Source organism: Zingiber officinale, chromosome 1B, assembly GCF_018446385.1.
Source record: "Zingiber officinale cultivar Zhangliang chromosome 1B, Zo_v1.1, whole genome shotgun sequence".
NCBI classification, from domain to species: domain Eukaryota; kingdom Viridiplantae; phylum Streptophyta; class Magnoliopsida; order Zingiberales; family Zingiberaceae; genus Zingiber; species Zingiber officinale.
The window spans coordinates 122,651,845-122,723,145 of record NC_055986.1 but is presented as its reverse complement, the minus strand read 5'-3'; the positions used below and the strand labels follow the sequence as shown (position 1 = coordinate 122,723,145).

Sequence of the window (71,301 nt, the reverse complement as noted above, 5' to 3'; positions counted from 1 at the left end):
AGCCGTCGCGAAATTCTGAACCAGCATATGATGTGTTGTCATATAAATTTCTGAACCATCTGCTTAGTTATTCTGGCTAGTGGCTCGGTCTCGACCCATTTGGAGAAGTAATCTACTGCGACGAGCAGGAACTTTAGCTGGTCGGTTGCCATGGGGAAGCACCCCACTATATCCATGCCCCATTGATCGAGCAGACAGGATACTATGGACGTTGTCATTTCCTCTGTGGTTCGGTGCGAGAGGTTGCGGTACTTCTGGCAGGACAAGCAGGTAGATACTGTCTGCGCGACGTCTGTTTGGAGGGTTGGCCAAAAATATCCAGCCAGCATTATCTTTCTAGCCAATGACCAACCGCCTGGGTGTCCTCCGAAAGATCCTTGATGCACCTCCTGTAGGATGTAACCGGTGTCTTCTAGTCCGACGCATTTGAGTAGGGGTCGGGAGAAAGCTTTCTTGTACAGCTGATCCCCAATCATCGTGAATCTTCCCGCTCTCCTTCTCAACAGGGGGCTTCCTCCCGATCAGTCGGTGTAACTCCCAACCGTAGGAACTCTATCAACGCTGCTCTCCAATCATTCGGGAAAGTGAGCCCTTCCATCTGATCGACGTGTGCCACTGGAGATACTTGCTCGATCGACTACGATATATCAATCGGCGATATAGAGCTAGCTAGCTTAGCCAGCTCGTCTGCAACTTGGTTTTCTGCTCGGGGTATCTTTGAATAACTACCTCTTGGAAGTTGACATTCAACTTTTCAAAGGATTTGGCGTAGAGCTTGAGTCGAGTGTTGCTTATCTCAAATGCCCTAGTGAGTTGCTGGGCGGCTAGCTGAGAGTCCAAGTGAATCAAGACCCTGATCGCTTTGACATGCCGAGCGGCTTGCAGGCCAGCTATGAGCGCTTCGTATTCGGCCTCGTTATTAGTCGCCCGATATTCTAGCCGAACGAATAGATGCATCCGTTCTTCCTGAGGAGAGACCAGTAGTACACCGACTCCGCTTCCTTGCCAAGCAGACAACCCATCCACATATATCCTCCAAGTTTCCTCTGGCTCGTGATTCTGGACTTTGGTGACAAAGTCCGCCAAGGACTGCGTCTTCGGGGCTGAGAAGTCCAGAATCACGAGTCATAGGAAATTTGGAGGATATATGTGGACGGTGTTGGACCCCGTGGTAGTTTTGATGTGATCAACCAAGTTGGTTAGGTTCTGCTCTGTGTTTGACCCCTATGTCTGAGTGTGCAGGAGCTTAGGAGCGCAGGAAGTCGAGCGAAAGACGCAGCTAGCGAGACGGATGACACGGGAAGAGAGTCGACGGGCTCGGTGCATCCGAAGGACGAGAGAGCTGCGGAAGAGTACACCGGTGGGCGAGAAGAATATACGCGGAGTTCGAGGGACGTTAAGCCGGGGAGGAAGGCTGCTCGAGGAAGGCCGGAAATTGGGTTCGGGTGAGCCCTATTTCAGTTGGCCGCAATCACCCAAGTTATCGGAGCTTCGGAAGTCAAAGTGAAGGAAAAAAGATAAGCTGGAAGCTATTTAAACCATGCAGAAATTGGGCTTTTATACCATGCAGAATTGGGCCATCCAGGCTTGGAGGCGCCTCAAACAGTCCGAGGTGCCTCCAAAGTTGTTTAAGGCACCTCAGACCTGACCAACATAGCCGTTTGAGATCGGATAGATGTTTATCCGGTCAAACCCCTTTGAGGCGCCTTGAACCTTATCGGAGGCACCTTGGACCCTCGGGATAGACTTTCCAGGAGCTATATAAAGGCCCCTGGAGCTAGGAAACAGTAATCAATTGAGTATTAAACTCTATAACAACTTCCTAGCAATAGTTCTGAGTCGTTAGTGTGTAAAAGGCTTCTCCACCTTCAGCAAAGGAGATCTTCTACTGCGCTTTTCTTACTGCCCTGGATTAACAACCCTCTTGGTTGTAACCAGGTTAAATTCCTGTCTTCCTATTTCTTTATTGCTTGATTAATTTATTTACTATTGCACTATTTGAGTTGAAAGTACGAGGAGGGTATAGTCTTAATTTTTCAGAAGCAATTCATCCCCCCTCTTGTCGGCCTCCGCTACACCTACAATTGGTATCAGAACCAGACCGCCTCAGAAGGACTAACTGCCGACTGAAGCACAATGATTAAGACGATGGCCGAAGCGAACATTCATCCCCCGAAGTTCGACGGAGACTTCGCGACATGGAAACAACAAATGGAGGTATATCTTAACATAGATTTTAATATTTTATCAATAATGAAATTTAGATATGAAGCACCAAAGACAACGAATGGAGAAGAACTCAAGATACACCTCTGGAACAATAAGCAACGTGACGAGTCTATGGCAAACGCTCGAGTTGAATTTCACCTTCTAAGCGTACTACCAGATGAAGATCTCGACAGAATTGGCGACTACCAAAGTGCAAAAGAACTTTGGGAAAAGTTCTTAAAACTCCATGAAGAACCAATTGAAGTTGAATCCGACTCCTCGATGGACACTGTTCCAACGTCAGAAGAGTCCGAAAACGAGGTAAGTGCCGAGACAGAACAAGCAACCGAACTCGAACTTGAAGACCTAAAGTGCTCATCACAAATGAGCATCGATGAAGGTGGAGAATCTGCGGAAGAAAACAACTCAACAGGGGGAGAATCAACCGCAAACAAGGTAAGTCAGGTATGGTCTCCACCTCTTAGCAAATTAATTGATTCAATTGAAATATTGTCGAAAGATTCCTGTGAATTACTAATTATTTTGCCGAAAGAATATTTTGAATTAAAAACTGAAAAACTATTAAAGAATATTGAGTTAAATGACACAATTTGTCAATTAAGAGATTTCAACAAATTAACAATAGAAAATATACAATTTTTTGTATGCTTAATATTTTTTGCTACAATTATAAAAAACTGTGATTTAAGAAATTATGAGAAACTATAATGGAAATTTAAGAATCATAGAGAATTTTTAAATTGAAATGATTAGACTTAGCACCTTCAGAAAAGCAAATTAAACAAAAAATTTCCTTATGCGACTTTGACTAGAAAGTGGTTGTTGCTCCAATAACCAAGAAAGTCTAGTGCCTCGCCACTGCCTGGAAGCTAAATATAGAACTGAAATGTTTAATTAACTTTTTGATAAAAGCATTAAAAGTTAAATAATGCTTTGAAAGTCTTTTTTTTTCTTTTTTATGGAAAATTAAAAAAAAAAACTCAGCTTACTTAGAAATTTTTTTTTGGAAAATTTCAAAAAATTAAGTTTACTCAGAAATTTTTCTGGAAAATACTAAAAAGACATTTTCACAATATCATATTTATTATTACCCCAATTTTACTGTGATCAAAGGGGGAGAGAAAAAGGTACAAGTTTAGGGGGAGTTAGGAAAATTAAAATTTTTAAATATTTTTATAAACTGTGTTGCAATTTTATTTATTACAAATTTATGCTTAACATGTTAGTTTAGTAATTTTCTTTAAAATTACTTTTTATGTCTATTTTTACCCTAACTTAAACTTGGATTGATGCACATCAAAAAGGAGAAGATTGTTGGACCCCGTGGTAGTTTTGATGTGATCAACCAAGTTGGTTAGGTCCTGCTCTGTGTTTGATCCCTGTGTCTGAGTGTACAGGAGCTTAGGAGCGCAGGAAGTCAAGCGGAAGACGCAGCTAGCGAGAAGGACGGTACGGGAAGACAGCCAACGGGCTCGGTGCGTCTGAAGGACGAGAGAGCTGCGGAAGAGTACACCGGTGGGCGAGAAGAATGTACGCGACATTCGAGGGACGTTAAGTCGGGGAGGAAGGCTGCTCGAGGAAGGCCAAAAATTGGGTTCGGGTGAGCCCTATTTCGGTTGGCCGCAATCACCCAAGTTATCGGAGCTTCAGAAGTCAAAGCGAAGGAAAAAAGATAAGCTGGAAGTTATTTAAACCATGTAGAAATTGGGCTTTTATACCATGCATAAATTGAGCTTTTATACCATGCAGAAATTGGGCCATCCAGGAGGTGCCTCGGACTGTCTGAGGCACCTCAGACCCATTGGAGGTGCCTCAGACAGTCCGAGGCGCCTCAGACCCATTGGAGGCGCCTCAAACAGTTCGAGACACCTCCAAGGTTGTTTGAGGCGCCTCAGACCTGGCCAACATAGCCGTTTGTGATCGGATAGATGTTTATCCGGTCAAACCCCTTTGAGGCGCCTTGGACCCTCGGGATAGACTTTCCAGGAGCTATATAAAGGCCCCTGGAGCTAGGAAACAATAATCAATTGAGTATTCAACTCTGTAAAAACTTCCTAGCAATAGTTCTCAGCCGTTAGTGTGTAAAAGGCTTCTCCGCCTTCAGCAAAGGAGATCTTCTACTGTGCTTTTCTTACTGCCCTGGATTAACAACCCTCTTGGTTGTAACCAGGTTAAATTCCTGTCTTCCTGTTTCTTTATTGCTTCATTAATTTATTTACTATTGCACTATTTGAGTTGAAAGTACGAGGAGGGTATAGTCTTAATTTTTCAGAAGCAATTCACCCCCTCTTGTCGACCTCCGCTGCACCTACAGGCGGGTGCCTCTGGATTGAGAAAGACTCTGCCCAGAGGGTTGTTGGTCATTACTATAATCGTATGCGCGAGGAAGTATGGTCAAAGCCTCCGAGCGGCGAGCACCAAATCGAAGGCAAGCTTCTCGAGACCAGTGTAGCGAAATTCAGCATCTTTTAAGATATGACTCAAGAAATGCACTGGTTGCTTTTCGCCGATCGACCGTACCAGCGCCGAGCCGATAGCGTGCTCGGTCGAGGATAAATATGTTGGGGTTGCAAGGTTGCAAACATAGTCCCACATTGAAAACATATGGAAAAGATCATGGGTTTATAAGAGAAAAGATATCTCCATTGGCATGAGGCCTTTTGGGGAGAGCCCAAGAGCAAAACCATGAGGGCTTAGGCCCAAAGTGGACAATATCATACCATTGTGGAGATATCTAAATTCTTTCCGATCCTACAATTGGTATCAGAGCCTGGACTGCCAGAAGGTTTAACCGCTGACTGTGCACAAGAGCTATGATCTGATTGAGTCATGTGGGTACAATATTGACCTCGAACAAAGAAAGGGGGGCTCCTATGTTCGGATCAAGAGAACCAGACACCAGGCAGGAAGTCCTAGTTGCAGCTAAGCAAGGAAGTCCTAGTAGGTCGGGTGGACCGAGGGGCAGGAAGACCTGGTGGGTTGAGGATCGGACATGGGAAGCCTGTGGTCCTTTGTTTGAGGGGGGATTGTTGGGGTTGCAAGGTTGCAAACATAGTCCCACATTGAAAACACATGGAAAAGATCATCAGTTTATAAGAGAAAAGATATCTCCATTGGCATGAAGCCTTTTGGGGAGAGCCCAAGAGCAAAACCATGAGGGTTTAGACCCAAAGTGGACAACATCATACCATTGTGGAGATATCTAAATTATTTACGATCCTACAAAATACACGTGAAGCGGCTCGCTTGCAGCTGGCTTAGCCAATACAGGCAGAGAATTCAGATATGCTTTTAACTCTTCAAGCGCGTTGTCGCATTCTTCGTCTCATTGGAACTTGGTGGCTCGGCGCAATTAGGGATGACAATTTCACCAGAATTCGATGGGTAATCCGACATCCGACCCGAATGGAGGAGGATATGAAGGGAATTTTTATACCCGATTATAGTAAATGGGTATTCGGGTATGGGTATTTCGAGTATTGGTATGGAGGCGGATGTGGTAAAATCCTACCCATACCCTACCCGATACCCGATATATATATATATATATATATATATATATATATATATATATATATATATATATATATATATATATAGCCTCATTTTTTATTGAGAAAGAAAAAACTTTAGCTCACTTTCCATCTTATAAAAAAGGACTTAATTTGTCTCTTTTTCTGGTCATCAACACATATCTTATCTTCTTTTCTATAGGAAATGTTCACCCGATCGAAGAAGCGCGAGACGAGGAAGATCTGACAAGTACATTGAGATAATTTTTTTTAAACAAATGAGAATGGTAGGGAGTAATAGGATGATAGGTAGGATATGGATACCCGAAAATCCGACAAGTATGGGGATGAGTATGAAAGTTAAATACCCGATGGGTATGGGGATGGGTATGGGTATAGATATAATAAATGGGTATGGGTACGGAGGATATGAAATCCTACCCATTGTCATCCCTAGGCGCAATATCTTGAAGAAAGGGAGGCTCCAGTCGACAGATTTGGAGATGAACCGAGATAAGGCAGTTATCCGACCGGTGAGGCGCTGAACTTCCTTCAAATTCCTTGGTGGCGACATATCTTGCAGCACTTTCACCTTACTAGGGTTCGCCTTGATGCCCCACTCGGTGATGATATAGCCGAGGAATTTTTCACCCTTCACGCCGAACAAACATTTGCTCGAGTTCAGCTTAATTCCATATGCGCGGAGCGTCTGACAAGTTTCTTCTATGTCTGCACAAAGGTCGGCAGCTCGGAGGGATTTAATGAGTATATCATCGACATATACCTCCATGTTTCGTCCGATCTGCTGCCGGAACACCTTATTCATGAGTCTTTGGTAGGTAGTCCCAGCATTCTTTAGTCCGAACGACATCACGTTGTAGCAGTAGGTACCGTCTGCTGTGATGAAGCTTACTTTTTCTTGGTCCTCCCGGGCGAGCGACATTTGGTGATATCCCTGATACGCATCCAGCATGCATATCAATTCGCACCCAGCCGTGGAGTCCACTACGTGGTCGATCCTGGGCAGTGGGTAGAAGTCCTTTGGGCAGGCTTTGTTGAGGCCTCGAAAGTCGATGCAGACCCTCCAATTGTTGCGGGGCTTTGAGGCTAGCACCACATTCGCGAGCCAGCTCTGGAACTGGACCTCTCTGATATGGCTGGCCTCCAAAAGCTTCTCCACCTCAGCTCGGATGATCTGATTCTACTTGACGCTAAAATCTCTTTTCTTTTGCTTTATCGGCCTAGCATCCGATCAGACGTGGAGCTCATGCTGCGCCACGCTCGGGGAAACACTGGGTAGTTCATGCGTGGACCAGGCGAAGACATCATGATTTCGCTAAAGACATCCGATCAGCTTGGCCTTTTGCTCAGCTTGTAGGTCGGTTGCTATGAAAGTCGTTGCCTCTACCCGGCTAGGGTGTATCTGCACCTCTTCTTTCTCTTCATAAACTAGAGTAGGAGGTTTTTCGATTATGGCGTTTACCTCGTGTCGAGGAGCTTTCCGAGCGGACTTAGCCTCCGCCTTCACCATTTCGACGTAGCAGCGCCGAGCAACCAGTTGGTCTCCTTTGACTTCCCCGACCTGGTATTCTACGGGGAACTTGATCTTCTGGCAATAGGTCGAGACTACCGCCCGGAATTCGTTGAGGGTCGGCCTGCCCAGGATGACGTTATAGGCTGATGGGGCATCCATGACGATGAAGGTGGTGGTCCTGGTCCTTTGGAGCGGCTCCTCTCCGAGTGATATAGCCAACCTTGTCTGACCGATCGGTTGGACCTCGTTGCCAGTGAACCCATACAAAGGAGTTGTCATCGATAGCAACTCGGCCCGGTCGATCTGGAGCTGGTCGAAAGCCTTCTTGAAGATGAAGTTGACCGAGCCCCCTATGTCAATAAATATGCGATGAATAGTGTAGTTGGCTATTACCGCACGAATGATGAGGGCGTCGTCGTGCGACACTTCAATCCCATCGAGATCCTTAGGACCAAAGCTGATTTCGGGCCCGTTCGCCCTCTCTGAGCTGCATCCTACGGCATGGATCTCCAGTCATCTAGCATACGACTTCCGGGCTCGGTTGGAGTCTCCGTTGGTCGGTCCACCGGTGATGATGTTGATTTCACCCTGAGCGGCATTGCTCCGATTTTCTTCCTCCCGAGCGGAGTGCCCGACTTGCCCGCGTGAGGCTGGGATGTGGTCGTCACTCCTTGCTTGATGATGATGCCGCCGCTCAGGGGATCGCTTGATCTCCTCTCACCGTTCGGTACTCTTTCGCTGATATCGCAGTTCGGGGGAAGGTGATCAACGACGATAACTCCTGGGAGTCGGCTGGGCGACTGCGGGGACTCCACGACAGTCTCGAGTGTTGTAGGTGGTGGACTGATGGAAGGCACAGAACATAGGAGTCCATACCTTTCCCTTGGGCCTTGGTCATTCAGCCGCCACATGCTGGATGGCGTGTGGCCTTGCTTCCTGGTGTGGTCGTGTCATATTGGCTCGGGGCCCTCTTGGAGGCTGATGGCTGGTTAGCGACCTCCGTTCGACGTGCACAGGCGGTTCTGATGGCGCTTCTTTCCTTCAGTCCGCCTGAGCTTCCTCCACGTTGATATACTCGCTGGCCTTCTTTAGCATATGGTCGTAATCGTGGGGCGGCTTCCTGATAAGCGAGCGGAAGAAGTCCCCGTCGATGAGCCCTTGGGTGAAAGCGTGCATCATTGTTTCGGACGAGACCATGGGGATGTCCATGGCCGCCTGGTTAAAGCGTTGAATGTAGGTTCGAAGAGTCTCTCTCGGCCCTTGTTTCATAGAGAACAGACTGACACTGGTCTTCGGATAGCGCCTGCTGCTCGCGAAGTGGTGGAGGAAGGTCGTCCTGAAGTCCTTGAAGCTTTGAATCGACCCGTCCGGCAACCTTCGAAACCAACGTTGTGCTGAGCTGGGCAAAGTAGTAAGGAAGACTCGACACTTGACTCCATCCGTGTACTAATGAAAGGTTGTCGCGTTGTCGAACTTGTCGAGGTGGTCTCTGGGTCTGTCGATCTGTTGTACCCATCGATCGCCAAGGGTGCGTAGTGCCTTGGTAGAGAATCCTACAGAATTGCTTCGGAGAATTGGCGGTTGATCCGCTCAGGTGATGAGTCAGCTCGGGGCGCTTTGCCCTTTTTTGCATCCCGAGCGGGAGCTTCGTCTAAGGAAGACCGGTCTCGATTTGCTTGCGCGATCTCAGAGGGCGTCTGGAACAAGACCCGATAGAATGGGATCGGCGCAGGTGGTGCCTCTGCTTGCGTATCGGTCAGACCTTTATTTTGATCCCATATGGAGAGCTGTTCCGGCCGATCCTTGTGCGTCGCTCGGCCTCCAGATGCTGAAGTTGCTTGTTGCGCTAGCCGCTCGGCTAGCGTTTTTTGTTGTTGCTCTATCATCTTAGTTGCTCGCGCCTGCACGAGCGCGTCAAGTTCCTCTTGCAAGAGCGTCACAGTGTGTTGTTGTCCAGCTTCTTCCATCTCCTTGACTCGGATTCAAGTGCGTTCCCACAGACGACGCCAATTTGATCCTGTCCGAGTGCTGAGTTGATGGACACTGGGGATGTGGCACTCTTGTTGACTGATCGAAGACTCCAAAGACGTAGATCATTTGCCGCCGCAAACCTGCAAACACATTGCCGAGCCGAGGAGGGGTTCCCCGGCGATGGCCCTCCGACGCTCAAGTCAAATTTCCAGCAGAAAGAAGTAGAGTGAAGAAAGAATGAGAACTGTAGCTACAGTAAAGATGTAAGCATATCTCCATCGAAGTCTGGGGGTCCTTATATAAGCCTCCCCAGGGGCGCGTGCATGCTTCCTTAGGCGTGCACGCTCCTCAAAGCATACCTGCGATGGATGTGTCAAAAAAGCATGTCCGACACCTTACCCTAATAGCACGAGCATATCTCTGATGTGACAGTGGAAGTTTTTACCGTACGATTCTCTGTTTGATCAGGTTGTCGGTCATGCCTCTTGTCGACGATACTAGTTCCTAGGAAGATCTCACTACCTGCTCCCTCTGTCCCTTACCGGGCTGAGCGGAGGAACCGCTCAGCTGGCCCCTGTCCTAGGCCAAGCGGGGGCCACGTTGGCTGACGCCCTCCAGGTAGATGCCCCTCAGCTGGATACCGTGTCTACTGTTAGCCGAGCGAGATGGCCGCTCGACCCCCGTTTCTTCTCGCTTTGCCTTATGAGCGTCAGAAACTCGACGTCAGGCCGAGCTGTCGAGATGTCGGGTCGGCTAATCCTCCTACTGATCAGGAAGGTAACCCGCCCGGTCGAACGTCTGCCAGATGTTGACCACTTTAACCTTCCGTCGGACGGGTCCCCTCTTCTTACCATCTGATCAATTCTCATTCCTATTCCCCTAAATCAAACACCTTCTAATTCAGTGGCTGGCAACATAATCGACCTACTTTTCAGTTCTTGCTTTTTAACCTACAAAATCACACAACGACACTGAATGCTCTTCTACTCATATTACTCCACTTGTATTCTTATGGGTAAAAACTTCAGAGGGAAAGAAAGAAAGGAATTCCAGTAAGAATTAACATGCAAGTTTTTTCAATGATTCGACGTCTTCCATGCCGTTCTAACATTCTTCGTTTCCAGCAGTTTAATCAGCTGTATCTACATGAAAGCAGTCTCTTTTCTTCAAGCTTCCTCTGCCAATTAATCCTTGCAATGAAGTCCTCTGCTTTCTTGTCTATTTGGCACCATCCTTTCTCCTCCTCTTCCTCTTCCAAGCCTTCCTCTTCTCGCACAGAGTTCATGCCCACTGTGGTACTGCTTTTCGCACAGAGTTCACTGCTCGTCTTCGTATACTCATCATAAACATCAATCATCGGAGAAGAACACGAGAGCTTCCACTCGCCGGCGAGATAGAAGACGATGACGATGTTGAAGAGTAGGAAGAGGCACTTGGGGACTCGACAAGAACGCACATGAGGAATCCACAGGGGAGCCGACAGGAAGAGACCTACAAACAAGACTGTCGATAAGTGGGTGACGCTGGGAGGAAGTGCTGTGCTTCCCACCTCTTCATGGCCTGAAATTTCTGTATTCTGACGCGATCCATAAAATCAAAAGGAGACTTCGTGGCAGATGAATATATCACTCGTTGCTTTGATATGGTTTGTTTAATCAAGATTCAAGCTTGAGAAAAAACTTTACAAAAGGCTGTGGCGAGCTGATGCTCTCCATCTTCTCCTGCTTGGGAATTTTGATTTGGCAACTTCAGACACCACGAGTCTGTTCATGCATGGATTCTTTTGGTTAGTTAGGATTGGGAGATCTGCTTCGATGGGAGACTTGTTGATGTTTTTTTTTTCTATTTTCATGTGCAGAAACATCAGAAAGGGATGAGTAGAAAGAACTCTTGGACATTCTTTAATACACGAGAAAGAACTTTTGACGTTTTTGTCGAAGAGACAAGGATCGAGTGGAGCAAAGCATATGCTTCGATTGTTCTTGGAAAAATGGCAGGTTTTGAGCTATCAGTTGGCCTGCGATAGCTGATCTCGCTTGGCAGACATGCAGATTCCTTTTGAATACGCTGTGATCTATGCGGAAGTCGCACAAAAGTTTCAACTTTCAAAGCTAAAGGAGCAGTTCGAAAAAATGGCCGAACTAAGACGACCTGGCGCACGACTTTGGACACGATTCGCCTCGGGCTTATCTTATCGCCTCTCCGTCAAGGGAAACAGAAAACCTCCCATTCCTTGGAGCAACCAAGGAATCTTAAGACCAGAAAGTTACCGTCCGATGAATGAAATGAAATTATTCAATGAAATTATCTTAACGTCCGATAAATGAAATGAAAAATATATCATTTTTAGTTTGATTATGAGATTTAAAATAAAAAATACATCTTCCCGTTTATGGAATCTATATTCCACTAAATTTAAATTTATAATTTAAATTCGATATTTTACCGAAGATACTCCAATTGCTTACTTGATATTCATATTTACCCAAAGCGCATACATAATTCTTATTATAGTCCAATTTTACTCCTTGTGTGGACTACCATCATTAGTGATCCTAACTCATCAATTGCTATGTGATCCGGTGGTAATGTGGGGTCCACCTGACAGAAGGTCAAGGTGGTCAGTGTCCCGGGAGCCCGTCCGATAGGGCGACCCATCTGTCAGAATCGGCGCGGGGGATACCCGACCCGACACTACGATAGCTCGGCCAGACACCCCAATGCTCAAAAGGCTCAAGTATGGAGAAACGGAGGCCGAGCAGCCGTCCCGCTCGACCATTCAGCAGACACATCCCCGACCAAGTAGGCATGGCTCCCTGGCTCCACAGGACGGAGCCAAGATAGCAGACCATTGGTCGAGCGGACATCCCGCTCGGCCCTGTCGCGATATTAGTCGGACGATAGACTGGTTGAGCGGCTCCCCCGCTCGGCCCAGTAACGGACAAAAGGAGCAACTAGTGATATCCTTCTGGGAACTCACGCTACTGACAGACGACGTGATCGGCGACATGGTCAGACGGAGGATCGTACGGTAGAAGCTTTCACTGTTTTGTCAGAGATATACTCGGGTTGTTAAGGTATGGTGTCAGGGATGTTTTACTGACACATCCTTTCACGGTAAGCTTTGAGAAGCATGCATGCCTCGACAAGTGTGCAAGCGCGCTCCCGGGGGTCCTATATAAGGAGCCCCAGAGCTTCATCGGAGGTATGTTCACGACTACTGTAGCCACAGTTACGCTGCTGCTCTTTTCTCTTCTCTACCTCATTCGCTTGTCGCCGGTGACTGACTTGAGCGTCGAAGGGTCATCGCCAGGGAACCCCTCCCCGGCCCAACACTAACGACTTGTGGTTGCAGGCGTTGCTCGTCGGAGGCCCACGTCATCTTCAGTCTACATCCAGTCAATGTGAGCGTCATCTCCCCAGTGTCCGTCGACTTGACTCTCGGACAGGATCAAGTTTGACGCCGTTTGTAGGAACATACCTGCATCCAAGCCGAGAAGATGGAAGAAGTTGGACGACTTCACACCGTGACGCTCACACAGGAGGAGCTTGATACACTCATACAAGTACGAGCGGTGAAAATAGTTGAGCAGCAGCAGTAGAGAGCGTTGGTCGATTGGCTGGCGCAACAGGCGACATCAGCCTCGAGAGGTCGAGCGGCACAGGAAGACCGGTCGGAACAGCTGTCCATCTTGGGACAGAATAAAGGGTCAACCGGCACGCAAGGAGAGGCATCGCCCGCCCCAATATCATTCCACCGGGCTTTGTTCTAGACGCCCTCCGAGATTGCGCAAGCAAACCAAGAGCGAGGTTCTTCGTCAGATGAAGCGTATGTTCAGGACGTGAGGAAAGGCAAAGCGTCGAAAGCTGATTTGTCTCCCAACCGGATCAATCGACAATTCTCCGAGGCAATTCTGCAAGATCCACTGCCGATGCACTACGCTCCCTTGGCGATCGGAGAGTACAACAGATCAACCGACCCGGACGACCATCTTGGTAAGTTCGACAACGCCGCTACTCTTCATCAATACACGATGGAGTCAAATGCCAAGTCTTCCTCACTACATTCTCCGGCTCGGCACAACGCTGATTTCAGAGGTTGTCAGACGGTCGATCAGAAGTTTTAAGGACTTCCAAACGACTTTTCTTCACCACTTCGCGAGCAGCAGGTGCTATCAGAAGATAAGCGTCAGTCTATTCTCCATGAAGCAAGGGCCAAGAGAGACTCTCCGAGCCTACATCCAGCGCTTCAACCAGGTAGCGATGGATATTCCCTCAGTCTCGTCTAATGCCATGATGAACACGTTCACGCAAGGGCTCGTAGACGGGGACTTCTTTCGATTGCTCGTCAGGAAGCCGCCCCAAGACTACGACCATATGCTAAAGAAGGTCAATGAATACATAAACGTGGAGGAAGCTCAGGCGACCAGAAGGAAGGAAGCGCCGTCAGAACCATCGGCGCCGGCGAAGCGAAGGCCGTCGACCAGTCACTAACCACCAAGAGGGCCCCGAGCTGAAGGAGCACGACCACATCAGGAAGCAAGGTCACACGCCATCCAGCATGTGACCTCCGAGCGGCCAAAGCCAAAGGGAAAGGCATGGACTCCTATGTTCTGCTCTTTCCATCAATCAGCCACCCACAGCACCCGTGACTGTCGCGGGTTTGCCTCGGTCGCACAACCAACACCAAGGAGCTACCTACGTCGATCGCCTTCACCTGACCGACGACAAAGACATTAGAGAGTCGGACGACGTGAAGAGGCCCGGGAATCACCGTGGCAACATCGCAGGAGAAGCACTGATCTTGCACGAGCCTCGCATGAGCAGAGCCGACCGACCGCTCGGGAGGAAGCGAATAGAAGCAACGCCGCATGGGGCGAGATCAACATCATCGCCAGCGGACCTACCAGCGGAGACTCCAATCGAGCTCGGTGTTGGATGCTACTCGGAAAACCTAGAGGTTCCACTGTACAAAAATTTTGTACAAAGGTCTAAACCTTTTCCTAGCTACCATGTGTTCTTTTAAATTAAATTTTGGATCGCCTGCGGAACTTAACACGTTTGATCCAAAACTTAATCTATTCGTTCTTTTAGGTTTTGACTTGGATCTCCTGCGGAACTTAACACGTTCGACCCAAATCACCTTAAGTTATTAATTCCATTAAATATTAATTTCCATTAAATATTAATTTCCATAATTGGTTCCCAGTACTGACGTGGCGAGGCACACGGCCTTCTTGGATATGGGAACAACCACCACCGACTAGACAAAACCTTTTATGGAAAGCTAATATTTAATTTCCTAAAATAACTTTAGGTTAACCGAAAAGAACAATCAAATCACAAGGAAAAATAAAACAAAAGAACATACCATCGAAAAACATATTCGAAATACTAGAATCGTAAGCCTTTTATATTTGGTATTATTTCTATAAATAACTAGTATGATGCAGAAAGGAAAAATTACTAGTTATACCTTCTAGAAAGACCTCTTGATCTTCTACCGTATTCCTCTTCTAACCTCGGACGTTGTGTGGGCAACGATCTTCCGAGATGAGAAACCACCAACCACCTTCTTCTCCTCCTAGCTAGGTTCGGCCACAACAAGGAAGCTTTACCAAGGATGAAGAACAAATCACCAACCAAGCTCCAAGGGATGCAAGCTTTCTCTCCTTCTTCTTTTTCTTCTCCAAGTAGTATCCGGCCACCACAAGAGCTCCAAGGGAGATGAAGAATTCGGCCACCACAAAGAGAAAGAAAGAAAGAGAGGATGGCCGGCCACAACACCAAGAAAAAGAGGGAGAGAACAATAGAAGTTGTGTCCCATAAAGGCACCCCTACCCCTTCTTTTATATTCCTTGGCTTTGGCAAATAAGGAAATTTATTTATAATAAATTTTCCTTAACTTTCTTTGACAATAATTAATTAAGAAAAAATTAATAAAATTTCTTAATCAACTAATCATGGCCGGCCACCTCAAATAGAAAAATTAGGAGAGTTTCAATCAACAATTAAAATTTCCTTATTTGTCTTTGAAAATTTTTAAAAAATAAAATTTCCCTTTATAATCCCTTCATGGTTGATAAAAAGAAATTTCTATAATTTTAATTTTTCAACATGTGAATAATTTTTAAAGAGAAAAAATAAAATATCTTTCCAATCTACAAATAAGGAAAGAGATCTAATCTCTTTCTTTAATTTTTTGTAGATCCTTTTAAGAGAGATATTTTAATTTTAATTTTCTTTAATAAATTATATCTTCCACATAATAAAAATTAAAATTAAAATTCTTTTTAATTAAATTATGGCCGGCCCTCTCTAGCTTGGGTTCAAGCTAGGGTCGGCCACCCTAAACCATGCTTAGGCCGGCCCCCTTTAGGTGGGTATAGAAGGTGGGTATAGGTGGGTATAGTACTCTATAAATAAGAGGTTACGATAGGGACCGAGAGGAGGAATTGGTTTTGGTCTCCCGATAAAATTAAGCATTCCGTGTTCGCCCCGAACACACAACTTAATTTTATCAATAATAATTCATTCCACTAGAGAACTATTATTGAACTACCGCACCAATCCCAAATTACATTTTTGGGCTCCTTCTTATTATGAGTGTGTTAGTCTCCCTGTGTTTAAGATATCGGATGTCCACTAATTAAGTGAGTTACTGACAACTCATTTAATTAATATCTTAGTCCAAGAGTAGTACCACTCAACCTTATCGTCATGTCGGACTAAGTCCACCTGCAGGGTTTAACATGACAATCCTTATGAGCTCCTCTTGGGGACATTATCAACCTAATATCTCTAGGACACAGTTTCCTTCTATAATCAACAACACACACTATAAGTGATATCATTTCCCAACTTATCGGGTTTATTGATTCATCGAACTAAATCTCACCCATTGATAAATTAAAGAAATAAATATCAAATATATGTGCTTGTTATTATATTAGGATTAAGAGCACACACTTTCATAATAACTGAGGTATTTGTTCCTTTATAAAGTCAGTATAAAAGAAACAACCTCAAATGATCCTACTCAATACACTCTAAGTGTACTAGTGTAATTATATAGTCAAGATAAACTAATTCCTAATTACACTACGACCTTCCAATGGTTTGTTCCTTTCCATTTTGGTCGTGAGATACTGTTTATAATTTATAAGGTACTGATAACATCATCTTCTATATGTGACACCACATACTATGTTATCTGCAATATAAATTAATTGAACAACTACAAACAAATGTAGATAAATTGACCAAATGTGATTCTTTATTTAACATAAATGTTTATAAAAGCTTAGGCTTTCAGTATACACTCCAACACTCGGAAGTCATACGTCCGATGGCTAGAGATCCACGCCATAGGCTGCAGCAAGGAGAAGGTGAGTGGGTCCGATATCAGCTTCGGTCCCGGGATCTCGAAGGAGTCAAAATACCGCACGACGACACCCTCATTATTCGAGTGGTAATTACAAACTATACCATTCACCGTGTATTCGTTGAAACTGGTAGCTCGGTCAACATCATCTTCAAAGGGGCATTTGACCAACTCCAAATTGATTGAGGCGAGCTGCTGCCGATGACAACCCCACTGTACGGGTTTACCGGCAATGAAGTACAGTCGATCGGCCAAATCAAGTTGGTCATATCACTTGGGGAGGAACCCCTCAGAAGGACGAGGACCACGAACTTCATTGTGGTGAATGCCCCCTCTGCTTACAACGTCATTCTGGGCCGACCGACCCTCAATAAATTTCAAACGGTTGTCTCAACCTTCTGTCAGAAGATCAAGTTCCCCGTGGAAGATCGGGTAGGAGAGGCCAAGGGCGATCAGTTGGTCGCTCGGCGATGCTACGTCGAAATGGTCAAATCAGAAGTCAAGTCCACACGGGAGATGCCCCGACTAGAGGTTAGCGCTATAACTGAAAAACCTCCTAATCTAGTTTATGAGGAAAAGGAGGAAGTGCAGATACATCCGGGCCGAGCGGAGGCGACTACCTTTATAACGGCTGACCTGGAAGCCGAGCAGAAGGCCGAACTGATCAAATGCTTAGAGCAAAACCATGACGTATTTGCATGGTCCATGCATGAGTTGCTCGACATTTCCCTGAGCGTCACGCAGCATGAGCTCCATGTCCGACCAGACGCCAGACCAGTAAAGCAAAGGAAAAGGGATTTCAGGGCTGAACAGAATTTGATCATCAGGGCGGAAGTTGAGAAGCTTTTGGAGGCCGAGCATATACGGGAGGTTCAATTCCCGAGCTGGCTCGTAAATGTAGTACTGGTTTCCAAGCCAGACAACAAGTGGTGGGTTTGCATTGACTTTCGAGACCTCAACAAAGCCTGCCCAAAGGACTTCTACCCGCTACCCTGGATTGATCAAATGGTAGACTCCACGGTTGGGTGCTAGCTGATATGCATGCTGGACGCATATCAGGGGGTATCATCAAGTGTCGCTCGCCAAGGAGGACCAGGAGAAGGTCAGTTTTATTACCACCGATGGAACATACTGTCATAATGTGATGTCGTTCATCTTGAAGAACGCAGGAGCCACCTATCAGAGGCAGATGAACAAAGTGTTTTGGAGGCAGATCGGCCACAACATGGAGGTATATATTGACGATATACTGGTCAAATCCCTCCGAGCGGCTGATCTCCGTGCATATATCAAGGAGACCTGCCAAACCCTCTGGGCGTACGAAATCAAGTTAAATCCTCATAAGTGTTTGTCCGGCACGAAAAGTGGGTGTTTCCTGGGATATATCGTAACTAAGCGGGGCATTGAGGCAAATCCCAGCAAGGTAAAAGTGCTCTAAGATATGCCACCACCAAGAAACTTGAAGGAAGCTTAGCGCCTCACCCGTCGGATAACAGCATTATCTCGGTTCATCTCCAAGTCGTCCGACCGGAGTCTACCCTTCTTCAAGATATTGCGCCGAGCCACCAAGTTCCAATGGGATGAGGAGTGTGATCAGGCCTTCGAGGAACTCAAGGCGTATCTGAATTCGCTACCTGTACTAGCCAAGCCAACTGCCGGTGAGCCACTCTAAATTTATCTGTCCACGATCGAGCATGCTGTCGGCTCGGCGTTGCTTCAGTAGAATGGGGAAAAACAACTAGTGTATTTTCTAAGTCACATATTAAAGGACGCTGAATCTCGCTACACTGGTCTCGAGAAACTTGCTTTTGCTTTAGTACTTTCCGCTCGGAGGCTTCGCTCATACTTTCTCGTCCATACAATCATTGTCATGACTAATAGTCCTCTAGGGAGGGTTCTTCTCAATCCCGAGACATCCAGACGGCTGATCAAGTGGACAACAGAGCTCAGTGAGTTTGACATTCAGTATCAGCCTTGAACGACCATCAATGCACAGTCCTTGGCGGATTTAGTCACCGAGGTGCAGAATCCCAAACTCGAGGCTACTTGGATGATATATGCAGATGGTTCGTCCACTCGGCAAGGGAGTGGGATCGACATATGTTAGAGTGTATACTAAAAGTCTAGCTTTTGTATAAACATTTATTTAGAAATAAGAATCACATTGGTCATGTATCTACATTTATATATACTAAGTGTAGACGTTCAATTAATTTATATTGTAGATAACACGGTATGTGGTGTCACACACAGAAGATCATGTTATCAGTTTTTATAAATTATAAACAGTTGCTCACGACCAAGATGAAAAGGAACAAACCGTCGGTAAAGTCGTAGTGTGATTAGGGATTAGTTTATCTTGACTAATAAATTAACTAGTACACTCTAAGTGTATTGAGTAGGATCATTTTAGGTAAGTTCTTTTTATACTGACTTGATAAAAGAACTAGACCTTAGTTATTATAGAAGTATGTGCTCTTAATCCTAATATAATAACAAACACATATATTTAGTATTTATTTCTTTGACTTATCAATGGGTGAGATTTAGCTCGATAAATCAATAAGCCCGATAAGTTGGGAAATGATATTACTTATAGTGTGTGTTGTTGATTATAGAAAGAAAAACTGTGTCCTAGTAATCTAGGTTGATAATGTCTCCAAGAGGAGCTCATAAGGATTGTCATGTTAAACCCTGCAGGTGGACTTAGTCCGACATGACGAGAGGTTGAGTGGTACTACTCTTGGACTGAGATATTAATTAAAATGAGTTGTCAGTAACTCAATTAATTAGTGGACATCCGATATCTTAAACACAGGGAGACTAACACACTCATAATAAGAAGGAGCCCAAAATGTAATTTAGGATTGGTGCGGTAATTCAATAATAATTCTTTAGTGGTAAGAATTATTATTGATGAAGTTAAGTTATGTATTCGGGGCGAACACAGGAAGCTTAATTTCATCGGGAGACCAAAACCAATTCCTCCTCTCGGTCCCTATCATAGCCTCTTGTATATAGAGATTTATAGCAACCACATACCCACTTTTTACCCAACCCAAGGGGGTCGGCCAAGCTAGCTTGGAACCCAAGCTAGGGTCGGCCAAGACCAAGTGGTTGAGCCAAGTTAGTTGTCGGCCAATGCTTGGAATCCAAGCATGATGTGGCCGGCCACATCACATTAAAAGAAATTTTATTTATAAATTTTTCTTATGTGGATTCCATGATTTTAAAAGAGAGTTTAAAATTTAAATCTTTCCTTTTATAGCTTTCTACAAAAGATTAAGAAAAGATTTGAAATCTTTCCTTATTTGTAGATTGAAAGGTAGATTTTAATTTTGAGAAAACTTTCCTTTTTTAACCATGTTCATGATTTAAAAGAGAGTTTAAAAATTAAATATTTCTTTTATAAGTTTCTACAAAAGATTAAGAAAAGATTTGATATATTTCCTTATTTGTATATTGAAATGATATTTTAATTTTTAGAGATAACTTTCCTTTTTGGAAATCATCCACATGTTTAAAAGAAAGATTTTAATTTATAAAATTTCTTTTTTTTACAAATCACCATGAAGGGAAAAATTATTGGAGAATTTTTTTATAAATTTCCGGAAACAAATTAGGAAGTTTTAATTCTTGTGGTAATTAAAACTCTCCTTGTTTTGGAGATTAAAGTGGTCGACCATTATAATTAAGAAAATATTTTTAATTTTAATTAATTAAATTTTACTTTTTCATGGCAAAGGAATTAAGGGAGGTTTTATTTAAATTTCCTTATTTGCCAAGACCAAGAATTATAAAAGAGGGGTTAGAGGTGCCTTCAAGAGAACAACTCTATTCTTTTTCTTCCTCTCTTTTCCTCCTTGGTGTGGCCGGCCCTAGAGGTTCTCCCTCTCCTCTTCTCTTCTTCTTTAGTGACCGGTTTCATCTTTCTTTTGGAGTTGGTGATGGTGGCCGGTTCTAGCTAGGAGAAGAAGGAGAGAAAGGAGACTTTGTTTCTAGCATCTCTTGGAGCTTGGTGGTGGTGGACGGACATCTACTTCTCTTGGAGAATTGATGGTGGCCGAATCTAGCTTGGAGAAGAAGGAGCTTGGTGGTTCTCGTCTCGAAAGATCGTTGCCCACACAACGTCCGAGATTAAAAGAGGAATACGGTAGAAGATCAAGAGGTTATTTGCTTACAAAGAAATGTATAATTAGTAATTGTTTTCCGCATCATACTAGTTTTCTTTGTATAGTTATTTTTGAAAATACCAAACACAAGAGGCATATGATTATAGAGTTTTCGAATTTGTTTCGAATTTATGTTTCTTTTGTTTTATTTTTCGAATTTGTGATTCGATTGTTCTTTTTGATTAAACCTAGAGTTATATAAGGAAATTAAATATTAGCTTTCCTTAAAAAGCTTTGTCTATGCGATGGTGGATGCTCCCATACCCAAGAAGGCCATATGCCTCACCATGCAGTTCTAGAAGCCAATTTTAGAAATTAATATTTAATTAATAGTGTTAAGATACGCTTGTGATCCAAGTCTAAACCATTAAGAACAGATAAGTTAAATTTGGAATCAATAATGTTAAGTTCCGTTTGCAATTCCTAATTTAACTTCTAAAGAACACAATAGGTTGTTTAGGAAAGGTTCGACACTTGTACAAAAATTTTGTACAGTGGAACTGGTACGATCTTCCTAGGACCAACCAACAGCATACTGCTTATCTCCTCGCAAGAAGAGCGAATGCAGTTGTCCATTCGACTAGAATACCGGGCCACTAATAACGAAGCCAAGTACGAAGCGCTTATAGCAGGCCTACAAGCCGCTCGACATGTCGGCGCCAGCAAGGTTCTGATCCACTATGATTCTCAATTAGCCGCTCAACAGTTGACTAGAGCATTCGAGATCAGCAACGCGTGACTCAAGCTGTACGCCTAAGCCTTCGAAAAGCTAAAGACCAACTTTCAAGAGATAATCATCCAGAAGATCCCCCGAACGGAGAACCAAGTGGTGGATGAGCTAGCCGAACTGGCAAGCTCACTCTCTCCAACCGTCATTGTACGACCGATCGAGCAAGTATCTTTGGTGGCGCACATCGATCGGATGGAGGGACTCACCTTCCCTAGTGATTGGAGGACAACGATAACAGAGTTTTTACGATCAGGAAACACGTCATCCGATCGGGAAGAAGTCCGCTTATTGAGAAGAAGAGCTGGTCGTTTCACCTTGATCGGGGATCATCTCTACAAGAAGGCTTTCTCTCGGCCTCTGCTTAAGTGCATTAGCTCGGAGGACATCGACTACATTTTGCAAGAGGTACATCAAAGCTCCTGTGGAGGACATCCGGGCGGCTGGTCGCTAGCAAGGAAGATTCTGTTTGCTGGATATTTTTGGCCTACCTTACAGGAAGACGCCGCTCGGACGGTGACCACTTGCCTGTCCTGCCAGAGGTACCATAACGTTTCACACCGACCCACTGAAGAAATGAAGGCTTCCACAGTATCATGCCCGTTTGATCAATGGGGTAAGGACATCGTGGGACCCTTCCCCATGGCGACAGGTCAGCGGAAGTTCTTGCTTGTCGTAGTGAATTATTTCTCCAAGTGGGTCGAAGCCGAGCCGCTGGCGAGAATAATCGAGCAGATGGTCCAAAAATTTATATGGCAGCACATCATTTGTCGGTTCGGGATTCCGCGTCGACTCGTCTCAGACAATGGTAGATAGTTCGCTGGGCAGAAACTCAAAGAATGGTGCGAGGGGTATGACATTCAGTAGGCCTTCACCTCCGTAGCATACCCACAGAGCAACGGACATGCTAAAGTCGCCAATCGGGAGATCTTGCGGATCTTGCGGGTTCGGCTTGACCACGTCGGAGGAAGTTGGATGGACGAGCTCCCCGGCTTGCTATGGGTAATCCGCACGACCCCTAAGGAAGGTACAAGAGTAACCCTATTCCACTTGGTGTATGGAGGCGAAGCGGTCGTCCCTATCGAGATCGGAGTCGAGTCCGACCGGATACAAAACTATGACAAAGACAACGTCAAGCGGAGGCTATTGGAGCTAGACCTGGTGGATGAGGCACGCGCTAAACCAGCCGTTCGATTGATGGCTTATAGGTAAAGAATGAGGTAGAACTACAATCGGAGGGTGATCCTGAGGTCGTTCCAGGTTGGCGACCTCGTATGGAAGAAGGTGAAGCCGGTCGGCGATGTCACCAAGTTGGAAGCCCCGTGGGTCGAGCCCTTCAAGGTCGTGGGGAAGCTCTGCTCGAGCGCATATTACCTGGAGGATGAGGATAAAAGGCAACTCGAACGTCCATGGAGCGCGAACCATCTCTAGTCGTACCGAGCCGAATGAGAGGTGCGCTAATGTAATTAATGTATTTTCCATATCCCTGCACTTGGGCGGCCACACTAGCGGCCCAACCTTTGTCCCTTGGGCGGCCACAATGGCGGCCCAATTGGCGACCCCTTATGTCGTCAACCGACGACCCTCGGCCGTGTGCCGTTACTCACAAGGACTTCCCACCCCTGGCCAGTGGATTTTTGCCTTCCCCAGAATTCGAACTCTAAACCTCCAGGATAAGTACTAGAGTTTATGAATCCTGGTAGCCAAGGCAAAAATCCACTGGCCAGGGGTGAGAAGTCCTTGTGAGTAACGACACACGGCCGAGGGTCGTCGATTGACGACATAAGGGGTCGCCAGTTGGGCCGCCATTGTGGTCGCCCAAGGGACCAAGGTTGGGCCGCCAGTTGGGCCGCTAGTGTGGCCGCCCAAGGGGCCGAGGGGTCGTGTCGTTACAATAAAAAGGCACCTTTTATTGTAAATGTAGGGTTGAAATCAAAAGTAAATGCTTGGCAAAATCTTTGCCGAACGACAACACCACCCGTTGAGTGGCGACGTTAAACCCAAGTCTCCACCGACGGTCGAGCGACGATCTTAAACTCCTGCCTTGAAGACCGTCGAGCGGCGACGTTAAACCCAGGTCTCCACCGACGGTCGAGCGGCGACCTTAAACTCATGCCTTGAAGACCGTCGAACGACGACGTTAAACCCATGTCTCCCTCGACGGTCAAACGGCGACCTTAAACTCCTGCCTTAGAAGACCGTCAAGCGGCGACGTTAAACTGAGGTTTCCACCGACGGTCGAGCGGTGACCTTAAACTCCTACCTTAGAAAACCGTCGAGCGGCGACGTTAAACCCAGGTCTCCACCAACGGTCGAGCAGCGATCTTAAACCCCAAAGGTAAGAACCTAATAGGTTCTCGTGGGTGAACGGAGGCTCAAACCAATCGAAGGATCATCCGTTCGGGATTACATACCTAATGACTACCCTCGAGCGGGGAGACGACGCAAACATGAAAAAAGGAAGTACTACAACAAACATGCATTGCATTAACAAAAAGGGCACCGCCGAGCGGCAGGGATGCATTCAAGACTTGCAAAATTTCTCTCTACAAACTCCTCGCTCACTCAATGTAGTCAAAAGGTTCGTCAAGTATAGAGTCGAGGAGCTGGATGCGGTCGACAACATTAGTAGGCAAGGCTTTAGGAAGATGGTCGTTCGCCTTCAGATGGGTGATCGTCGTGTCGATGGCCAATTCAAACGACTGGATGATCCGTGTGGTCACCTTCACAAGGAATTGGTCCGAGCGGAGGTATCCCTACTTCATGGCCGCGAAGCGGCTCGGCTCGGCGTCCTGGTAAGTCTTCAGGGCCGCGCAGGAGGCCTCCAGAGCCTCTTCAAGGCGCTTCACCTGACCTTGAAGTTCAGCCTCCCTAGCTGAACGACTGTCCCGCTCGGTGGCCAGAAAATCCTCCGCCTTCTTGAGCTTCTTGGCCACATTCCGAGCCTCCTGGTTCTTCAGCTCTAGGTCAGTTATGGCTCGGTAGCTCGATCTTGTGGTCGTAGGTTTTCACCTGAGTCTCAAGCCGACCCAACATGATGGCCTGATCGGCCGATTTCTTCCGCTCAGCCTCCAAGAGCTTAGTGGTCTTCTCCAGATCGGTCTACAACTGGGCGAGGGATGACCCTTGGGAGGAAGAGGCTCCCCCGGAGATCTTGAGCTTCTTCGGCTCCTCCTCCACCAAGGCCAGGCGGTTACACACCGCCACACTCTCCACCCAATACTGCATTCGAACGGAAGAATGTAAGTGTCGAACGAAGGTAAATCATGAATAGATAAAAAACTTACGTCGGTGACCATTTGTATGTGGCTATTGGCGAGCTGCCCAGAAAGCATTGTCGCAGCACACCCTCTGGCCTCCTCCCAAACCTTGGCGAGTCGCCTGTGAAAGTAGACCTGATGCTCGGGGGTATTAGGCTATTCGCTCGGCGCGAGCAAGTCATCGGTGGGCAAGTGTAGAATGACGGTGATGGACCGCCGCCCACTCGGCGCCGATTGAGAAGAAGTCGCAGGACCGGAGGTTTGTGCAGGCGGGACAGGGAGAACCGCGGATCACATGATGCACCGCCTAGTTGAAGGTAAAGTCGTGAGCGACTGGGCGACAATGGGATCCAGCGGGAGATCGTCCAAGGAAGGAGTACGACCGGAGGAAATGACTTCAACTGTTTCGGGAGCGGCTGGAGATGGAGTGCCTCCCCGCTCGGAAGCTTGCACGACCGAAGTGGCGGAGCGGGAGGGCATGCCCGTTCGACGTCTCTTCCAAAGATTAAGCGTCACCTCATCACCCGGAGACCCCGAGCCCTTAGTATGGACGGTAGGTGGCACTTCTGAGACTGGGCGCGGGTCAGCCACCCCTTCTACACTGGGCATCCATTCGGTGGTCCCCTCGCCCACAGTTGGGGTCTCCCCTAGTGTACCTTCCTGTGAGCCGACCGGGGTCAAGTCGAGCCTTTCCATCTCCTTTGCTGCAGCTGCTTCAATCTCAGCTTACTTGACCTTCATGATATCGGCTGCTCGGGAGCGCATCATGGTGTCGGTTGCAAAAGAAGGAAAGAATCAGTTAAACTCAAGAGGAAAAGGTCGAGAAATCTCCTACCTAAGCTGCTCGGGAGTTCGTTCGGGTTGGACTCAGCCCGAACATGTACATAACGTCCTCCAGCAGCAGCTTGTGGATGTTGAACTTCAGGCCCGCCAGCATGTTAGCTGCATGGAGGTATTCCGGTCGAGCCTTGTACTTCTTCAGATCTGGTTGAGGTGGGAGCTCGACCTGCCATTTGGTCCGGAAGCTCGGTCGTTCGAGGAATCGCAAGTAGAAAAAATAATCTTTCTAGTGTTTGTTTGAAGTGGTCATTTTGTCAAAAAAGACCAGACCGATCTAAGACTGGAAGAGGTAGGTCCCCAGTTCGGGCTGCTTAAGATAATAGATGAAGTGGAAGGCCTGAGGAGTTAAAAGAGATACTGTGCACCTTAAACAAGACCACTATGCCGCGCAAGAGGCGAAAGGAATTGGGGACTGTTGGTTGCTACTCGGAAAACCTAATGGTTCCACCGTACAAAAATTTTGTACAAAGGTCTGAACCTTTTCCTAGCTACCATGTGTTCTTTTAAATTAAACTTGGATCGCCTGCGGAACTTAACACGTTTGATCCAAAGTTTAATCTATTTGTTCTTTTAGGTTTAGACTTGGATCTCCTGCGGAACTTAACACGTTCGATCCAAATCACCTAGGTTATTAATTCCATTAAATATTAATTTCCTAAATTGGCTTCCAGGACTGCATGGCGAGGCACATGGCCTTCTTGGATATGGGAACAACCACCACCGCCTAGACAAAGCCTTTTAAGGAAAGCTAATATTTAATTTCCTTAAATAACTTTAGGTCAACCGAAAAGAACAATCAAATCACAAGGAAAAGAAAAACAAAGAACACAACATCGAAAATAAATTCGAAATACTAGAATCGCATGCCTCTTGTATTTGGTATTTTTTACATGAAGATAAAATTAGTATGATGCGGAAATAAAATACTAGTATACCTTTTCTTTTGCAAGCAAAAACCTCTAGGTCTTCTACCATATTCCTCTTCTGACCTCAGACGTTGTGTGAGCAACGATCTTCCGAGATGAGAAACCACCAAAGCACCTTCTTCTCCTCCTTGCAAGGTTCGGCCACAAACAAGAGCTCCTCCAAGGATGAAGAGAAAACACCACCAATGCTCCAAGGGATGCAAGCTTTCTCTCCTTCTTCTCCAAGCTAGAATCCGGCCACCACTTGATCTCCAAGAAGATGAGAGGTTCGGCCACAAGGATGGAGAGAAGAGAAAGGATGAGGCCGGCCACACCAAAGAAGAAAAGAGGGAGAAGAATAATAAAAGTTGTGTGTCATGAGGGCACCCCAACCCCCTCTTTTATAATTCTTAGCTTTGGTAAATAAGGAAATTTAATTACAATAAAATTTCCTTAATTTTCCTTGACATGAATAAATTAAGAAAAATTAAACAAAATTTCCTAAACATTCACGTCTTGGCCGGCCACATCAACAAGAGCAAACAAGACCATTTCAATCAACAATTAAAATTCCTTATTTGTCTTTGAAAATTTTAAAAAATAAAATTTTCCTTTAAAATCCCTTCATGGTTGATAAAAAGAAAATTTTTATAATTTTAATTTTTCTACATGCGAATAATTTATGAAGAAGAAAAATAAAATATCTTTCCAATTTACAAATAAGGAAAGAGATCTAATCTCTTTCTTTAATCTTTTATAGATTCTTTTTAAAGAGATATTTTAATTTTTAATCTCTGTAATAAATTATATCTTTCACATAAGAAAATTTTAAAATTAAAATTCTTTTTAATTTAATGGGGGTCGGCCACCTAAGCTTGGGTTCAAGCTAGGGTCGGCCACCCATGAACCAAGGCTTGGACGACCCTAGCTTGATCCACAAGCTAGCTTGGACAGCCCCTATATCATGGGTATGAAGGTGGGTATAGGTGGGTATAGTACTCTATAAATAAGAGGCTACGATAGGGACCGAGAGGAGGAATTGGTTTTGGTCTCCCGATAAAATTAAGCATCCCGTGTTCGCCCCGAACACACAACTTAATTTTATCAATAATAATTCATTCCACTAGAGAACTATTATTGAACTACCACACCAATCCCAAATTACATTTTTTGGGCTCCTTCTTATTATGAGTGTGTTAGTCTCCCTGTGTTTAAGATGTCAAATGTCCACTAATTAAGTGAGTTACTGACAACTCATTTAATTAGTATCTTAGTCCAAGAATAGTACCACTCAACCTTATCGTCATGTCGGACTAAGTCCACCTGCAGGGTTTAACATGACAATCCTTATGAGCTCATCTTGGGGACATTATCAACCTAGATCACTAGGACACAGTTTCCTTTTATAATCAACAACACACACTATAAGTGATATCATTTCCCAACTTATCGGGCTTATTGATTTATCGAACTAAATCTCACCCATTGATAAATTAAAGAAATAAATATCAAATATATGTGCTTGTTATTATATTAGGATTAAGAGCACACACTTCCATAATAACTAAGGTCTTTGTTCCTTTATAAAGTCAGTATAAAAGAAACGACCTCTAATGGTTCTACTCAATACACTCTAAGTGTACTAGTGTAATTATATAGTTAAGATAAACAAATTTCTAATTACACTACGACCTTTCAATGGTTTGTTCCTTTCCATTTTGGTCGTGAGCTACTGTTTATAATTTATCAGGTACTGATAACATCATCTTCTGTATGTGACACTACATACTATGTTATCTACAATATAAATTAATTGAACAACTACAAACAAATATAGATAATTTGAGCAAATGTGATTCTTTATTCAAAATAAATGTTTACAAAAGCTTAGGCTTTCAGTATACACTCTAACAATTTCCCACTTATACTAATGACTAAGCTGCCATATCTTCTGCCATACATCTGATTCTCATTCCCTCCACATGCCGATCGAAAGCTTTTACCGGAAGGGCCTTAGTGAAAGGATCTGCCAGGTTATCTGCTGATGCAATCTTAGTGATGGCAACTTCTCCTCGCTTCACGATATCTCGTATCAGGTGGTACTTGCGCTCTATATGTTTACTTGCCTTATGGGCTCGTGGTTCCTTCGAGTTTGCAACTGCACCGCTATTATCACAATAAATTATGATGATTTTGGGCAAACCAGGAATCACATCTAAGTCCATTAGAAAGTTCCTGAGCCATACTGTTTCTTTAGCTGCCTCAGAGGCTACTACATACTCAGCTTCCATGGTTGAGTCCGAAATGCATTTCTGCTTAACACTCCTCCATGCAATGGCTCCACCTCCTAAAGTAAACACATAGCAAGATGTAGACTTACTGTTGTCCCTATCTGATTGGAAATCTGAATCTGTGTAACCCACAGGGAGCAAATCGTCTGCTTGGTAAACTAGCATATAATCTTTAGTCCTTCTCAGGTACTTTAATATATGCTTTACCGTAGTCCAATGTCCTTGTCCAGGGTTACTCTGATATCTGCTAACCATGCCCACGGCAAAACAGATATCAGGTCTCGTACATAGCATTGCATACATTAGGCTTCCTACAGCCGAAGCATAATGAACTGCTTTCATGTCCTCTATCTCCTTTGATGTCTTCGGAGACATCTCTTTAGATAGAACTATTCCATGCCTAAAAGGTAAGAAACCTTTCTTGGAATCCTGCATGCTAAAACGAGCAAGGATTGTATCTATATATGAAGCTTGGGACAGACACAACATTCTTTTCTTACGATCCCTTATAACTTTGATCCCAAGAATGTGTGCACATTCTCCTAAATCTTTCATATCAAATTGTTTGGACAACCATACCCTTACGTCCGATAATATCTTGACATTGTTGCCAATTAACAAAATATCATCTACGTATAGTACAAGAAATACCACCACGTTTCCGTTACACTTCTTGTATACACAAGACTCATCCGGACACTGAATAAATCCATATGACTGGATCACTTCATTAAACCGGATGTTCCAAGACCTTGAAGCTTACTTCAGTCCATAAATGGACCGATTGAGCTTGCACACTAGATGCTCTTTGCCTTTTTCAATGAACCCTTCTGGTTACTTCATATGGATGTTCTCTTCAAGAATTCCATTAAGGAAAGTTGTCTTGACATCCATTGTCAAATCTCATAATCCATATGAGCAGCAATGGATAAGAGTATCCGGATAGACTTAAGCATGGCTACCGGTGAAAAGGTCTCCTCATAATCGATTCCCTCTTTCTGAGTGTACCCTTTCGCAACAAGCCTAACTTTGAAGGTTTCTACCTTCCCGTCTGTCCCTCTTTTCCTTTTGTAAATCCACTCAGAATTCATTACTTTTGCCAAGATACTGCATCTATATCTTGGAGTGCTTCGTAATATGTTCGGGGATCAGGTTCATGTTTACCCGGGATTAAATTCGAAGACTCTCCCAAAAACATGAATCTATCAGGTTGCCTTACAACCCTCCCACTACGACGAGACACTGTCTATGGTTATGTATCATGTGTGACACATGTTGCAGTCTCTTGTGGTACTTCATCTTGTACTGTTGGTACTAAGGTAGACGTGTCCTCTATAAGTTCTTCTAAAACAACTTTGCTACTGGGCTTGTGATCCATTATATAGTCTTATTCTAAAAATTGGGCATTGGTGCTAACAATGACCTTCTGATCTTTAGGACTATAAAATAAATCACCTTTCGTTCCTCTGGGATACCCCACAAACATGCGAACTTCTGTACGATATTCTAACTTATCAGCATCTGGTTTCAGCACATGTGCTGGACTACCCCAAATCCGAATATGTCTTAGACTGGGCTTTCGCCCATTCCACAAATCTGTGGGAGTAGAAGAAACTGATTTAGAAGGTACTAAGTTCAGAATGTATACTGTCGTTTCCAGAGCGTATCCCCAAAATGAATTTGGTAATTCTGAATAACTCATCATCGATCTAACCATCTCCATAAGAGTCATATTCCTTCGTTCTGCCACACCATTCTGTTGAGGTGTACCAGGTGCGGACAGTTGGGATTGAATCCCGGCCTCTGATAAGTAATTCCTAAACTCTCCTAAGAGGTATTCGCCACCACGATCAGACCGTAGTGACTTGATACTTTTACCTAGTCGTTTCTCTACATCAGCCTTGTATTCTTTAAACTTATCAAAGCACTCGGACTTGCGGCGCATTAGGTAAATGTATCCGTATCTTGAATAATCATCTATAAAAGAGACAAAATATTCAAAACCACCTCTTGCCTGGACAGACATAGGACCACACAAATCAGAATGAACCAATTCTAACACTTCTTTGGCTCTATACCCCTTGGCCTTGAAAGGCCTCTTGGTCATTTTACCTTCCAAGCAAGATTCACAAGTTGGAAAATTTTACAACTCTAATGAACCCAAGAGTCCATCGGCTATAAGCCTCTGGATCCTACTTAAGTTAATATAACCAAGCCTTAGATGCCAAAGATATGCTTGGTTCATTTCCGAAGGTTCTTTTCTCTTATTTGAGTTAGAAGATGTGTTATTAATTTCCATATTATGCTTTATGGGAGAAATTGGATTTAAAGTATACAAATTACCAACTAATGCACCAGAACAGATAATCACTTTATTTCTCTTAACAACTACATCGTTACTAAAGGAAACTGAATATCCATCTAAAAACAGTTTAGAAACTGAAATTAAATTCTTTCTAAAACTGGGTACATAAAGACAATTTCTTAAAACTAAATTTTTATTTCTATTAAAAGATAAGTAGACGTCTCCCACTGCAACAGCCGCCACCTTAGTAGCATTGCCCATGTAGACGGTAATCTCTCCTTCAGTTAGTCGTCGGGTTTCCTGGAACCCCTGCAAGGAATTGCAGACATGATCAGTGGCTCTCGTATCTACACACCAGGTGCTGATAGATAACACCGCTAAACATGTTTCAACAACTAGAGCATGAGATATACCTTTGTTGTTTTGATTCCTACGAGGACATTCCGCCTTCCAATGTCCTGACTGCTTGCAGATGAAGCACTTGCCCTTTGATTTTTTCATTCCAGTTTTAGGTCCTGTACTCTGAGATTTATTCACTTTCTTTGCTGGACCAACTTGTTTCTTCTTCTTCTTTCCTTTCGGTTTAGAAGTAGAACCATTTTCAGCATAGTGAATATGAGAATTGTGACGAAACAAACCTTCTGCTGCCTGAAGTTCTGTCAGTAGTTCCGCCAATGAATATACCCTTTTGTTCATATTGTAATTTAGGCGGAATTGCTCAAAACTTCTAGGTAGTGTTTGGAGGATCATATCGATCTGAGTTTCCCCATCAATTTCTCCTCCAAGGATCTGTATTTCGTTCAGATAAGTCATCATCTTTAGGATATGATCCCTCACAGGAGTACCCTCTTGCATGGTAGCTGTCATTATCTTTCTCATGGCTTCTTGTCTAGAAGCCCGATCTTGATGACCAAAGAGTTCCTTGAGATTGTTCATAATATCATAAGTTGTTGGTAAATCTTGATGCTGATGTTGCAATACATTTGACATTGAAGCCAAAATGTAACACCGCGCCATCTCATCTGCTTTTACCCATTTCCTATGATATTCAATCTCCTCTTGGGTAGATTCACCAGTGGGTGCATCAGGGCAAGGCTTAGTCAGTACAAACTTATAGCTTTCAGCAGTAAGGATAATGTCCAGGTTCCTTTTCCAATCTATGTAGTTAGGACCAGTAAGTCTATTCTCTTTTAGTATGATGGCCAGTGGGTTGAAAGTCATCCTAAGAATCACAAATAACTTTTGGTCAGAACTCTAAATTTAGAATAATATTGATTCCTCAAACAATACTATTTTAAATTAACCAACACCTCAAAACACCGAGAATTTTGATAGAAATACTACGATAGTGTGGACGTATACAAATTCAACATTTGTAAAAGGTGTTAGAGTGTATACTAAAAGCATAGCTTTTGTAAACATTTATTTGTTAAAGTAAAAGAATCACATTGGTCAATATCTGCATTTATTAAATATAATTGTTTAATTAATTTATATAGTAGATAACATGGAGTGTGGTGTCACACTCAGAAGATCATGTTGTCGGTTCTGTATAAATTATAAACAGTTGCTCGCGACTAAAATAGAAAGGAACAAACTATCAGTATAGTCGTAGTGTAATTAAGTATTAGTTTATCTTGACTAATAAATTACACTAATACACTTTAAGTGTATTGAGTAGGATCATTTAGGTATGTTCTTTTTGTACTGACTTAGTAAAAGAACTAAACCTTAGTTATTATGAAAGTGTGTGCTCTTAATCCTAATATAATAACAAGCATATATATTTAATATTTATTTCTTTGATTTATCAAAGGGTGAGGTTTAGCTCGATAAATCAATATGTCCGATAAGTTGGGAAATGATATTACTTATAGTGTGTGTTGTTGATTATAGAAGGAATCTGTGTCCTAGTTATCTAGGTTGAGAATGTCCCCAAGAGGAGCTCATAAGGATTGCCATGTTAAACCCTGCAGGTGGACCTAGTCCAACATGACAATAAAGTTGAGTGGTACTACTCTTGGAGCTAGATATTAATTAAGTGAGTTGTCAGTAACTTACTTAATTAGTGGACATTCATAATCTTAAACACAGGGAGACTAACACACTCATGATAAGAAGGAGCCCATAATGTAATTTGGGATTGGTGCGGTATAACTCTCTAGTGGAATGAGTTATTATCGATGAACTTGAGTTGTGTGTTCGGGGCGAACACGGGATACTCAAGCTCATCGGAAGGCCAAAACTAATTTCTCCTCTAGGTCCCTGTCGTAGCCTCATTATACCCTCAAGTCCATCCAAATGTAAGACTCTTCTTGGTGTCCAAGAAGGGGGTCGGACCATTGCTTGGTGACCAAGCAATGGCTGGCCACATCCTCTTGTTGGGGCCGGCCCTATTGCTTGGTGACCAAGCTTGTAGGGGCCGGCCATAATAATTCAAAAAGGGAGGGTTGTTTTGAATTTTTAAAATCTTCTCTTTGTAGAAAACTATAAGTTTTAAAAGAGAGATTTTAATTTTTAAAACTTTCCTTATTTGAATTAGGCCACATGTTTAAATAGAGAGTTTAAAAGATTTTAAAACTTTCCTTTTTTAACCATCCTTATGGTTTAAGAAAAAAGGGAAAAGAAGTTTTAAAATTTAAATTTTCTATTACCATGTTAAAAAAGGAAATTTTATAAGAGAGTTTTTAAATTTAAAACATGGTTTTAATTTTTAGAAACTTTCCTTTTTTAACTCCTACTTTAGAAAAGAGAGCTTGTAAATTTTATAAGAGGATTTCTTCTTGTAAAATTTTAAAAAAAAATATTTTTCCTTTCCTTTTAATTGTGGACAGCCACCTTGCTTGGTGCCCAAGCAAGGGCCGGCCAATAGGATTAAATCAAATTCAATCCTAAACCAAATAGGATCGATCTCAACCATTGATTGATGATTGATTCAATCAAGAGGAAAGAAAAGGAAAAATAAAAAGGGAAAAGGAAAAACTCTTGGATGATTTTATTTTTGTATAAGGTTTTTCCTTATTTGCCTTGGGCAAGTAATATAAAAGAAGGGGTGAGGGGGCTTCATGAGACACAACTCTTATTCTTTTGCTTGGGTGATCTCTTGGTGGTCGGCCCTCTCCCTTCTTCCTCTCCCTTTGCTCTCTTCTCCTTGGTGGTGGTGGTGGCCGGATTTTAGAAGAAGAAGGAGGAAGTTTTTGGGTGGTGTTCATCTTGGAGGATCGTCACCCACACGACGTCCAAGGCGAGGCGAGGAATACGGCAGAAGATCTCGAGGTCATTAGCTTACAAAGAAAAGGTATAACTAGTATTTTTCTTCCGCATCATACTAGTTATTTTTCTTTGTATGAATTTTAAATACAAGAGGCAATTAGATCTAGTTTATCGAATTTATTTTTCGATTTTGTGTTTTCTTCTTTTTCGAATTTGTGATTCGATTGTTCCTTTTGGTTAACCTAGAGTTATTTAAGGAAATAAATATTAGCTTTCCTTAAAAGGCTTTGCCTAGGCGGTGGTGGTTACTCCCATATCCAAGAAGGTCATGTGCCTCGCCATGCAGTCCTGGAAGTCAATTTTGGAAATTAATATTTATGGAATTAATAACCTAGATAGATTTGAATCAATAGTGTTAAGTTCCGCTTGCGATTCAAATCTAAACCATTAAGAACAGATAAGTTAAATTTGGAATCAATGATGTTAAGTTCCGTCTGCGATTCCTTATTTAACTTCTAAAGAACACAATAGGTTATTTAAGGAAAGGTTCGACACTTGTACAAAAAATTTTGTACAGTGGAACCGGTACGTTTTCCTAGGTTTAACCAACAAAAGGAGGGTTTAACCCATTAATTTTATTATCTTGTCAACCTAACTTTTTGACAAATAAAATTAATAGTTGGTTTCCTTTGGTCACACGAATAATAGCAGTGACTCCGATGGGGAGGATACTATTAGACGTGCCTAAGTGTATACCATTACTTGACACTAAGTCCATTAATAAGATTGTGCCCCTTCCGATGGGGAAGATCACACGCTCTTAATGAACTTCCTATAGTCATCCAAAATGGAAGTTTGTTCTAGTGATCCACAAACAAGCTCATCCGATATAGAGGAAGGCACTCAGAGCCAACGCGCAAGCTTGTCTGCATCACTTACAAACCAGTAATGGAGACCGTGGAATTTATTTAAAATTCCTCTCCCACTTAGTTATTTAAAAATGAGGAATTTTGACTATGCTAGCCTACTTAACATGCATACTAACAAGCACACACAGTCACAGCATAAAAAGTAATAAATAGAAAAAACTAATTTTCAACTATTATGGCTTTTATCTGTTGTTGTCCTCCGTGTGTCGCCAACCCTAGCTGTTGCCACCTTTGGCCACCGCCACCGGGTCTAGATGTCGCATCCATCTTGCTCCTTGTTCCGCTGCGTCTCTGGTCTTCAAAAAGTTCCACACCTTGCAAGATTCGATCCGCGACATAAATATAATTTTACATTTTTCGATCCTATATTCCTTGAAGGAATGTACATGTGAACTAGATCGAACATAAAATAAAAATTTACATCCATCGATCATATATTCCATAAAAGGAATGTACATGTAACTAGATCAAAAAATAAAATCCTAATAAAACTAAATACAACTCCTGCTGTATTTTATAATACAATCATGCACACACATAAATGCCCTTTACATGTCCAAGGGTCCAATCACACACATAAAAACTATAAGCCATAATAGTTGGATCCTGCATCCACAAAGTTAGCACATCCTACTATTAACCTCCCTAAATTATGTATGACATGTGCATAATTAAACTAATACCAAATACGCAGAGGCAAAAACCCTAGCTCTGATACCAATTGTTGGTTGCTACTCGAAAAACCTAATGGTTCCACTGTACAAAAATTTTGTACAAATGTTTGAACCTTTTCCTAGCTACCATGTGTTCTTTTAAATTAAACTTGGATCGCCTGCGGAACTTAACACGTTTGATCCAAAGTTTAATCTATTTGTTCTTTTAGGTTTAGACTTGGATCTCCTGCGGAACTTAACACGTTCGATCCAAATCACCTAGATTATTAATTTCATTAAATATTAATTTCCTAAATTGGCTTCCAGGACTGCATGGCGAGGCACATGGCCTTCTTGGATATGGGAACAACCACCACTGCCTAGACAAAGTCTTTTAAGGAAAGCTAATATTTAATTTCCTTAAATAACTTTAAGTCAACCGAAAAGAACAATCAAATCACAAGGAAAAAAAAACAAAGAACACAACATCGAAAATAAATTCGAAATACTAGAATCGCATGCCTCTTGTATTTGGTATTTTTTACATGAAGATAAAACTAGTATGATGCGGAAATAAAATACTAGTATACCTTTTCTTTTGCAAGCAAAAACCTCTAGGTCTTCTACCGTATTCCTCTTCTAACCTCGGACGCTGTGTGGGCAACGATCTTCTGAGATGAGAAACCACCAAAGCACCTTCTTCTCCTCCTTGCAAGGTTCGGCCACAAACAAGAGCTCCTCCAAGGATGAAGAGAAAACACCACCAATGCTCCAAGGGATACAAGCTTTCTCTCCTTCTTCTCCAAGCTAGAATCCGGCCACCACTTGATCTCCAAGACGATGAGAGGTTCGGCCACAAGGATGGAGAGAAGAGAAAGGATGAGGCCGGCCACACCAAAGAAGAAAAGAGGGAGAAGAATAATAAAAGTTGTGTGTCATGAGGGCACCCCAACCAAAACTGCAAAGAAGCGGGGGAGATTGTAAAGGATCGAAAAGCTTAAAAAGAAGATAGCAAGGATTGCCGGAGCACTAAACGAACAGAATTGCAGGAGCACGGGACGAGCAGAATCGCCGTCAACAATTGGGGAAGAAGGCAGCGAAGTGGGTGCAGAGGAAGAAGCAACAACTTTATAAAGATTGGCTCGGCCGACTGGAGATGTCCGATCTAGGGCACGGGAATCGGAGTGCACATCGAGCCATTGAATTCAAACTGATAAACGTCACATCTGCAGTTGTCACCTCGGACGTGCGGCGGCTGCGGTGACAACACGTGGCACCCTCCCATAGGACATCATTTAATGAGCGTCATTATTAAGCGTGGGCGCATGCTCGGCCTTAATGGAGGTGATTTGCATGAATTCTAAGGAGATTCGGATGATGTCAGCATTTACAGCACGGGTCGCGTCCATCCGAAGACGCCGAAGGAGAAATTTTCCAAGTCCTCAAGATGCTGAACGACCTAGGAGATCAACCCTACATGGACCAATCGGGACGTAGCCAGCCGATCGACCAATCGGTCACTAGACTACTTGTCCAGTCAGTCGGATTTGCAGCCTCCTTTGACTAGACATGAGGAGGAGGCACGTGATCCGGTGGTAAGGTGGGGCATGCTTGGTAGAAGGTGAAGGTGGTCAGCGCCCTGGGAGTCCGTCCGATCGGGCGACCCATCTGCCAGAATCGGTGCGGGGGATACCCGATCCGACACTACGACAGCTCGGCCAGACACCAGGCTTCCGACGCTCAAAAGGCTCAAGTATGGAGGAACGGAGGGCGAGCGATCGTCCCGCTCGGTCATTCAGCAGACACGTCCCCGACCAAGTAGGCATGGCTCCCTCGCTCGACAGGACGGAGCCAAGATAGCAGACCATTGGTCGAGTGGACATCCCGCTGGGCCCTGTCGCGATATCAGCCGAACGATAGACTGGCCGAGCGGCTCCCCCGCTCAGCCTAGTAACGGACAAAAGGAGTAGCTGGTGATATCCTTCTGGGAACTCACGCTACTGGCAGACGGCGTGATCGGCGACATGGTCAAGCGGAGGATCGTACGGTAGAAGCTTCCGCTGTCTTGTTAGAGATATACTCGGGTTGTTAAGGTATGGTGTCAGGGACGCTTTACTAACATGTCCTTTCACGATAAGCTTTGAGAAGCGTGCATGCCTTTACAAGTGTGCACGCGCTTCCGGGGGCCATATATAAGGAGCCCCAGAGCTTCATCGGAGGTATGTTCACGACTACTGTAGCCACAGTTACACTGCTGCTCTTTTCTCTTCTCTACTTCATTCGCTTGCCGCAGTGACTGACTTGAGCGTCGGAGGGCCATCGCCGGGGAACCCCTCCCCGGCCCAACACTAACGACTTGTGGTTGCAGGCGTAGCTCGTCGGAGGTGCACGTCATCTTCAGTCTACATCCAGTCAACGTGAGCGTCATCTCCCCAGCGTCTGTCGACTCGACTCTCAGATAGGATCACTATGTATCAAATTGATTCTCCATCTATAGATTCTAATCGACCACATCAGTCGGCTATAAAATTATCTATCGAACCATTACAAATCAAACATTGATACTCGACTGATATTGAACTATCAATCTATTGTAACAAACTTAATAAATCTCAATCTTAATCCTCAAATCTATGTTTAATCGCCTAGTTACACTCGAAAAGTTACAAGAAGTGTAATGAGTTTGGTTTAAATTGTTTCGAACATATCTAAATCGTCATCGGGTTTTGGTCCAAATTCACTAATGCCCCTACCGCATCAAAAATTTCAAAATCTTGAGATAGTTTAAACTAAAGAGTCTTATAAACTAAGATGGTGTTGTGAGTGAGTATGATAGACTTAGGTATTCTAATGAGTTTATAACAAAATCTCTCGTGGTTATGCCAATTTCAAAAAATCTATGACTCTCTATCTGGAGTGTGAATTCATATATAAGGGCATTCATACTCACTCGCCAACACTGCTAGCCCATGACTCTCCTAATTCACACTATGTTAAGATTTTTGAAATTTTGAACATTGTAGGTCAATCGGAGAGTTTCTATCAAAACTCATTGATAGTCCTAGAAACTTTAAAATCACTTCAAATCATAATTGTTACATTCAATATCCTAGATGTAACTATGCCCTTAGACCTGGATTCCACAATTCAGATTGAGAGTTGTAAGATTTTGAAATCTTCACAATCTTAGACAATTTGACACAACTCATTAAAAGTAATTTGACACAACTCATTAAAAGTCTGTCTATCATACTTACTCACCAAATACTATCAAAGGATTTCTACTCTCAAAATTTAGATTATATCAAGATTTTTAAATTTTAGACATCATAAATTCATTAGTGAGTTTTTATCAAAACTTGTTGATGATCTTAAGATCTCAGAAACACTTTAAATCAAGTTCATTACACTTCTTGCATCCTCCTAAGTGTAATCCTGATACATGGATTTCATGGCTTATATAGAGAACTGTGAGTTTCTGTAATCAACACAATCTTAAGATGTCTTGTCACAAACTCATTAGAGGAACTAAGTATGTCACATTCACCCATGCCATCAAAAGGGTTCTTAGGATTTCCCTGATTCAAATCATGTGAAGCAATTGAAATTTTAAATATCGTAAAGTCAAATGTAAGTTTTGATCAAAACTTATTGATGAACTTAGACATTTCAGTAATATTTCAAATCAAACTCATTACACTCCTTATATTTTCCTAAATGTAATCATACCATCCGAATGAATTAAGGTATTAGAATTGGGGTATTAAGTTTGTTAGAATCAAAATTTTATAATCTAATTGATGTAATGAATTGATGAGTTACGGTTTAGGGTGACTATAGTTCACACATGGAATAAAAGAGAGATATAATATATATTAGGTACATATTTTAATAGATATGAAATTTGAGTATAAAATTTGGATATTAAAAAAAATTAATACGCGGTCCAATAATTGTCAATTTAATTTCGAATTCAATAATATAATTGTTAGTTACATAAATATACCAACGTAATAAATTTGTAGTTATTTTTAATTTAAATTAGTATTATTTGTTCAATTTGAATTATAAATTTACAAAAGCAGAAAAAATCAATATATTATTTTTTTATAATAATATTTTTTCGATGCATATTTCAATTTTTAAGATTACTAATCAATTTATTTAGGAAAAACCAGGGTCTACTCCCTCTACCCTAAACCCCGCGTTCCTTTTCCGTCGCCACCTCCGTTGCTACTCTCCCACTACCTAACCCCGATCCTCTTTTCCGCCGCACCTCCTTCTCCGCCGCTCCTCCATCTCCTTCTCCGTCCCTTCCCCGACTCCTCCGTGACGAGGCTTTTTTTCCGTGTTTTTCCTTCGTCTTTATTCCTCATCTCCTTCTCCACACGTAAGCTTAGACTTCGTCTCTGATGACGACCTCTCAATCACAGGCCGTGAAGTCCTCAATAAGTCCACCGGCCGGCGGCGCTTTACGGTAAGCTTCTAAAAAAAATATGTAATTTATATTGTCAAATAGCGAGTACGTTTTGTAACTCGGGATCTCATATTTATTGCAGTTCAAGAGTTTCTCCCAGCGGTGGAAGAGATACAGATCAATGTTTTTCATAGTCTTGACTCCGTTAAAGCTCAACCATCTGACGACTCATCATTCTTGCGAGAGAGCCTTATTTACTGGAAGGTATGATGCGTTTTGTCATTTTTTTAAGGAATAGTTATAAAATGATGCCTTAATGTTAGAGTTACATCTTTTATTTATTTTCATGTGTTACAATATACAGGAATTGAATACGACGGTAGACTTTTTCTCCTTTTATGAAAACATGAAGCCATTTGTTCAGATGCTATCGCAAGCGATACTGCTCAAGGAAACTATTATGACGGAGCTCCTAGATAAAGTGAAGATTGAAGCTATATTGTCTCTTGAGCCAATTCTAAGGTATGTGGACTTTGGAGCACCTTTTCATTTTTCTGGAATCACTTAAAGATATATAAGATATATATATATATATATATATATATATATATATATATATATATATATATATATGAGATTTTAGATATGGAACATTCGATGCTACTTTGCTTTAACACATAGATAAATTTGAACAACAATTGTTTGCTTAACATATGCCAATTGATTTTTATGCATACATTTGTGTTTGGTTTTGATATGTTACCATACTTCCATTTGTAGTGGTGGATCTAGGTTCCATAGGATATTATGTGAAAAATTTTCTTTTCGACATTAATGATTACCTGCAAGTTGGGTGTGCATAGGATTTATAGTGTAATTTGTTTGCTGTTGGGTGTGCGGACCAGTAAATCCCTGGCAACTGGGATGGAATGATTTTTTAAAAATGCACTTTTATCTTCTTTTTTCCAACCATTGATTATTTAACAGACACTTCCATATCATCATCAAGGACATGAGTTCGCCAAGGGAACATGAACCTGCAGAGCTAAATTATATTGATTGTTAGCCGAACAATATTTGCCTCTACGCCCAATGAGCAGTCTGAGGAAGTACTCACACATTATGCTAAATTGTGTGTTGTTTCCTATGTTTGCTATTTTATGTTAGAATTTATTAAATAGTCGCTTTAAAGTCTTGTGCCGTGCTTGGATATGTGTTGGTTCCTTATAATTTTTTGTGCTCTCATCTGTTATTAGAGATTAATTTTTTTTAGTTGTTGTATGTTCTTTTAGTTGGACGTTTTTTTCCTAATAATTCTTTGGTCATGCAGGTTAATAGCAGCTCTATCTAGAGATTTTCTGAATGAATTTGTATCGTAAGTCTCCTTATAATTTTTCATCTTGCAGTTTGACTTTAACTAGAAAGCTGCACTGCCCCTGCAACTCTGTCACATATTTAGCAGCAGAAGTTAAAAACTTAAATAGGTGCTATTAGAATAAGTGGAATCCTGTTTGTTTTTGTTCTGCCTGTTTACTTCTGTTTTGTGCCTATTCATGTTACCGGTCACTTATATAAATCTACATTTTACAGTTTTCTTCCAAGGCTTGTAGATTCTTTGGTGATTCTACTTAAAAATGGTGGTGACCGTGATCCAGAGATCATAGAACAGGTTAATATCGTTTATGCATTTTTGGCTTGTTACCTGCTAGAGTCCATATCTGAGCTTGAATGTGTTCTTCTTTCAGATATTCACTTCTTGGTCATATATCATGATGTATTTGCAGAAGTGTCTTGCACGGGATCTTGTTTATGCCCCCAAGTAAGTATTTATGCTTTGTTATTGGGTTCTAGGCAATTGGAAAGCGATCATCATCAAGCCACATTTGTCCCAACTTTTTGTGTTTTGATAAGATCCATACAAGGATTTAGACATGTTTGAAGTTGACTGTCAACCCTAACACAGTTCTTGACCTTTTTCATCTGGGCATGGAACCAACATTGGCAACTTTACAATTTAAGTGATTGGAAGATACTACTATTTTTTTTTTTGTGATAAATGTATGACTCTTCTAGTCTAATAGGAACGCGATTAATATTATTTTTGTTTGGTACTTGCATGTGTCTTGATGTTCCATTTATCTGTGGTTTTGCTATTTGCTGCATTCCAATATATTTTGACTCTAGGTTGTTGTACCGTGGGTTATATTGTGAATCATTTTGATGGGTTTTTTTGTATCGTGATATATCAAAAAATATAAAATATATAAAAATAATTCAACTTGAACTTATAAATATCTCTAGTGCCCAAAAGATATAAGATAATATAATGACCTCATTTGATAGCATGATAACAGTATTCAAATATGTTGATTCTGATTCATAATAGAAGTACATAAGTTCATATCTTACATATTGGTGAGGGTGTACAAATTATTGTTTATTATATTCGATTAAGATTTGAAATGAAATCAGTAATAGGAAACTCTATCAAATGCTTTTAACATAAACATTGTTGTCCAATGGAATTTATTTATGGTATGACGTGACTTCTAAGTCACCATTGATTTCTCTGTTATTTATCATTTGTGTTGTCGTGTATTGACGTGACAAAATTTATCCATGCTTGTATACACACACATTAAGTTATCCTCCCTCTATTATATTCCCTATCTGTATAAATGACTTTATTGGTGTATTTATGAAGAATTACAGCGGACCGTAGATATTTCCCAAAGCACTATGTCCAATAATTCATGGCTGAGTCAGTTTCATTCTTGTTGAGGAATTCATGCACAAGGCAATTTCAAAAAGTTATATGTATTTTTTTTTTATACACTATTTGTTAGGATGATGAATGATTATTTTTGTCCTAGCTGTTGAATGTTTTCATGAAGACTTGTATTTATTGGCTACCTAATATTTGGACGGGAGCACTATATGTGGTACACCTGAAGTGTGTCTGTTCCTGTCACTTATTAGGCAACTATCCTCAAAATGCTCCAATTTCACACCACTTTTCTATTCATTTTTTCCCCATGCTTACAAACTTCTGGAATCCTAATTTTTCCTTCCTCTCTCTAGACTCTTAGAATTGTAAGTTTTCATTCCTCTCTTCCCATCTACCCTAGGGGGGACAACAAGGGAGGTTGGACCTTATTCTATGATGTCTCTGTTAGCAAGAATATCTCAGACTAGTTGGAAGTTGAAACAATAGCAAAACTTCATGATACATGGTATGAGTAATAAAACAAGGATGCTAGAATGCTTGACTAAGCTGCAATGAGTTGTCACTAGTTCTAGCCTTTAATTTGGCTAGTGAAATACTTGTCTCCCACCCTGGTTCACCCATTCTTGGGATATTCGCATTTTTTCTTCTGATTCATCGTGGTCTGCATAAATGACAAAGCTACATTTGGCTGGCCCAAGTAATTCGTAATACCATGCCTTATTGTTGTATAGTTTAACAGCGGGAGATTCAGCATTATCTTTTTTATGCATTCCTAGAGCAAGAATGGCACCAATATCTAGTATGGTATTTTTTGGGACATTACATGTTCTGGGATAAATGATTCTTTTACACTATTCTTTTGGTTCATGGTAGTTATTAAATATAGGAATTAAACCAGGTCTTTCCTGAAGCTGTTGTGAGATTTACTCGGATAATCTCTAGTCATCTCTCTTGATGTCAAATTGTTATTTGGATTTAGAAATAGAATATGTTTGTCTCTTAATGTAATTCTCATTATTAAATATGTAATGGACCCTCATTTTCTTCACTTTCTTGAACTTTCTAGATTTCTTTGGTGCCTAGGTTATTTTGCCATTCTGAAAAAATTAATGTCAAATTGCAGCTTTTTCCATGTTTGTATTTAACTTAAAATTAAGGGTCCTGATTGAGGACATGTAGGGCTTTGATTTTACCAGAGACGGCCCTAAGGCGGTCATGGTGGGGCTATTGCATAGGGCCCCACCTTCTGCAGGGCCATTTAATTTTTTTAAAAAAAAAATAGCACAATTAAACCTTCGTTTCTTATTTCTCAAAGTTCGTCTCTTCGACTCTTCCATTCAATCTTAGCGCCACAGCGACAGAGCCTCCGAAGAAGCCGCAAATCAAGAGCGCAACGCTGATCTTCGATGATATCTCCAAGCTCTTCTCGCTTCCCATCGTCGAGGCCGCTTTGATCTTAGGTAATGTCGAAAGAAAACCTCCTGTGATTCCCTACTTTTGTTTCTTAATTGTTCGCTGTGTGGCTTTGTCGCTTTGACCATTCAAATTGGGGATCTCACTTGTCATCCTCCCACTTTGCTTTTTATTCATTGTGATCTGAAAGATTGAAAGGAGTTTACTTTTTTCATCTGGCAATTGACTCCTATTGTTTTAATTTGGGTCTTTGACGACTTAGTGTCCTGATTCCTGAATCTACCAATGATGTTCATCCAATGATCATGCATGAAAAAGCTTGATCATGAATATATAGAGAATTTAGAATTATTATGATATTAGATTAGATAATCGTTGTGGAGATACCTGAGAGCGTAAAATTCAGATTGGACAATTAGAAATTTGTGACAAAAAATTCTTCTCTGTCCATACTTCTCCATTGTTGATAAGAGACAACTAGCATCATCCCCTTTGATATGAGACAACTAGTTATCATCCCCTTTGATTTAATTATTTTTTTAAAAAATTTAGTTTAGTGTTGTTAAAGCTAAAATGAGCATTTTATAACAAGTGCTTGTCTAATATCTATAATAAATAGTAGTTTGATTTGTTTTTCTTGTAGAAAATTGGAATGAATCCTAATAGGAAATATCTATAAGGACATGATAAACGGAAAAAAAAAAAAAAAAAAGTTAAAGAATTTATTAAGTATCAAAGAGGGGCGATTGATAGAAAATGATGGCACAAAGTTAAACAATAATTACACGAAGAAAATGATGTAGTTGAAGATGTGAATGAGATTGAAGGCAATGAAAGTGGTGATGACTTAGACTTTGAAAATAATTATTCTAAAAATGATGATGATGCTATTAATTCAGTGAATGAAGAGCCAAGTTTATCGATTCCACTTGATATTTTTGATCCTAGAAACTGGAGAATTTAGATCCTAAGTGGAAGGATCAATTAGTGGAAAAGAGTCCTATAAGAGATGTATTAACAACAAAAGGTCTCAAAGATAAATTAAATAGACGATTCTTTTCAGATTCCTACACTCGGATTTTGCCAAATGGTCAAAACACCATAGAGATTGGTTGGTCTATTCGAAAGCTTTTGATAAAACATTTTGTTTTTGTTGCAAGTTGTTTAAAAGGGGGTCTTAACCAAGTCAACTAGCAAATGAGATATACAAGGACATCTTAGTAGCAGACTTAAAGAACATGAGACGAGTATTAAACATGTCAATTATTATGCTAGCTGGTCTGCGTTGCGTATCAGGTTAGTGAAGGGTACAACAATTGATCATGTTATTCAAGATCAAATCAAGAAAGCAAAAGAGTATTGGAGGAAACAATTGATCATGCTATTCAAGATCAAATCAAGAAAGCAAAAGAGCATTGGAGAAAGGTATTACACCGATTAATTTCACATGTGAAATTTTTGGCTAAACAAAACATAGCATTCCGTGGTAGTAATGAGAAGCTTTATGATGATAACAATGGAAATTTTATGGATGCTGTTGAGATGATTACCGAGTGGGACTCACGTCATGAAGGAGCATCTTGAAAGAAATACACATCATCACTATCTTAGCCACAAAACTCAGAATGAGTTGATATATTTGTTAGCTTTTCAAATCAAGAGTTCTATTCTTCAAAACATTAAAGAAGCTAAGTTATTTTATGTAATTCTTGATTGGACTCCCGATGTTAGTAACCAAGAACAAATGACTTTGGTTATAAGATGTGTTAATGTTTCTACCAGCCCAATGAAAATAGAAGAATACTTTTGGGAATTTTTTAAAATGGATGATACAACAGGACAAGGGTTGTTTGAAAAACTACAAAATGTGTTGAAAAGTTTTAATCTTGATATTGATAATGTGCGAAGCTAGGGATATGATAATGGGACAAATATGAAAGGGAGACACCAAGGCGTACCAAAAAAAAAACTATTGGATATAAATCCTAGAGCATTATGCACTCCATGTGATTGCCATTGTTTGAATTTAACACTTTGTGACATTGCAAATTCTCGTGGGAAAGCGACGGATTTTTTTTGGAGTAATACAACAAATTTATACAATATTTTCTCATTCTACAAAGAGGTGGAAGGTTTTGATAGATCATGTGACGATAAAAGATTTTAACTCTCAAGCCATTGTCAATCACTCGATGGGAAAGTCGTATTGAAAGTGTGAAAGCAGTGGTATTTCAAGCGCAACAAATCAGAAAAGCTTTACTTTAAGTTGTAGAAGAAAAAGACGCCGACTAAAATAAGAAGTGAAGCTAAGTCTTTAACAACATTTGAACTTAGAAATTTTGAGTTTTTAGTGAGTTTAAGTATTTGGTATGACATATTGGGTAAAGTTACATTATTAGCAAAAGCTTACAATCTGAAAACATGCTTATTGATGTTGCTATGACCAAGATTAAGGGGCTAATTGCTTCTTTTGAAGAATATAGGGAATCTAGATTTGAACATGTCATCAATACAACAAAAGAACTTGCTTCAACAATGGAGATTGATCATGTTTTCCTCAAAAGAGACAAATATATAGAAAAAGACATTTTGATGAGGTTACGTGTGCGCTTCCTAAATACCTCAAGATCTGCCGACGAAGCTTTTAGAGTTCATTATTTCTTATATATAGTAGATCAAACAATTGGATCATTGAAGAAAAAGTTTGAGCAATATGAGGAATATGAAGATTTTTTTGGATTTCTTTTCACAGCTAAGAAGTTGAGTTCATTGATTGATGAGGACTTGAAATCTCATTACAAGAAGGAAACTACAAAGAAAAGAGAATACAAGATAAGATGTTTTAGATTTGGATGGAGATGACTTATATCAAGAATTGAAAATCATACAACATATTCTACCAAAGGAAACAAAAATATCAAGTGAAATACTATTTTTTTTGCAAAGAATGAATTGTTTCCCAAATTCATTCATTGCATACAAGATATTATTGACTATTCTGATGACTGTTGCATCTGCAAAAAGAAGTTTTCTAAATTGAAGTTGTAGAAATCTTGTTTGAGATCATGACCCAAATAAGATTGAATGCATTAGCTATGATTTTGATTGAGAGTGAGTTTTTAGAAAAACTTAATTATGAAAAATTGATTGATGACTTTGCAGAGAAAAATATAAGATCAAATTTTTGTAGATAATTGTAGTAGTTGTTTTTTATTTTCTATGATGTAATGATACTGATTGTTAGCAATATGGATTATAATATTTTCATTATTATAAATCTATTCCGTTAATGAAATTATTTTTATAACATGGATTTTATTATTTTTTATATTAATACAAAGATTTTTTTTTTATTTTTTTGCACTGGGCCCTTCAAAGTCTGGCCCGGCCCTGGATTTTACCATCATCTTTTGCCAAAGGGAAACCAATCATATTGATTCCTGATGCACTACAGGTGTTAGGAAGGCTATTAGAGTGGCTGCTAAACCAAAAGCTAAGAAGCACTGAAAGTAAAAGCTCCTCTTCCATAAATGGAGTTTCTGCTTTGCTATGGTATGCAATGAGAGGGGTTTCGCTACTACTTCATTCAAGAGCTGAAACTGTCTGGCAGATTTTGATTGACACATCAACTTTTAATATGGTTGAAAAATATACCAAAGGCATGTTTTTTTTATATCTAATTAGTTTTTATTTCTCGTTCTCATATATTTCTGCACGTATGTTCTCTTTTTTATCCAATTCCTCTTGTCCTTTTTTATTTTGTAATGAGGAGCTAATTACGACAAACTAAATATTATAATGACCACCAACTTCCATGATTATATTTTCTACCCACAACCGTAAACCTGCGTCCTGACATAATATAGTTCTATGTAGAATTTTAAGCCGCCAACAATCTTAAATCTGTTTTGTGACAATATTTTTTCTACCCTCAATCATTAACCTGTGAACTGCTCATTTCTATGTAGAATCATGATATTGACAACCTTGATTGGAATGACATTGTTGCGAACCTGTGTCATGACAACATAATTCGACACAGGTTGATCATGCCAATCTGCTCCTTTGGTGGATGCAGAAAGAGGAGTGAGAAGCAGAAGAGGAGCAAGGTGAGGATGATGATGTATGTCTGTTTAAGTTGAATTAAGGCAAACTCTAATCTATTGCACCTTGTCTCTCGTTGATCAATAATTAAGAATCAACCATTTCCCATGCAGACCTATCCTTTGACCTTTAGTGAAATCCATTACCCATCAACTCATATGGAGGTTTTGATGAGTTCAATTCTCCCCTTAATGCTAATAAGAACTTGTCAACAACTTATGATATACTACACAAACTAGGGTATGCACGTTTAATGTGTGTAGATATAACTAAGTTGCCAATTTGTCAAATTTACATGAGCAATGTAATTTCGTTATTGTAATGTTGGTGTGGGACATAAGTACAAAGGGGGTAAATGAAGATTCCGAGTATCAAAGATACATGGTATGTTAGTGATTGTCCACGCTAAAATACCTCTTCTTCTTTAATTCTTAATAACTTAAGGGTGGTAACTTATGGTGTTCATACCCTACATTTTCTCACAATATAAAGCACAACTTCTAGTTAGTATATACAATTGTTATCTATCTATTGCAGCTATTTGGACAATATGTTTAGTTTAATGGAAGCTAAAAAATGAAGTCATATAACTTTACTCTAGTTGGCTTCGTCATCGTAATAACATGTTTGTCGCATGGATTGTACATTACATAGATAAAAAGATTTCTTGCAGGTTCTACGGCTCTTTTAGAAGTTACGTCAGGCATTCTTTGCCATTTAGATATTGTTAGCTTCATTGGAGAAGGGTGGATGTGTTGTTCCCGGTATCTCCCGGAGTGCGCAAACTGATACTGATAGTCGAGGCTAGTGTTCAACACTATCTCCGTAAACGATATTGCTCCGCTACGGTACTAACGGATAGCAGCAATTCGTTACCAAGATACAACGACGAACGTCTCGGAATCGTAGCACTCCGAATTCCGAGACCAGCGAACCTTCTCGTAGGCTTTTGGACTCTTAAATGCACAAGATGAGAGATGAGATGAATGCTCAAGAGAGAGTAGAATAGATGAATTCGATGATTCGATTGATATTTCCAGCATCTGGAGGGTTCTATTTATACTAAATGAAGAGGTTGAATGCCTTTTTGGGTGAGAGGATGTGTTCTTTGGGCTGGATGTAGAGCCGTCAATTTGGGTTGGGCCCGTCGGGTTGGCCCGCCCCGCCAAACAATTTAAGCGGGTTGGGTTGGAATTTTATTAACCCAAGTCCGCCGTGGGCCGACCCGCCTAGGCCCGCGACCCGCGCGGGTCGGCCCGCTTGGGCTTGGGTTGGCCCGCGGGTTGAAAAACATATGTAAGTTAAGTTTTAGGCCAATTTATTATCTTTCTTTGTTATAATTTTGAAATAAAAATAGTATTTTTCATCCAACATAAGTACTCGTTTGTGTTCATTTATAATTAAAATACATGTTTATGTATATATTTAATTGTAGAAAACTTTTTCGAAGTAAAATGTTGAAGATATGAAATGGTTTTTAATTTTTTTAAAAAAATTTGATGGGCCCGCGGGTTGGCCCGCCAAACCCGCAACCCGCCTTAGAATGGGTTGGGTTGGAAATTTCCCAACCCGCTAAGTTGACGGGTTGGCCCGCCCCGCCCCGCCAAATGGTTAGCCCGTCACGGGCCGACCCGCCCCGCCATGGGTTGACCCGTCTGACAGCTCTAGCTGGATGATCTGGATCGTCCATTCTGAAGAGTTATAACCCTTAACATATCCTATTTTAATTTCATCCATCAGATCTGAAGAGTTGTGATTTCTTGTAGGTTCTACGGCTCTTTTAGAAGTTACATCAGGCATTCTTCGCCATTTAGATATTGCTAGCTTCAGTGGAGAAGGGTGGATGTGTTGTTCCCGGTATCTCCTGGAGTGCGCAAACTGATACTGATCGTCGAGGCTAGTGTTCAACACTATCTCCGTAAACGATATTGCTCCGCTACGGTGCTAACGGATAGCAGCAATTCGTTCCCAAGATACAACGACGAACGTCTCGGAATCGTAGCAATCCGAATTCCGAGACCAACGAACCTTCTCGTAGGCTTTTTGGACTCTTAAATGCACAAGATGAGAGATGAGATGAATGCTCAAGAGAGAGTAGAATAGATGAATTCGATGATTCGATTGATATTTCCAGCATCTGGAGGGTTCTATTTATACTAAATGAAGAGGTTGAATACCTTTTTGGGTGAGAGGATGTGTTCTTTGGGTTGGATCGATCTCGATCTGACGCTTCAGATCAAGTCTCATCCCGAGCGACCGGTCAGATCAAGTGCAAAGTGCGCCTACAAAGCGCCCATTGCGCACGTGGCGGGCTCACAGGTGCGAGCACCTGCTCGCCCCTTAGAAGAGAGCACCTGGTCTTTTTCTGAGTTAACTCCATTAACACAGCATCATTAATAAGCAAAGAATACACATTGAAAATTTTCGATGTGAGACTATTCTCCCATGCATTTCCTTATATATATCATTAATGAATAATTAATGTTTATTTGGGTCGACTTTAAATAATTAATTTTTCATTCGCCTTTAATCGGTTTTGAGCAAATTAATAGTCTAAATTTATCTACTCGAAACGTAAATTTCAATTTTGAAGTCAATTATGACTTTTATCTATTGATGGCATTTCAATTTTTTCACAAAACCGTATTGGTCTTTTAAGACCCCAATATCCAACAGGATGTTCTTTGTAATTGTAATTAATTAATGTTTGATTGACTGGTAATTAATCGTCACAATCTATAAAGATGACTGTCGATTAATTTCTAAAGGTTCATTGTTGTATGTTTTTAGTTGTCATAATAATGAATACTCTGATTGGAATTAATTAATCGAATGGTAACAGATGCAAGTAACTGAAGCATTCACTTGATCAACTCGTGTGATAGGATTAGCTAGCAAATTGATTGGCCTAACTTGTCCAACCTAATATGGTTAAACCTCATATGGCCTTCTCATGGCCGGTTTTATGTGTCTAGGCCTCAATTTTTATTCAGAATTAGGACTCATTATTTTTAATGTATTAAATATATTTTTATATATTTTAAAAAAAAATTAAAAAAAATGGTCCACGTGATAAAAAATTACACCATCTTATTCTCTAAAAATTTAGGTCATTATTTTAATATATTAAATATATTTTTATGTATGTATTTTTAATATAATGAAAAAGGATAGGGTCCACATGACATTATCTCAACGTATCAAAGTTTTAGATTTAGTAAAGATTTCATTAGGGTTTTAATAGATAAAGTCAGGACTCTTTTTTTAATAAATAAAATTTATTTTTAATTATGGATATTATTTTATAAAATCTAATCTATTCCTCTTCAATATCTCTCAATCATAGTCTATAATGATTACATTTTTCTTTCTGTTTTCTTCTTTGATTAAGAAGAACGTGAATTAGAATTTTTTTTATCTTATCCATACAATGCAAAATAAAAATGCTAGTTTTTTTAAGTTCCCCCTTTTCCTCTTTTTCAACTTCCTTTTTCTGTGCTCTCTTATTCATTGAGATTGGAGAAGAGAAATTGCACCTAATACTAACACGTTGATGCGGTCAGTGCTACAATACTTGTTACTTGATTAAATTCAAATTTATCATCAAAATGGAAGATTTTATTATTTTTTAGCAATAATGAGTTAGATACTTCTACCATTTCACTTTTTTTTATAGACATTGAATTTAACTTTTATTTAAATATATTTACAGTAATAAATTATTCAATTTTTCATTTGTCTCCATTCTATCATTTACAATTATTCTAGTTCACGTAATGAAAAATATGATTTATTTTTTCTTTTTTTTTGTGCTTAAAAAGGCTTTCATTTAGTTCTTGATAAATGATAATGGCGGGTTTGATTTCATTGTAATCTTTATTTTCTAATAATTGTATTTAGATTTATCATTTTGTATATTATTTTTTATTTATTTGTATTTTGTGCTTCGCAGATGATGATGAGTTGAGTATGGGAGCATGAATTTTTTATATTGTTATCCTATTTTATTGTTCTTATTTCCTCAATTTTGTTCATTCTGTTGTTCTCTCCATCTTTTATTTAAATACACTTATTTTTAGCTAAATGAATTGTAACTTATTATCTACTTGAAGTGTATTATTATCTTACTATCTTACTATTTTATTAAAAATCTCCCTTCTTTACTAACTAACTTTGGTGAAGCCTAAAATGAATTTATGTTAATATCCTTTTTTCTATTCACACTAAAAATAATTCCAAGGTTTATTAGTAATTCCACAAGCGAAACAATCAGTGATCTAGAGTTCGAAACTCAGCTGCGACATATTATTATAAATTTTTCTCATCATTAATTTTCTCTGGTTATTTTATATAAAAAAATATAGTGTCTTTAGTCCCACATCTTACAATTGACAATACTATGCTCAAAAAAGTTTCTATAAATATTTTAGGCTGATAATGTTAAAAAATATATTTTTCTTAGTTTTTTTATTAAGATAAGTATAATATTAAATTAAATTAATTTTTTTTCATAGGGAAGCCGTGAGGGTGACGCTTTTTCCCATATGATGTATAAAATACCATGAAATCCAAACCAAAGAATTGTGAAAAGTTTCTATTTCTATAAATAAACAATTTGTTCTCATTTCTCAGTCTCATTTACCATAAAAAGACAATATATGGATGATGTAAAATTTATATTTCTCGTAATTAGATTATCAAAACTTGAATATAAAATTTTAGTTAATAATTTTACATAAAAAGGTGAGAAAATTAAATTATATAAAAAATATTTTTTTAAAAATTAATATTTAATTTGTTAAAAAAAAATTAAACTACCATTTTCGATTCAAATCTGAATGAAAAATAGGTGAGAAATATTTTTTTTTAAAACAATGTCAACGATCTAAAAAAAAATTCTGCCTAGGGTCTCAAATAGACTTGCGCTAGTCCTGAGCCTTCTCACACAAGATTGCCCATCAATTGTAGCAAAATTTGTGTTGAGTCTTTTACCGTCCGTCTCTAGATTATATGAAAGGAGGTAAGTCATGGGGTCAGCTATAATCATCAAGTTAGCTAGAGGATGGAGAGATTTTTTTTTCCGTGGCATCCGGGGAGGATTGGCTCATCAATTGAATTGATTTGATTATATTGACTTATCGGGATGTATCCATAGAAAAAATATAAATGACTAAATATTTAAAAGTATTTTGTAAAAAAATTGAGAATTTATTTTGAGAAGATCCTCTATGAATTAAAATATAAAAATGGGAAGTTCGTTTCCATTTGATGGACAAAGAATTAAAATGATGGAGGAATGTAGTTTGATTTTTAGCAAAATTGATTTTCATCAAATCAGCGGAAAATGTCATGGATGGCAGAGTAAATAATAATAAAAATAATTGATAATAAATTTAAACTTATCTTTAAATGATTTTACATAATTAATTTTTAAAATAGGTTTTACTCGATTTATTTTTTCAAAAAAACAATCGAAAATATTAGTGCAATAATTTTGATGTTTGACAAATAATATGGCAATATCAAGTTTGACAAAGTTGATGAGGGAATCCAAATAAGTTAAAGTTAGTTGGATGTTTGAAAGTAAGTAGATAAGAGAATCTAAGTAAATTGAGGTTGATTGGATGTTTAGAAATAAGTGAGAAGTTCAATATTGACATGATTTGATTAGATATTTGATAGTCAAGTAGAAGTCTTGATAAATTATGCTTACCTAGGCAAAGGAAAAGTCTTAGTAAAATCAAGGATGATTAGATGACTAGTAAAAGGAAAGACTAGTGTTGATCGGATGATGGGCAATGAAAAAATCTAAATAGATCAAAGGTGATTAAATATTTGGTAAGAGTAAAGTCCAGACAAGTTAAAGTTTATTGAATGATAAGGATAAAATCCATATAGATCAAGATTTTAGAATTTATCAATTATTTTTTATTTAGGTCAAATTAGTTAAAACACATAAGTTAGAACTTACAATTACAATTTATTTGACAGATGATTTTTTCTATAAGAAAAGTATTTTCAACTATAAAATTTGTTAAACAACTCTTGATAACATGAAAACATGATAAAAGAAGAATTTTTAACCGATTTTACAATTACGTATATTAAATTGGAGTTGATTTAAAATAATTAATAATAATATAATAATTAATGAGTTCGATTCTAAAAGAATTCAAAAATACAACTTCAAGAGTATTTTGCTCCCCAATTTCTTGTAAAGGACTCAACCCTTCTATCTAGGACATAAAAATGAAGAAAAATTTTGACATGGCAAATACAAATTTGAAAATGTGAGCAAATGATATACTTTAAAGAGGAAAAAAAACAGTGCTAATGCTTTAATTAGTAGCAAAAGATTAGATGCAATTAGGGGTGATTATTTGATTAATTTAGTATTAATTTTATATAAATTTTATTTATTATTTTTAATCAAATTTGGTTAATCGAAATAACGATTTTTTAATTTGATTTGATTAATTTAGTTTTAGTAAAAATTTAATTTGATTTGATTAGTCAATATTAAATTGATTTTTTATTAATTTAATTAATTTATGGACCCATATAATTTATGGGATGTAGATTGCAAAAAATCGATGATACTGATGTTGTTTGGATAAAAAAAAAATAGAAATGACTCCGTATAATTTGTAATTTCATGAACTTACCATGATTTAAGATCACAATGATTAAAAGGATGAGAAATCAAACTTCCATATCAATGCAATAAGAATAAATCCAAGATGAAATATAAAAGAATGAAACGATAACAATTTGGCAAACAAGACCATGCAATTTGCATAAATAAAAAGATACTCGTCAACAACAACAAAAAAAAAAAAGTTTACCGGATGTATGAATTACTAAGATTAAAAAATTAACAGTATAGCTCTTCATTCTTTGAAAAATAGCTCTGCTGGTAAGAACAAATGACACTTAGACCGGGTTCAATAAAAATAATATCAGAAGCACTTCTAGCAGCAACTGTTGTATCAACAACAACAATATTAATATCAACCTTCTTCAAAGCAGGGGCATCATTAACTCCATCTCCTATCATTCCACATATATGCTTCCTTTCCTATAATTTCTTGACAATTTCGTACTTGTGTTCTGTTCCATAGGAAAACCAACCATGAGTCTTCAATGAAACAATATCATCTCAAGTTACAGCACTTGAGCACAGAGTATAAGTTTATCAATAACTTGGAAATACGCCTGCAAATCCATCAGCCTTCTCTATCAGTTCATCAACAGTGAGTGCAGCCAGTGATGCAGATCCATCTTTATTTTGACCAAGCAATGAAGATGATGGATACATATTTTCCCCCATTCCAAGTCTCTTCCCAGTCTCCTTTGCAATAGTGAGTTGATCACCTGAATTTGAGAAATTTGGTATCAGAAATTCTTCATTAGATGGAAAGCAGATACCAACAGAGAAGTTTGAATTACCAGTGATCATCTTTACATTGACACCAAGGTTGAGAGCTCTTCTAATAGTTATTTTACTATCATGCCTAGAGGGATCGAAAAGTTATAATAAACCAACAAATTGCCATGGACCTCGACTTCTCTAGAACTTCCTGTACAATAAAGTTAACATAGATATTAGGAACGCATTACGCACTTGCTGGCCATTTGGATTGCTAAGGAGCAAAAAAGTAAACCTGTCATGCAACAGCCAGAGATTGAAGTCCACATTCAGCATATTTGTCAATTACAGCCTGAACTTTATTTTTGACAATTCTTTGCAGTTGCAAAGGCTCAAAATCTATCGCCATCAGTCAATTAAATTGCCAATAAGTTATAATAACAATATAGAAAATTATGTTAAAGAAAAAGAGAAAGGCAATAAGAAAAAGTTTTACATGCTCTGGTGCACCTTTACTTGCACGATGCTAGTTGTCATTTTTATCTCTGTAGGTAAGAATAGTTCTTTTGTCTGGTTGAAAGGGAGGAAATTCAATTCCCTAATACCATCTCTAGCATGTAAAAACAAAAATTGATTGATTATTGAGTGACCATATAATAATCCTGAAGTTGGAAATAAAATTATACCACAGTATGATTGTAGTCATATTAAACATATCGCCTTTGTAGGGGTGAACATTCGGTTAATTTGGTCCATAAATTAACTGAATTAATCAAAAATTGATTTAATATTGGCTAATCAAACCGTGTCAAAATTTTACTAAAATCGAATTAATCGAATCAAATTAAAAAATAGTTTATTTCAGTTAACACCAAATTAACTGAATTTGTTTAGAAAACAATAAAAAAAATTTATACAAAATTAATACCAAATTAACCGAATGTTCACCCTAGTCATTCGGGTTTGCAAGCATCCCCACCACAGCGGCCTCAATAGCATCCTGGTTATCCGTCCTTGATGCCCTTACAGCTAACAGGATCACATGCTCTTTATCCACACCCTCAACAAATACATCAATTAGGTTCTTATCAACACCTAACTTGTTAAGAATTAGATATCCATGTTGGCCATCTCCTCAATAACGATCATCTCCTAGTGATAGCGCCTTGTTGGGATAGCCGATGTGATCCAATAAGCATAGTCACACAGTAGATATGAAAATTGGGATGGCTCCAATCAGGAGGACCAACAGATTGTTGATCTCATCCCTATATCTTTTATGCTGAATTGGATACATGAAAATGCTCTCGACGACCATGCCAATTGCAATTGTGCAAATGCAAAAATTAACAATGTCGGTAAGGACCTTTTGAAAGTGCCCAACTTGGTTGGGGTTATCCATTGGATCGGCTATCTTGTCAAAGAAGGTGTGAACTCCAATGACTATGACAATAGTCTCAATCTCTCATTGCGTGTAGGGGTGAACATTCAATTAATTTGATATTAATTTTGTATATTTTTTTTATTTTTTAAATAAATTTGGTTAATTCGGTGTTAACCGAAATAACTGATTTTTAATTTGATTCGATTAATTTGATTTTAGTAAATTTTGATTCGATTCGATTAGCTAATATTAAATCGATTTTTACTTAATTCAGTTAACTTATGGACCAAATTAATCGAATACTTACCCCTATTTGCGTGCAAGTTGAACTAGAGAATTCTTCATCTCCAGGATTCTTGGTGACCGGGAGATATTCTCTTGTTAAGGCAAATTGATCAATCTTCAAAGCATCTCTTTCAAGAAGTTGAGCATATGCACTAACAATAATACTGATAATATCGTCAGGCACTAGAATAGTAGCATCCTGCTTAGTCCTGCAACCATCTCTAAGCGCCTGAAGTATAATATATAATTATGTGGGCGTTAATATCATTCAGGAGAGAAAGGACGGGTCTAGTTTGAATTTTTCATTTTTGAAATCACCAGCTTGCTGTAATGAATATTTAATTAAAATTGAATCGAATTAATCAAAAATTAAATTAATTAATTTTTTAAAAAATTAACTAAACTTACCAAATTTTTTAATAAAAATTGAATAAACTAAACCGATAAAGTATCGATTAATTTGGTCGAAAATTAAATTAACCAATTTTTTTTTAAAAAAATAGAGATTTAATTAAAACCAAAATTAATATTTTTTATTCCATTGGAGATTTATCGGTTCAAATTTTTAATTTCAATTTAATCGATTTAGCCGAATAATGAATTTTAAAACCAAAATCGAAATAAATTAATTGAAAAAAAAAACAGATTTTTGGAAAAAAAATGAATTATCCAGTTAATCGAAATGAATTTTTAAAATTAGTCGGTTAGTTGATTTTTTTTTAGTTTAACTGAATTTTTACTCCCCTTTAATCATACATGTGTGGTATTCATAGTTTCAAAGAATTATGCAAAAGTTAATGTTGTTGGAAGAGTGGAATGACCCCCCTCTCCGCGTGATTATGTTGAAGAGATCTACTTCTTACACTAGCGACCTCTTCCTACACTAGAGGCAAACCGAGGATGAGACGACCCAGCACACTTCATGTGAGGAGATGGGAATAAATATCGGTGCCCACTTCCCTTTCATTGCGCACCAAACTTACCTTAACTTTTCATTTTCTTCGTTCTCAATAGGTCTTGGTGTTGGTTTGCTAGGTTTGATTTATCTCTAAGGCTGGTAGTTCTCTGTCGATTACTGCACGTTTGTTGAGTCAGTTTGGTAGGCCTAATTCATCTCTAAGGCTGGTAGTTTTCTGTCATGGCAGCTATAGGGCAATCGAGCCGTCAATGTAGAGGATATTTTGGAGAAAAATAATTAGATTATTTCCATATTAGAGTTTGAAATCTCTGATTTTTTTAAACGTAATTTCCATTGGCGAGGTTAGTTTGAAAGAGTAATTTTGATTTTTGAAATTATCAGCTGGATAATCATAGATGTAAAGTCATATGAATTCAAGTTGAAAAATAATTATGCGGACCTTAATAGTATCGAGAAATTTCCATTTTTAAAATCACCAACTAATTAAAATTGAATTCAACTGAATTAATCAAAAATTGAATTAACTGGATTTTTCAAACTAATCGAATCGACAAAATTTTTTAATAAAAAATAAATAAATCGAACCCGTAAAATATTAGTTAAGTCCATAAAACACTAACTAATTTTTTTTAGAATAATTAGAGATTTAATCAAAATCAAAACTTGTTTTTTTATTCCATAGGAAATTTATCAATTCAATTTTTAAATTTTGATTTATTCAATTTAATAGAATGAAAAAATGTAAAACTGAAAATGAACAGAATAATAAAAAAAATTAATTTTGTTGAAAAAAATTAAATTATTGAAATAGCTAAACCGACTTTTTAAATTCGACGATTTATTTGCCTTTGATGTTGACTCAACAACGAGAAAAATAATAATATATCCATAAAGCCTTGCTAGTTAGGCGACTTCTAACTTCGTTGGCCAAATCAATGGCAGTGATCTATGGGAGGGGATTCAATATGAAGGCTAAGAACTTGATAATATTATTCTCCCACAAATACAAAAGTATTTTTGAATAAAAAAATTAAAATTAAAAAATAATTTGATTAGGAAGATGAAAGAGAAAAATTAATCTTTATTTCTTCAAAAGGTGTTTAGTTGTCTAGAGAAATAACAGTTTATTACAATGGAGATTAATTCTCGATAGATACATAGGAAAAAACTTATAATATTCAAGGAAATAATAAGTCGATAGTTAATGAACTTTAAATAAAAACATAAATTTCTTGTTTCATCAAAAAAAAAAAAAAAAAAAGTAGCGAAGTGTTTCACGGTTCTAAAAATTGCATAATCGATTCAAAATTGAACATATTTCGAAGTAAAAAAGAAAAACTCTTTTACTTTAATGATTCCGTAAAGTACTGAAGTAATTGATCATAAATAACTGCACATATTGTATTGATTGATGAAGTAAAATATTTATAAGATAATCCTGTCTAAAAGTAAAGAAGACAGTGAGCTAGCGGGGGTGGCTTCGTCATTGACTACAATGAGACTGAGACCTTGCCGACATGGGCATACCTACGCACGCCATATAGAAAAAACGTTAGAGCAAGAATTAGGAAGGGAATTCTTGACACAGACATACCGATACTCAAGTCAGAATAGTAACTGAGCAAAAAATTTAATTAAAATAAATAAATCAATCGAACCGACTAAATTTAAAAATTCGGTTAGATTAATTGGATAATTCATTTTTTTCCCCCAAAAATTTGTTTTTTTTCTTCAATTAATTCATTTCAATTTATGTTTTAAAATTCCTTATTGGTTAAACCGAATAAATCCCCAATGAAATTAAAAAATCAATTTAAGTTTTAATTAAATCTCTAATTATTCAAAAAAATTGATTAATTCAGATTTTGACCTAATTAACCTATATTATCATATTTTATCAGTTTAATTTATTCAATTTTTATTAAACATTTCGATAGTTCAGTTGATTTGAAATTCACTTTTTGATTAATTTGATATGATTTAATTTTAATGGAACATTTAGCCGGTGATTTCAAAAATAAAAATTAATTATTTTTCAAGTGGAATTCATGATACAACAACTATACATCTACAAATATAAATTAATGTATCACAAAAAATCTCCACTCGGACGGGTAAATAATCTAATTATTTTTCTCCGAAATATCATTTTAAATTTAAATTCAAATCTATTGAGTTTTGTTTTCAATTGTTAAAATAATGAAATAATTAATATCAATAAATAGATTATTTACATTTACCTGTCCATTAACGTGTATCCTACTTCATAATCAAGCCAACGGGATGAATAAATAATATATGGCTTATTGTAGCGAGAGATAAAGAGTTTGGTATAGAAGATTGAGTTCAGATATTCGAGCTCAAATAAACATATAGTTAACTAACTATATATGTTTACTTATAACTAGAACTTCAAATGTGTCGTTGTGCCGATTTACCCAAGGTCAATCTTAGTCTAAAGTTTTTAAATATGTATGTGTAATATGTCAATCTAGAGCAAGGTCATGCAAGCATGGTTTGCTCACCCATAGTAAGATTGATATTGCAGTTATTACTAGTGGGCAGCGCATCGTGTGCTCGTCAAGAATCGCTAAGTATTCGATCATTCTTTTATCTGTTTAACATTAGATTTTGTTTTGATTAGTTGTTTGATCATCTTTGACCTGATTAAGTCTGACATGTCAAAACTTCTATTTAACTGTCGAGGTGATTTGAAGTAGTCAATTCTCGAAGATTTGAGTACGAAGTTTTAGTACATTTTAAAAGACAATTTGAAACCGTAAGAAAGAGCCCAAAGCAAGATTTACATGATGTACTTTAATTGTTAATTGTATTTGTTTTTATCTCTTGTATTTGTTTGTCTTGTTTGTAAAAATAGATTGTAAGGTTGTAAGAGATTTCCTTACCTCTGAAAGATCTCTAAAAAATAAAAGATTTAGTAGTGGTAGACTATTAAGTCTTGGTATTGTTTGTCATGATTTGAAGTTTTGTAGCATATTCAAATGATAAGTACGAAATTGAAATAAAGCGATCAAAGCTATTGACCTTTCTAGTTCGTACGGTCCTAAAAAAATAATTTGTACATTAATTTATTGAAACTCCCAATTAAGATAAATATTTGAACATATTTATGTTTTTTCAAGTTTAATTTTAAAGAAAATTATATAAAATATAAATGACATTTTACTGGACCATGTAAATACAATTTGATATTATCTAAATCACTTATCCAATTTTCATACATCCAAATCATGTACCATATGAAATTGGCTCATGAATTTAAAAACTATGAATCATTTTAAATTAAAATTAATATACTTCTAAAACCTTCTTAATACATTTATGTCATTAGATTTGAATTCAACCGCGAAAATTGAGAATAATGAATTTTTAAATATGCAAAGACTAGATAAAAGTTATCACAAGATCTATAATATTGATATTCACTGACTAATACCATCAATGGTATTCTAGAACTCTCACGATTCAAAAAATATTAAACTATTAAATTTTTAAATGATGTAGGTCCATTAACCGAAATTGATCTGAATGAACTTTGAGAATTTTAAATCACTTTAAATTCGCCTCTTTAATGTAGCCATGTGTCTTCATGTTTAAATTCAATAGTATAAATTAAGAGTGATGATTTTTTTTAACATCTAAAAACTAGATGAAATTTATCATAAGTTCATAAGACCTAATGATATTTACTAACCAATGCCAATAATGGACTCTTAGAACTCTCATTGTTTGACAAATATCAAGCATTTAAATTTTTGAATGGTGTAAATCAATTAGCCAATTTTGGACTTAGTTAATGGACTTAAAGATCTCTAAATCGCTTCAAACAAAACCAATATACTCCTAAAACCTCCTTAATATATCTATCCCTTCGTATCTAAATTTGATAGTATAAATTGAGAACAGTTAATTTTTGAATTGATAGAGTAAAAATTTATATACGTACTCTCAATTTACACTATCAAATTTAGATCCAAGAGCATAAATATATTAAGAAAAATTTTAAGAGTACATTAATTTTGATTTAAAGTCATTTAGAGTTCTCTAAATTTATTAGTCGATTTCGAACAAAACTAGATGATAGATTTATAAAGAAAGGGATATATTTCAGAAATATATGTGATTTAAATATTATGAAGTAATATGAAAACTTATGCACTTTAGTAAAATGCCATATTTATTATTATATATATGTTTGATATTTTTTTTAAAAAAAAATTATCTTATGTAATAATTTTGATTAAAACTCTTTATTTAAGCACGAATAAATTATCATATGAATTTATTTAAGCAGGCGTACTGAACATTTGGATAATAGTTGGACATATAAAAAAGTATACTGAATTTGGAAAAAACAATTGATAAAAAAATTCCGAGGGGTGCATTTTAGAGACTTTTGATGATATATATAAAAAATGAGGGTGTTTCTTTGTCTGATGATTTTATTTTATTTTTAAGACAATGCTCGTTTGACTTTGATAAAAATGAAAGGTCTCTTGTTTTTATTTTTTTTATTGGAATCGTCGAAGGGTTTTTCTATTATTATAAAAAACATTCCAGAAATTATCTTTATTGTTAATGTTGTTTTATTAGCTATAGGTTCATAGATAAAATGAATCTAAAAGTCCTCCTTGATCAATTATATCTTTCTAATTTATCTTTTCATTGTGAGATGACCGTGTGAAATTATTGGGATGACGGATTTTATTTTTTATTACTATAGATAAAATCAACCCTTCAATTTAGATTAACATAAATAAATGATGTTGTAATAATTATAATTTTTTTTGGTGCAATAGTTACATCATCTAATGGATAATAAAAAAATGTAATGTTTAAATCTTAGTTGTGACTGTAGTAAATTTTTCGTTAGAAGCGAGCCTAAAAACATCATCTAAATAGGCTTTCATAAGATTTTTCTTATTTATTTTAGTCATCGATAGAAAATTTTCATAGGATTGGATTGGTCATCTTAGGATTAGTCAATTCAAAGAGTTAAATATCTAATATTGATTAAAAAAATAATTATAAATTATAACTACTATATTATAAGTATTTCAATTAGAATCAATATTAATAAATCATGTGCGCATATATTGTAGCAACTATATTTCATAGTTGTAAGAACATGAGCATTTTGGCGTATGATATCTCGGTGCAATGATAGAAGTCGATTCTATAAATTTATTTTACCATCCACTTAATATTTGTGTACATATATATTTAACTTATTTTATATCTGTGAGATCAATACTAGCAGTGCTCTTATAAAATAATTGATCTACCTTTTATGAGTATGAGCACTTTGTTTTTTATTTTTATTAACATTAATCAATATCAACTTACGTTCTAATAATACTAATAAATAATCATATTATATATAGCTTGTAATATTGATACTTCCTCTGGGCTAAAATAAGTCAATATAATATTATTGTTGTTAAGATCATAATTACTACCACATATTATATTATGTTTTTTTATTAATACCAATCAATATTATATTAAAACAGTTAGCTATATAATCATAACTATATATCTATATAATTGTAGAATGAAATCGTGAATACTATAGTTAGATAATAATTATGATCTTGGAATTGCTATAATAGTTTAAAAATAAAGCTAATTTTAAATATCTTTTTAAAATATTTTCAAATATGCTATTTCGAATGGAAATATGTTGAAATCTACTATTTTGAAAAAGATTAATTCTTATTATAATAAAATTTTATATTATTTTTTAACTTGACCAACTTATTATTTTTCTCGCCGAAACAATTGGTTCTAGCTGCTCACTGTGCTCACCGCGCCTCCTCACGCTCCCGCCACCCGCCCTGCCACCGGCCATCTGCCCACAGCCAGCGGCCTCCGGCCTCCTGGACCCACCCACACTATAGCCCAGGGGGTGAACCCGTCGGGGATCGCGGCCCAGCTTCGGACGCTGTCGCAACTGGACGCTCGCGACTAGACGCGATCGTGCCAGATTTCGGCGAGATCGCGCCTGGATTTCGGCGGATCGTGGCCGGAATCTGGCACGATCGCGTCCAGTCACGATCGCATCCGGAATCCGGCAACGATCCCGCCAGATTCCGGTCGCGATCGCGTCCGAAATTTGGCGCGATCGCGGTCGAATTCCGGACGCTATCGCGACCGAACGCGATCGCGCCAAATTCCGGCCTCAATCTCGCCGGAATCTGGCACGATCGCGTCCAGTCGTGAGCGTCCAGTCGCGATAGCGTCCGGAGTCCGACCGCGATCGCGCCGGATTCCGGACGCAATCGCGATCGGAATCCGGAGGGATCGCGGCCGGATTCCGGCACGTCCGGAGGCAGTGGTTAAGCGGCCGACGGACAGATGGGTGGCCAGCGACGACGAGGCGCGGGCTTCGTTACAGCGAGAAGAAGAAGAAAAAAATTAAGAAAAAGAAAATATTGTATTAAAAAAAAATAATTTGACATGACAATTGATCCGTAACAATCCATAGGATAGAATCCGAAACAATCCGTAGGATAGAGTCCGATATAACTTGATTCGATTTCTCTACTTTCTCTTCAATTTACTTCCGTAAAATAAATTAATTTTATAATACTTCCGTAATTATATTTAATGTTGTTTTACTTTAGTTATTTTTTTAGTTTGAATACTGTTCTTTTACCCTAAACCCTCCGTCCTTCAGCCATCGCATCTTGAGAAATTAATATAAAATTATGCACCAAAATGAATTCATTTAATAACTTTATTAAGATTCGTGCGTGAGGTACGTGATGAGGTGTTGTCTTCTATCTACGCATCATTGGATGCCGATTTGACGGTGCGGCTTGCTTCAGGCATCATTGGATTTAATGTTTTTATTTTTATTTAATTTAATAACGAATAATATCTCTGTCTTTCCAGAACGGATTCCGGTTGAAGATGTGTTCGAGCAGCTGAAATACATAAGAAGAGGTTTGACATCTGAGGAAGGAGCCAACCGGCTCCAAATTTTCGGCCCAAACAAATTTCAAGGGAAAAAGGTCAATTTTACTCGTTTGTCTTGCGAATCAATTTCATTTTCTTAATTCTAATTTGTTTTGGAGATCAAGATTCTCTAAGTTTTTAGGCTTCATGTGGAATCCTTAACACGGGTCTTCGAGAAAAAAATTTATATGTTTAATTTACTCTGGTAGTTATAACACTGGTGAAACTTAAAAAGTTCGAATGGAAATGAGGGCATCTTGATGAAACTTAGACCATGGGCCGTCTCCCAACAAAAACAAAACCTACTTCAGTTTTTTCCTTGCATCAAACTGATAAGAAATCAAAATAATGGAATTTCTACAAAGCAAAAAACCTACAAGCTGAAGCACTCGCCGGAACTTCCTCGTGTCAAGCGTACACAGCGAAGTTCCGATCCAATGCGACCGATTAGGAACGGCAAAGAAAGAAACCTGCTGAAGAGCCTATGCTCCCTCGCCAGGAAGCTTCGGATGTATTAGAGGGGCCAGAGGAGTTAGGCGGGGAAAGGGATATTTTGGTCATAGTAATTTTACTATGTTAGGGCTTGGGAAAAGAGGGGGAGGCTTTGATGAGGGAAAGGATTGGGGGTCTTCGGAATTTCTTCTGTAGCCAATGCCTCCGGACTCGTGCCATCATCGCCGCCAAACACACATTCTCGTCTCTCCCTTTCCACTACAACGCCATCGCGAGCAGCCTCCTCTTCTTCCTCTCCATACGGATGTTGCCGACTCCTCCTCCCCTTTTCTCCTCTCCGCGCTACCGCCTCTGCGCCGTGGCCACCAACGGCTATCACCTCCATGCCGCCATTAGCGGTTGCTGCCTCCACCCCACCACCAGCGGCCACTACCACCCTCCGACGCTGCCTTCAGCAGCCGAAGCCGCTTGACATACGCTGTCACCCTTCGATTTGCACTGTCACACCATTTCGGCATCAATCCATCCCCGATCCGCGTTGTCATGCGCTTTTGATGCGATCCAATCTCCTCCGAGTCATCATGGTCATACATCACGGTATTGTGTCCCGGCCTTCGAGCCGATATTATGTTCTGACACTCGAGCTAATATTATGTTCCGGTTTTCGCGGCGTCTAACCTGTGGGTATGTTTCGGTTTGTGTATCGTTGTCATATCCTGCCTGTATGTTGTTGTCATATCCTGCCTGCATGTCGCTGTCATATTTCAGTCTGTATGTCGCCTTTTAGATCCATGTCGCGTCTGACTCTGTGCCGTCAGATTCAGCTCCTCATCAGGCTCATATTCATCTACTCTTTTAGCTCATGACGACTCGATCAACGTCATGATCAACTCATCAGTGTACTAAAGGGTGCCTCCTGATATGTTTTTCATGCTTATTCTCTACGCATTTCATTATTCTACTATTTATTCGACTTTTTATATATTTTTGGGATATGTCTCGAGTATTGAGGTACCGGGAACAAGGTAACCCGATCGCTATCTACAAGGAACGTTGACCATAAACCTTCTAATGACTTGATCAATCTAGAAAACATCTCATCATATCCTCTCCTTTGGGTTATAATAACTCGATCAATATTCTAACTATATTACCAATGTTGTCTACTCTTTTCAACTTTAAGACGGAATCAACATGTGTTAGGTACTTAGTGGAGTAAATCTAAATCCTCATCAATCCTTAATCATTACATCGATATCATGCGTCTATGTCAATGCTACCGTTACCTTCAGCCAAAAGATTAGAAGAGAAGAAGAGATATTCGGCCAGCTAAGAATGATTGAGAGAGAGAGATTGCGAAAGGATCGAACTTTCCCTAAGACAGAGAGTGAAATTCGAACTTTCCAACGTGCGCCGTAGCAACTTAGGAAGCCGCAACGCGCGACCTATCGTGCTTCTCTCTTTGTACAGCGTTCTTCGAATGCATTGAAAGACCGCCAGCTGTCCCGCGACGAATCATCTCACGGTGGTCATTGACTTCTTCGAGTCACCGAAGCGTGGTTGAGGATGACGATCTGTAGCTCAAACTGTGCTCCGTGTTCTTTAGCGAACTAATTTAATGGCTGGTAATAGATCGGCTTACTTTTCAGTTCTTGCTTTTTAAACTCCAAAATCACACAACTAACACTGAATGCAAGCTGCTCATCTTACTCCACTTATGTTCTTACGGCTAAAATTAACCTCCAGATCTGAAATATAAAAAGGAAAGAAAAGAAAGGAACTCCAGTAAGAATTAACATGCAAGTTTTTTTCAATGATTCAACGTCTTCCGTGCCGTTCTAATATTCTTTGTTTCCAGTAGTTTAATTAGCCGTATCTACATAAAAGCAGTCTCCTTTCTTCAAGCTTCCTCTGCCAATTAATTCTTGCAATGAATTCCTCTGCTTTCTTGTCTATTTGGCACCATCCTTTCTCCTCCTCTTCCTCTTCCAAGCCTTCCTCTTCTCGCACAGAGTTCATGCCCACTGTGGTACTGCTTTCCGTGTCTTCCCACTCAGCTTGCCGTTCACTGCTCGCCTTCGTGTACTCATCGTAGACATCAGTCGTCGGAGAAGAACACATGAGCTTCCACTCGCCGGCGAGATAGAAGACGATGACGATGTTGCAGAGTAGGAAGAGGCACTTGGGGACTCGACAAGAACGCACACGAGGAATCCACAGTGGAGCCGACAGGAAGAGGCCAACAAACAAGACTATTGCTAAGTGGGTGAGGTTGGGGAGGAAGTGCTTCCCCTCCCTGAGCCTCTTCATGCCCTGAAACTTCTGTATTCTGACGGGATCCACGAAATCAAAAGGAGACTTTATAGCAGATGAATATATCACTCGTTCCTTTGATATGGTTTGTTTAATCAGGCCTGAGAAAAAACTTTACAGAAGGTTGCGGCGAGCTGATGCTTGCTCTCCACCTTCTTTTGCTTGGGAATTTTGATTTGGCTACTTTCAGACACCACGAGACGTTCATGCATGGATTCTTTTGGTTGGTTAGGATTGGGAGATCTGCTTCGAAGGGAGACTTGTTGATGTTTTTTTCTATTTCCATGTGCAGAAACTTCAGAAAAGGATGAGTAGAAAAGAACTCTGGACATTTTTTAATACAGGAGAAAGAACTATTGCCATTTTTGTCGAAGAGACGAGGATCGAGTGGAGCAAGCATATGCTTGATTGCTCTTGGAAAAAGGTAGGTTTTGAGCTATTAGTTGGCCTGCGATAGCTGATCTCGCTTAGCAGACATGCTGATTCCTTTTGAATACGGTATAATCTATTCAGGGATCGCAATCGTGGGAGAATTTAGTAAGGAAAAAGAATTTTGACAGAAGTTTCAAAGCTAAAGGCGGAGTTCGCAAAAAATCTGCCCTGATCTGGCGGACGAGTTGGACACGATTCGCCTCGCACTTATCTTGTCCCTTCTCCGTCGAGAGAAATTTCTGTAGATTCTGTCACTGCATATTCAGTGTTACATCAGTCAATTAGATAAATGAAATAAAAATATTGCATTTTCAATGTTTTTATTATGAGATTTAAAATAAAAATATATATTCCACTAGCTACTCTAATTGCATACTTAAGATTCGGATTATCTAGTAAGGCCAAATAAGTCCCCATGATCTACTTTTGCATGTTGTGTGAGGGGCTATTAAAATGACAGCATCACTTTCGCTACAAGAGTATATTTACCAAATCATATACATAATTCTTATTATACTCCTCCTTTATTCCATGTGTGTTTTTTCGGGATGGTGCGATGATTAAAATATGAGGTGTTATCATATGAGATCTTGGGGTCGAAATTTGGTGTGACCGAACATAACCTCCCCCATGTCTTGATCATTTGCACTTATGGCTAATAGTTATCCGTTATTTACCTTTTCCGTGTTAATCTAGGGATGAATTGACGAGGACACTGGGGCGAATGAATCGCTTTTTTTTTTTTACCACGTGTGGACTACAATCATTAGTAGTTGACTAATCTTGAGTGTCAATTGCTGTGTATCAAATTGATTGTCTCAATTGATACTTGAACTTTGTGCTCCATCTGTGGATTCTAATCGACTTTGTTAGTCGGCTATGAAATTTTCTATCGAACGATCACAAATCTGTCACGGAAAGTCAACTATCATGAACCATCAATTATTTGTAAACTTAATATCTCAATCTTAATCCTCAAACCTATGGATCACATGGTTACACTTAAGAAGTTACACAGAAAGTAATGAATTTAGTTTAAAATGTTTCGAAGATACCTAAGATCATCATCGAATTTTGGCCCAAACTCATTAATGTCCCTATTGTGTCAAAAATTTCAAAACCTTGAGAAAGTTTAAATTAAGAAGGCATATAAACTCTTTTATAGTGTTGGTAAGTGAGTATGACAGACTTAGGGCCTCTAGCAAATTTACGACAAAATCTCTTATGGTGCATTTGGTTAAGTTATCTTGTATAACTTTGGTTATGTGATTATCAAATAATCACATAACCAAGATTATGAGGAATAAAATATAACCAAATGTTGTTTGGTTCAACTTAGGTAATGTACCAAAAACTTATTTATTTGAAGGTTTTAATGAATAACCTAATTTAATATTTTACTATATTACCCTTAGTTACAAAACCAACCATATATATCTTTTAAACTCTATATTTTTTATTTTCACATTTTTTTCTTTGTTTTTGTGTTTTTTAAATTTTTAATTTTTTTCCATTTTTTTTTTATTTTTAAAATTTTTTTTACGTTTTTTTATTTTTTTAATTTTTTTTTTCTATTTCTCCTTTTTTATGCTTTTTAAATTTTCCCCTATTTTTTTACATTTTTTTATGTTTTTCTATTTTTTATATTTTTCCTCATTTTTAATTATTTTTTAATGTTTTTTCTATTTTTTTATAATTTGTTTTAAAAAAAATATGTTTTTTTTTATTTTTTAAAAAGTTTTTTATTTTATTTTTTATGTTTTTTATTTTTATTTACATTTTTCTTTTTATCATATTTTTCTTTTATTTGAGGATATTTTGGGTAAAAATTTTTTGTTAATCCCGGAATCAAGAAAAATCTTAGTTTTTCGAGGTTTTTCGATTCCGGGTTGCATGCTCCTTTTGCTGACGTGTCGGGCATGGAACATTACTCGAGAATCATTGATTACCTAAACCAAACAGGGTTTTCGTTGATAACCTTGGTCAGACAACATGTTGCTTCTAACATAGGAATTGCTAAAAGTAAAATTCGGGAAAAAGAACCCATTGTATGGGAAATACTTCAAAAATCTGTCGATAAATGAATCTCAATTTGTTGAGCGGTACTTATTAGGTCCTGACGTCCTAAAGCACTGATGGTATCATTATGAATATACAAGCCAAAATTGGATAACGAAAATCCTGTTTGGTTTAGGTAATCGATGATTCTCGAGTAATGTTCCATGCCCGACACGTCAGCAAAAGGAGCATGCAACCTGGAATCGGAAAACTCAGAAAACTGAGGTTATCAAGGATGACCCTCAACCAAACACACCCTTATGGTTATGTCAATTTCAAACTCTCTATCTAAATTGTGAATCCATATACAACGACAATCATACATACTCACCAACACTACTACAGCGGTCTTGTGACTCTCCTAGATCACAATATGTTAAGATTTTGAAATTCTGAATATTGTAGGTCCATCAGAGAGTTTATGTTAAAACTCATTAGTAGCTCTAGGAGCCTTAGAATCACTTCAAATTTGACCATTGTGTATTAGGAGTCTCCTACATATAACTATATCCTCAAATCT

The 71,301-nt window shown here is 38.9% G+C and overlaps 1 protein-coding gene, 1 long non-coding RNA gene and 1 pseudogene across 3 annotated transcripts; 2 read left to right on the top strand and 1 right to left on the bottom strand.

The window, feature by feature from the left end:
- Positions 1-40,097: 40,097 nt before the first annotated feature.
- Positions 40,098-48,186, top strand: LOC121976318. 2 transcript variants are annotated; one of them, XM_042528440.1, is made up of 8 exons: positions 40,098-40,402; positions 40,485-40,606; positions 40,707-40,864; positions 41,749-41,826; positions 41,933-42,011; positions 42,088-42,161; positions 44,418-44,530; positions 47,938-48,186. In XM_042528440.1, the coding sequence occupies exons 3-8, from the start codon at positions 40,749-40,751 to the stop codon at positions 47,988-47,990; spliced, it is 513 nt and encodes a 170-aa protein (XP_042384374.1). In that variant the 5' UTR covers positions 40,098-40,402; positions 40,485-40,606; positions 40,707-40,748; the 3' UTR covers positions 47,991-48,186. The 2 variants fall into 2 exon arrangements, with proteins under 2 accessions (XP_042384374.1, XP_042384381.1); XM_042528447.1 differs by lacking the exon at positions 41,749-41,826 and adding an exon at positions 41,673-41,717.
- A 235-nt stretch (positions 48,187-48,421) lies between these two features.
- Positions 48,422-60,792, bottom strand: LOC122041651 (annotated as a pseudogene).
- A 4,668-nt stretch (positions 60,793-65,460) lies between these two features.
- Positions 65,461-68,699, top strand: LOC121976312. The gene is made up of 2 exons (XR_006110603.1): positions 65,461-65,581; positions 68,584-68,699. It is a non-coding gene; the product is annotated as an uncharacterized LOC121976312 (long non-coding RNA).
- The last annotated feature ends 2,602 nt before the right edge of the window (positions 68,700-71,301 follow it).

Bases quoted from the DNA above. Each gene is read 5' to 3' on its own strand.
- LOC121976318 (XM_042528440.1), top strand. From the start codon at position 40,749: ATGAAGCCATTTGTTCAGATGCTATCGCAAGCGATACTGCTCAAGGAA. The intron at 42,162-44,417 runs GTAAGTATTTAT...ATTCAATCTTAG, and splicing joins GATCTTGTTTATGCCCCCAA to CGCCACAGCGACAGAGCCTC. The intron at 44,531-47,937 runs GTAATGTCGAAA...GATGCACTACAG, and splicing joins CGAGGCCGCTTTGATCTTAG to GTGTTAGGAAGGCTATTAGA.